This window comes from Sinohyriopsis cumingii, chromosome 7 (genome assembly GCF_028554795.1).
Source record: "Sinohyriopsis cumingii isolate HCF-2022 chromosome 7, ASM2855479v2, whole genome shotgun sequence".
NCBI lineage: Eukaryota > Metazoa > Mollusca > Bivalvia > Unionida > Unionidae > Sinohyriopsis > Sinohyriopsis cumingii.
In genome coordinates, this window is record NC_142967.1 from 62,399,190 (window position 1) to 62,460,137 (window position 60,948).

Genomic DNA, 60,948 nt, shown 5'->3' on the forward strand with positions numbered 1-60,948 from the left:
CGTACATTTCCTGGAGCGGGAACCTGGAGATCCTAATTATCCAGTCTTGTCGTACTCTGCCCTGTGATAGATACATATTTGATGATGTATCATAAGAGTATATCATATACGTTTTACAAGAATGCATTTTGTATAAAAGAAATCGACTCTCTATTAGAATGATTATAGAGGTTTACCTTATTTTTTTGTATATATCTTTTAAAGTATTTTAACAGTTTTATATTGTGCATTTAATTTTTTAGGACTGCATATATATGTTTATTTTGGAGATTTTATATTATTCCTACTACCTTTATATTCAGAACTTTTAATTTAATCGGCACGGAATAGTCAAGAATGTGCTGCTATGCCGTAAAACGCTATACATGTGGATACACAATTTGGTCGAAGACATTTTTTAAAATGTCAATGTGATTGTTGCGTATGTATATTTGATCTATAATCCCATTTACAGAGACCTCTAGGAAAGCGTCTAAACGTCATAACCTCCTGCAGATAGTTTCCATACAGACACCATTTTTGTTGAATTTTCACCCACTGGTTTAGAGTGAAGTTTGGTTACGACAGATTGAGGGTACTACAATACCTAATCGCTGAAGTGTTGTGATAATAAACCATATTGAAGATATGGTGCCATTAAGAACCCAAATTAAAACGTTAAGGAAATGTCAAATGTATATCATATTCCAATTTTTTATAGCATGTTTTGATGGTTGTATTCCCCAAGAAATCTTTGAAAGGAAGGAGTTGAGAGGGATGAACGTTAACGCACTGTATCTGCAGCTGGGAAAAGTGGAAGTCCCAGTATTAGTGAGGGAGGACTTTCTAAAGGCTCTCAGCCTCCAGGAATATGAAGTGCAGGAAAATTTTCTCCAGGAGGCAGCTGTAGTTAGGAAATTGACCAGTTCACATGTACATTAAAGCCATTGTCTGATAACACATAAGCACTTTAAGGAAGCAAAAATCAAAGTAATTGATAGCTGTTCTTTTGAAAATTTATCAGTTAAAATACAATTATTGTCAGTGGAAGAATATGACGGTGAACGTGTCAACAAGAGACAGAAAACGTTAAAGAGAAAAACCACCAATGTCCGGGCAAGTCACAACCACATTTAAAATAACCTGTCTTGAGAAAACGTATACCATCAAATGTAGCATAATGGTGTCGTCAGTAGGTCAACATCACATAAAATGAGAAACTGTCGTTGAAAACACACAAGAAGTATTATCTTAATTACGAGTCTGCCCCACTCGGTAAATAAACATCATTCACATAAACAACAACCATCATCCGATGAAACACAGTTATCGAATACTAATAAATATTATAAGGGCAAAATCGCATTTATTAAGAAACAGACACTGCCACAAATGAAAGCCAACCCAAGAAACGTTATTATAAACAGATTTTTCGTTAAGTGGCACGAGCTGTCAAAAACTGACCATCATCTAGTAGATACATCCTGCAGAAAAGTGACAGTTATAACTGTAAAAAGAAAACTATAAAAAAAACGTCAGGAAATGGATATTAGTACTGGTGGGAGAATGTTGTTGTCTGGAAACAAGCTTCATTACCGCCGTTATGTGGACGCTGAATATCATTTAAGACATAATCGTCAGAAGCGTCCTTACACGATCATTACCTGAAAGAGACAGGCAGTGTCGGGAAACAAATATCATCAAATGTGAGTAGGAGGATTATTTTAGGGCTAATAACGACCATATATAGCTTGATGCAATACACGCTAAATTTTGGGACATGGGGCAGGGTGCAAGGTTATTAAAATGACAGCCAAGTTTACGATGCGGTGGGTCAATTGTAGCTTGACATTGGTCAATGAAATAAAATAAATTCAAACATCCCATTCGTAGCCTAAATTGTAAGATAATAACAGCGCAAATTCAAATGGTTTCCCTACATTTCGGGTTAAATAAGTTCTTCGCCAGAGGAAGACAAACATCTTACATATACAAAACAAACATTAACACATAATCTTCGAAAACTTGTGGATCCTACATATTAAAAATCAGTAGGGCCAATTTACAAGGAGAGATATAATTCAACGTTGCGCAAACATAATAGACGCGCGGGTTCTTGCGTCTAGCACATACTGAACCAGTATGTTTTGACCTTATTCTAGGTTTTGAACAAAGGCCTGAAACAACGTGGTGAGAGATCGTCACCATCTACAGGACTTGGTAAAGAAATGATATCCCGGTAGAGTTATGGAAGGATGTGCTGAAGGAAAGATGTTGAGATAAGTGTGTGTCGAGATAATGGATAAGTGTATCTGTGTTTGTATTTTTTTATTTTTAACGTAGCTTCAACAATTTTAGTCATATCGCTACAATGTCCAAAGTGTGTCAATTAATAGCGATATTTTGCAATGGGGCACCATACCACAAACTAGTATTATCATGTTCCACCCAGTCACATTATCCTGACACCAGGCCGACCAGTCCTAACACTAACCTTTTAATGCTGAGGCATATGCACGTACAATTTTTACAGCTCTTTGGTATACTTGATCGGGGTTCGAACCGCGACCTACCGCAACCGATGCGGACGCTCTAACCACTGAGGCAGCCACCTGCGCGCCTGATAATGGACATGAACTATAATAATAATAATAATAATAATAATAATAAATTTCAAAAAATCATTATTTGGGTAGATATTTGCGCAAAATTTGCGTCTTGTGCAAAACTGATGACTTGCTGTTGACTTTGATAAGACTGCAACGAGAAGGAATTTATTTTTTTCTCCATTTAGGCCAAACTCTCAGTGAGTTTTCAATCGTAGCATCTATTATAGTTCCTTGCGTGTGGGTTCTATGTCTGATCATGCCGGGTTAGACTCAAATCATTAACATCTTGAGGGACTCGACTTAGTGTCCATTCTAGCTTTAGTGGTTGGCTTCTTTCGCGTTGTTGTATTTGATTTTTTTATATATTTTTTTTCTTCTGTTTTTGTTTTATTTGTTTGTTACCGTTATGGCTTTGGTGATTGTTCATCGCTTTCTGAAATCAATGGTTTCGCCAACATATTGAATGGCATACATCTTGCCTGTCAGAATATATTGTATTATTGGCTCCACATTCTAATTTCTGACTGATCGTGTAGTTAACTCCTGTTGTTGAACCTTTGAGAGATTGAGTCTTTGGCATATGTTCTCAAATGTCTTTGTAACATTATGTGCCTGATTATGTGGTACGTAACGGTATGTACCTGAATATGTGGAACGTAACAGTTTGTACCTGAATCTGTGGTACCAGATGGACCTTGAGATATTTAAGTCTACGGTACGCAGCCATAGGAACATTTTTTAAAATATACGTCTGAGACGTTCGGTCAGTTCAATATGGTACCAATGCTTATGCATGATCTTTTGAAGGTTTGGAGGATCGGGGTGGAAACTTAGCATGAAGAGGACACATTTTGTTGCTTTTCTTTGTTTTATATTTCAGGAGGATTCCTCTGTCGAGGAGTCTGGTTTGTTAATCGCCTCCTCAATATAGCTTTTTCTATATCCTCTCCATCTAAGGTGTCCAATCCGCTCTCAGATTCTATATTTAGGATTAGACCATATGCGTTTTGTTCGAACGCACATACCGTAATGGAGTTCTGGGGTGGTAGCAGGTCAAGAGTAGACACTGATCAGAGTCAGAAAGTTTAGAACATAGGTCAGTTTTTAGGTTCCCCTCCAGATGGTAGATTGAGTATCCAAAATGATACTGGACCTGTTCGACGACTCCGACTCCGAATTTAATTGTAGGGTGAAAGTTATTGGCAAATTTTTAAAAATAGTTTGAAGTTGTCTCCCGTTTCGATAAAATTCGATTATATGTCATCAATAAATCTAATCCAGTCTAGGGGTCTAGATACGGTACTTAGTTCAAAAGCTTGTGCTCTAATTTTTCCATAAAAATATTGGCATATGAAAGTGCCATTTTAGTGCCCATTACAATTCATTAATTTGCAGGAAGTATTTGTTGTTGAATACAAACTTTTTAACATGAGAACATATGTAAAACTTTTGACTAAATGAAACTTTGGAGGGGATGAATCTGGTCGACTATGGCATGCGTCCTTGTAGGCTGTGATACCATTCTCGTGTGGGATATTGGTTGAAAAAGAATATAGATCAATGGTGATGAGGAGAGGGTTAATTGGAAGGTTAGTTCCATATTTGGTTGAGATAGTTCGTGGTATCTTATATATATTACCGCAGTTTTTATAGGATTGGTCGAAGGTGAAAATTAATGAATTCAGATTTTTTCAGTGGGATGGCTGTTTTTGGAAATTATTGGCTATCCCGGGGTACCATCTTTGTGTATTTTAGGAAGCAAATAAAATCTCCCTGGTTTGGGGTTACTGGTAGGAGGTAAGTTAGTATTTAGTCATCAATATATTCTGTGTTTTGCGTGTCTTTTAATACTGACACACAGTTTCAGTGTTCAGCTGTTGGATCATGACTGATTTTTTTTAAAACGTCTCTCATCCGAAACCTTCCTGTTAGCCTCAGTGATGTAGTCAGATGCATTCATGAAGACAACACAGGTTAAATTCTCCTTCTTGGTCACGGGTTCGAACCCTAGTTGAGTCATACCAAAGACTTACACAAATGGTACTAACAGCTGCCTCGTTTGGCGCTCAGCATTAAGAGGTTAATGTTAGGATTGGTCGGCCTGGTGTCAGGATAATGTGACTGGGTGGGACATCATGCTACGTGTCTGCGGCATGATGCCCCAGTGCTAGACATTACTATAAACTGTCACACTGCAGACATCGTAGCGATATGACTGAAAAATTGTTAAAGCCAGGTTAAAAAAATCAAAACCACACACACACACACACCCCTTCTTGGTGTTCCTATGCTCGTGAGATGTTATATCATTATAAATAACAAGAAAAGATAGAAGAACTTACTGTCTGAGATGAAGTAAATTTTCTCTTGGTACCAAAATATGAGTAAATTTTCCATTAATAATTATCTGATCATTTGCTTATTAACCTTTTCTGGTGCAGCAGATTAAGAATAAGGCAAACGAAATAAGCCAGAATGCCCTTACGCAAAAAGCCGTAATTGAGAGAATGGCCGAAGCAAACTACACATGCGCGTCTGAGGTCTTGGTGACAATGTTCAATCAAAAGAACATTTCACGTCAAGATATCAAGAACTCCATAATACCTGAGGACGTTTAAAGTCACCGACAAAGTCCGACTGACCGTTAACTTTGACCAGAGAATTGCAGTAACTTTGTAGTACTTAGATTTTGCGTCATACAAAAATAATCCAGTGTATCATCACGAATGTACAACAAAAGAAGCTTGAAAATATCCTGTCGAATACAAAAAGATGTAATGGAATAATTGAATATTGTACCCATCACATACCCCGTAATTTGAATAGAGCACCCTAAAGGTAAATATAGATACTCTCATAGGGTGTACAACAAATAATTCCCTTCAGTTTGCCTCGAAGAAGTTAACCGCAAAGCATTGGCTGCAATGCATTTAGCAAGCTGGAGATTTTTTGTTCACAATGAAAGTAAAACTATACCAGAAAACGAAAGCAGTGTAGTTGGATGCAAGTTCTTGTTTATTTGTAAACATATAAAGAAACAAACAAATAGGTTTATTTCCCATTAAATATGCAAAATCGATTAAATATTATGATCGTGTCAATGAAATAATAAATAATGTTTAATTAGAACTTTTCGGATATATATATCAGCAGCCAAAGAGACAATCCAAATGTTTTCTTATTGTTTTTAGAGTGTCAATGTTTTGTGGATCCTATTTCTGTAAATTAAACATCTACTTTTGTTTTAGATCTGCTACTTCAAAATTCGTCTCAATTAACTTATGATTCAAATTACTTAATCTTCCAAGCCGCTTAAGAATATGAAAGTACAATTAAATATGCATCGTTTTTGGTCAGTAAATAATATATATTTTACCTTCAAACAAATTTTGAACGGAACGAGAAAACATCATCAATTCATTATACCTTTCAACATACAAAATGTACCATTACGTTGAATACTACATATGTTTGAAAATGCAGTTGATGTTAACAATTGATCAACCATCACACATGGATATTAAAGAAGTTTCAAAGCTGACCAATTCAGTTTCTGTTAGAAAGTGTACAACTGAATATCTAATAGCACATGAGCTTTATCTGACACAGTTGTTGCTCAATAAAAGTATGAGGAAGCCAACCTTTACAATGATGCAAACAGCGTAGCTTCCCAATAAGAGAACGAGTTCTCGTGGTCCAGACGTTAACTACAGTTTCATACTGAACCTGTGGTACACGATACCACAGAGTCCAAGACGGCGGAAAATATAAGGAGTCACTACAACCGGTTATATATATATACTGACTGAGATGAAGTTAGCATGACAACAATTTTGGGTGGTACAGGAACAACAAGATCTCAATTAAAATGGTACCAGCAAATTTGTTCCTTTGTTGTTGTTGGGTGTTTTTTTATATAGCGAATTTGTTGCAAGATGGGTAGGATTTGATGCAAAAGATCTCAAGGAAAGCTGGTATACAACAAAGTTTTAAAATGTGATAAAATATTAAAACATGTCATTAGTAATTTAAATACTGTTGACGTCATAATGAGCAAACCGAATAATAAAACAAATAAAAATTAATAGTGCTTAATTCTATTACTAACAAGGACAAAGAGTTGAAAGAGTAACAAAAGTGAATCATGAAAGAAAGGGAAATAAACAATACAGAAATCCAAGAAGTCAGGAACTCAGTGAAGGTGAACATAGAGGAATCGAATAAACTTTCTAGAAGAGGACAAACAAGCAGAAAAGTAGGGAGATACTAGAAAAATTGTGGACGTTCAAAAGAAAACCTTCAATGATGTTTAGGTATGGCTTTACCAATTTTACCTATACAAGTCGAAAGCTATGTAACAAAAGACACCGACTGAAAAAGTAAAACAACTGACAACAATTTCATACCAAAGAATGAATATATTGTTTGCTACTACAATATTTCCCAAAACTCAAAATCAATATCGCTTGCTACATCAATGACAAGAATGAAATAAAGGCTTTTGCTAATGGTTCTTACAACTTGAGATATAAATCAATAAAGTCAAAGAAAGAAGGAGAGCAAATGTCAACAAGAATTTCTTTCCTGCAAGTGTCGATTGCTTGGGCTCCAAGAATACAAACATTTTGACAACTGTATAAAACAAACCTCAATGTCACGTTCAATAACGAATATCTGTTAAATATGATATAGTTTGTGGATTTTCATATCTTAAAGTTAAACGATGACCTCCACCAAATCACTAAAACCGAATTTACGCTGGTGGTTATTATTCCTGTTTACCAGAGCCCCTTTTTCCATTTATAAATGTTTTGCAAGGCGACTTTATTGTGACTTTTTCCTTCTTCTCCATTGCAGAGGTCATTACAATCAACTTAAAAAATACGTGTAAATAGCAAATACAATGTGTGGAAAAATGTACAATATTGAGCTATGGCATAGACATTGATGAGGTAAACAGTGCACAGTCTAGCAATGATGTTGAAGTATTTCAAGGTATATTACTTAATATCAAATGCCTTGAAAAGTATTCATCGAAAAGTAATGTGCAATAGAAAATTGAAATACTGAAACATTATATCCTGTATGGTACACGACATGCTTGGTAATGATAACGTAATAGTATACGAACATTCATCCCTATAGTTTAAAGGGCTTAGCAGCTATAAAGATATGTGGACCTGTCTTAGAATATCATACAGCTAGTGATGTACACAACAAATTGATGATGCATAAGTATTCCAAGATTCATCCCCGGTTTCTAGCAACAACTGACCTTTAAAAGTCATGATCATGAAGGTACAAACCCAACTATGATTTACAGCATACCTTCTTTTGACGATGCAAAGGTATGCTACGTTTCATCCCTTAACCTCATACAGCTGAAAAGTTGCAGAACGGAATGGAAATGTGAGCGAAAACTTCTATATTTAGTCCTGACTTTGACCTTGAACATGAGACCCCAATGTAGTTCCCTGCATATCTTCTAATGATGATGCATACGTATTTCGAGTTCCTTTCTTGAATGACTTGAAATTTATAGAGTAGAAAGACAAATTTGATGGAAAACTTTTAATATTTAGCTTTCAAGTTATAAAGCATAAAGAAAAGTGTCACGGAAAACACTAAAATAGCGATCCCTTACACTGACCTTGAAGATAAAACGCGCAATGAGCTAGGTGACAAATACGATAATGATGATGTATGAATATACAAAGCTCATTCACTTACTCTCTAACGTTTTTAAAGTTGTATAAGCAGAAAGGAGATGGACAAAAAGACAACAAAAAGCAAACGCATACATGCTAACAACTTGTACATCCCCTAGATATAGAGATGTTAACCCGTTGTTGATATACCTTCAGTGATTGGAAAAATCTCTCCCGACAGTGTTGCTATTTCATCTACTAGTCGTATATGCCACTTGGGGATGATAGCAAATTCTGTTAGAATGGTCCATCGGTTAAACATGGGGATGGCATTATGGGGTCATTATCGGGTATAACATGGAATGGTAAAGTCAAAACTACTTCCTACAATCCAACATGACACATATACTCTCCTATACACTGTGTATAGTCACCAGTACCCTGTTTGTAGTGAGCAATATCACATCATATAATACCCAATACACTTACTATTCAGCACGCCGTATGTAGTGACCAATATCCCGTCATCTACTTTCCAATATCTCGCACAATACCTTCAACACGCCATATGTAATGACCAATATCATGTCATATACTATCCATCACCGCATATGATATCAACATGCCGTGTGAACTAACAAATATCATGTCTAATGCTATCCAACACACACTATAGTATCCAACATCCCGTGTGTAGTCACCAGTATCATGTGTACTTCCAACACCCTTCACATACCATCAACACGTCGTGTGTAGTCACCAGTACCCCGTTATCAAATATCCATCATTCCACACTACACCATCTACATGTTGTGCGTATTGACGCGCTGCTTACAAGCTACAAGTATATAGCCGATATTTATATATGAAGTACTATATATACCTCAGTTCATGTTTAACATGTCAGTAAATTTGCATTTATTGTGCCTATGTCATAAGTAGCTTTAATCAATGGATCTAGCTCATAGTAACACTAAAATGGACGTGTCTAAAAATAGTGCTAAATTTCGAAACTGTCACGAACATTAGCTGAGACTAAAATAAGTGTAAAAATATTGGCCCAGACTGAAAGTAGCACGAAAATTCCGAAATTCATAAGAATTTATGAGGAGACTGAACAAATCTGGAAAAAGTGTAAACATGTTTGTCTAGACTATAAGCAGTATCAACATTGCGAAAATCATACCGATGTTAGCTGAGACTAAGAAGCTCCCGGAAACATTTTAATATGGTCGAGACTAAAGGTAATACTTTATTTTCCTAACTAATACGGAGTTTAGCGAGGATTGAAATATGTCCGAACAAATTTAAAGATTGCACAAAATATTTCACAAATTGTTGTACGAAAGTTTAATTTTTTGATAGTAACAAGAACAACAGTTGTGGCATCCATATTGGATGTATAATTAACACTGCTTTCATTTAGGACTAACTATATATAATTAGCATTGTTTTCATTTAGGACTAACTATCATAGGAAGTTTACTGGTGAAAACCCCATGATAATATACCCTTGCACTGGAAATAGTAGAGACAACGATATTTTAGTGATTGATATCATGGCGATTATACTGAGGGTCAATTTGCATCATTTTCATTTGTGACCAAATATAACCCATCAGAACTCTTTTGATAAAAATTCCATGTCAAAATGACTTTCCATTTCATGTTCTAGTTTGTCACAGTGGAGAAGGCTGCATCATGATATGGAGTCCTACATTTTCTAAAATATATGCCATGGTGGTCACATTGGAAATCAAATGGACACTATTCCCATTTATGGCCAGCAAAATAAGATAAGAAGTATTCTAGTGAAAGCGCCACATCGATATGACGGTCATGGTGGTGGTCATAATAAAAGACAGATTGCCGCCATTTATGATCAACTACACATAATAAGAAGTGTTTCCAGTGAAAACCCCATACCAATAAGATCATTGATTCAGGAGAAGAAGTGATAACAGAATTTTCTATATGGCAACTGCTGTGGCCATATTAGATATCTTGTGGTTACAATTTCATTTCTGACCAAATATACACCTTAAGACGTATTGAATTAAAAATCATAAGTTGATACAGCCAACCATTCATGAGCAACAGCATGATTCACAATATGGCCACAGTTGTAGCCATATTGGATGTACGAACGGCACCATTTTCATAAAGGATCAACTAGACATCATAAGAAATGTTTCGGTGATAACCCTTTGGCGATATGCCTTTTTGTTTAGGAGAGTAGCAATAACAAGATTTTCAAGATAACGGCTCTGACGGCTATATTTGACATCAGATTGGCACCATTTTCATTTAGGACAAACTAAACATAAAAATTTATTTAGTGGCAAATCGCATTTTGATATGATCATCCATTCAGGCAACATAGTGATGCTGTGGTGGCCATGTTGGATGTCTGAGTAGAATCGTTTTCACTTACGAACAACTAACCTATGGGATGAATGTGTGAGTAAAGTTTCATGTCACGTTTCCAAGTAGTTTATACGTTTATATATTTTACGGCATATTACAGTTTAATGATCATGAAATGATGATGATAAAAGCAATGAAAGCAGCAACAATAAGAACGATATCAATAATGGCAAAAGTGCTTGTCAATACTGCTGCAATAATCGCTATGTATACAATCAATTCTCATTTCTGCAACCAAGTTAGTTTACATGCAATCTATCGTAGTAAATATTCAAAAGTATGACTTTAAATTAGGTAAGTCGTCATCGTGTTTTGTCATTGCCAAACTTGAATGTGTAAATAACAAGAATGAACCAGAAATAGTAACTTCATTCTGCATCTTATTATGATCGCAATTTGGAAACAGAAGAATTTATATTTTCATACATTTAACTTATTTTCAGAAATAAAATGTTCAGTCTCTTTTTTACAGGTTTTCAGTAAAACTAAAATACAGAGGAATCGCAATATCATTACAAATTTCAAGACAAAAAGGATGTGTTCTAAATGCACTCAAAGTCTAAGTCCCTGATACTAACAGGAACAATCAGCAATTACCTTAGTGGAATAAAACCTGTTACGTTTATTCACCAGAAATGAGCGCTTTGGATCAGAATGTGTTCAACCTGGTTAACCAGTTGAAGGAGTTGTTACATTACTTACAGTTTCCTAATCAAGCTCTACCTTTAACTTCTCAGACATTTACTGGACTATTTTCAACTTTATTACTTATCAATTCCAACTCGTGATATCTAGTGGTGTTCGTTTCTCATTGACGTTTCTAATGGCCTAGGAATTCGAAGTTGGTTCCAATGACGGAATTTTCCTTCGATCCTCACACGGTCTCGAGTGGAGCCCTGATCACACACTTACTCACTTTACTGGAAATTTCAATAAATTCGTAACAATTATTCCACTCACAAACCTCGAAGGATCAACATTATATCCGGTGTCAGTATTTATAGCTATATGTAAATTAACTCCTGTATCTTCTGATTCTCCAGTATTTATAGTTAGACAAACGACCAGAATATGTGCCGTCATACAGTAAGCCAAAGTTCTCAAAGACTTTGATTCCGTGCGCAGATAGAGATCCTTCAATGTACTCTTCACATAGTTTTAGAACCGATAGAGCTACATTCGTACTTCGTTTTAGCATATTGTAAGAGTTATAACACCTTCACGGTGACTGGATAAGTGATGCTTACAAAAAATGTGCATTTTTACATAGGAGATAAATTACAGATTTATCATATGACGAAAAACAAATTTCTTTCATCATAATTCCAAGTGCTCCAAAATCAATTAATTTGCTATCTGAGTCAACGGCCAAGTACGATACTGGAAGTAACTGGACATTGGCTAATCTCTCTCCAGGATACTGGAATTAACTGGACATTGGTTAATCTCTCTCCAGGAGCAACTCTCGGTAAATTAACTCACATTATTGAACATAGGTATGGACAAACTCTAAATGATCCTAACTACATAATTCTCCGCGCAGGTACAAATTATGTCCACAGGTAAGACCGTTGAGGTTTTCATTCCTGTTTCCAGTTATCTGGCAATGTAACACACATGTCAGGATAGTCTTTTTTCCTGTTATCACTCATAGCACATGACTCGATTTCGAATTTACAGCTAATAAAATCAAATTGATCAACAATTCAGTTAGTAAACTTTGCAAAGTCTGCGACTTGCAATTTGAAAGCACCTATATATTAATTTGATATAAAAGAGTGGAACATGTATGCCATTAAAGATGATGGTCTGCATCTGAATGCAGTGGAGACAATGGTTCTTACTTCAATATGTTGACAATTTTGGGTATATTCCTTGACGAAATACGCTTGAATAGACGTGAATTTCCAAGACAGACATTTGAATGGATTCCAATGCACATGTCATGGATGGTTGGCGCAATGGTTCAATGAAAATAAACAATCATTATTAGGTGTCTTGCAGTTTGCTGGGCTTTAAGTGGCCGTCTTTAAAATTTGATAAATAATCTTAATATAATCATGTACATTAGTGTGCAAAATCTAAATGTATTCGGAGATATAGCCATACTTCCTCCAATCAAATTACTATTGAACATATTTTCTTTGACTGAATGCAGCAGAGCGTACAATAACATATCAATATTATGATGTCTGTACACATGCGACTAAAAGAAATATACGTTATGAACTGGTATTATTTGTTAAAGTTCTGTCCACTGTTGTGACTCTATGGTCTTAAACTAAGTAACAGAAAAAGCGAACACCAACAAATTTGGAAAAATATAATAAATATGTTTTCCTTGAATAAAAAAGTGAAAATTTAACAAGCACTAGCAGTATTGTGAATTAAATCCCAAATAGTCCTAAAGTTCTTTCACAAATCCAAATACAATTCCAATTGAATTCTAGTGGTATTCCAAACAAGTTCTAATACTGAATGTGTTGATGTGGCTGTAGTCTTGAGTGTGCAAATATGTCATTGGCCTGAAGAGTGTAGATGTATTAAAGTCTTTTGATGCATCACAATAATATAATCCAAAATCTCTTTGAATTCACTATAATTCCAAAATACTTTTAGGTTAAAGATTATTAGTGAGCACTTTGTAATTCCAGTGAATAATTTAAATAATTAAATCCAAATTAAAAATTGAACACAATAATAAGACCGATGTCTGGGATGTTAAGACAGGAATGAGTCACAGAATAAGGCAAGAAATAACTTGGTTTCGCCTCAGAACGATTTGATCATTATCGTCGTACCTACATACAACATTACCTAGGGTGGATAATTGTTTTTTTATGAAAGCAACAGAACTAGTATGTATCTCGTTGTAGATTGCTTGCGGCGAGAGACACTAAAATCACAGTATGCAAGGGTATTCTACCCTTACCAAAACTCTCTCTCTCCTGTAGATTTAAGGCAATATGTCTTCTGACAAACTGTTCTTTGGATCTTGTCAACGAGAATGTTCTCCATTTTTGTTCTCCAGCCATAGGAGTAAGTGTTACATTTGTACTTTATTTGATATGTAAATCATATTCAGTGTTTATTGTCGTATCGTGAAATGATGCCTTTACTACTACACGGATTTGAAACGTTGTGAACTTTTGAATTGTTACAAAATGATATTAGAAGTTTCATTTAGTAGCATGTATCTATATATTTTAATTCCGTACATGTTATTATAACCAGTTTGGTTTTATTGTAGCTGTCTGTACGTATGTCTGTGCACATGGTGGATCCATAAATGGTGGGCGTGGCCAATACAAGTGGGCCAACCCAATTCAGGAGAACTGTGTGCTGTCTGTATGTATGTGTATGCAGGTATATCAAGCTGTCTGTCTGGCCACCTGTGTCTATATGGTTATGGAAGATGATGTAACCATCAAGGCCATACGAAAACGAAACCACTAATTTGTAAACTTGTGTGCATGTGGACCCATGAAGGGTGTGTGCAGCAGATACAAGTGTGGGAAAACCCAAGAATTTGGGAGAACTGTGTGGTTTGTCAGTGGACGCATTTGCAAGTTTTTACAAATATATATGATTAATACAGCTGTACAAATGACAAGAGTCATACGTTTGTTTAAACTGATTATTGTTTCAGCTGAGTATACAATTGGGTCATGTTTTATTCCATGAGATTATTTTGAATCTTATTTACATTCCATATTATTTTGAATCTTATTTACATTCAATGAGATTACTGGAATCTTATTTACATTCCATGAGATTATTTGAATCTTATTTACATTCCATGAGATTATTGGAATCTTATTTACATTCCATGAGATTATTTTGAATCTTATTTACATTCCATGAGATTATTTGAATCTTATTTACATTCCATGAGATTATTTTGAATCTTATTTACATTCCATGAGATTATTTGAATCTTATTTACATTCCATGAGATTATTTGAATCTTATTTACATTCCATGAGATTATTTTGAATCTTATTTACATTCCATGAGATTATTTTGAATCTTATTTACATTCCATAAGATTATTTGAATCTTATTTACATTCCATGTGATTATTTGAATCTTATTTACATTCCATGAGATTATTTTGAATCTTATTTACATTCCATGAGATTATCTGAATCTTATTTACATTCCATGAGATTATTTTGAATCTTATTTACATTCCATGAGATTATTTGAATCTTATTTACATTCCATGTGATTATTTTGAATCTTATTTACATTCCATAAGATTATTTGAATCTTATTTACATTCCATGAGATTATTTGAATCTTATTTACATTCCATGTGATTATTTGAATCTTATTTACATTCCATGAGATTATTTGAATCTTATTTACATTCCATGTGATTATTTGAATCTTATTTACATTCCATAAGATTATTTTGAATCTTATTTACATTCCATGAGATTATTTGAATCTTATTTACATTCCATGAGATTATTTTGAATCTTATTTACATTCCATAAGATTATTTTGAATCTTATTTACATTCCATGAGATTATTTTGAATCTTATTTACATTCCATAAGATTATTTTGAATCTTATTTACATTCCATGTGATTATTTTGAATCTTATTTACATTCCATAAGATTATTTGAATCTTATTTACATTCCATGAGATTATTTGAATCTTATTTACATTCCATGTGATTATTTGAATCTTATTTACATTCCATGAGATTATTTGAATCTTATTTACATTCCATGTGATTATTTGAATCTTATTTACATTCCATGAGATTATTTGAATCCTATTTACATTCCATAAGATTATTTGAATCTTATTTACATTCCATAAGATTATTTTGAATCTTATTTACATTCCATGTGATTATTTGAATCTTATTTACATTCCATGAGATTATTTGAATCTTATTTACATTCAATGAGATTATTTTGAATCTTATTTACATTCCATAAGATTATTTGAATCTTATTTACATTCCATGTGATTATTTGAATCTTATTTACATTCCATGAGATTATTTTGAATCTTATTTACATTCCATGAGATTATTTGAATCTTATTTACATTCCATGAGATTATTTTGAATCTTATTTACATTCCATAAGATTATTTTGAATCTTATTTACATTCCATGAGATTATTTTGAATCTTATTTACATGCCATGAGATTATTTTGAATCTTATTTACATTCCATGTGATTATTTTGAATCTTATTTACATTCCATAAGATTATTTGAATCTTATTTACATTCCATGAGATTATTTTGAATCTTATTTACATTCCATGAGATTATTTTGAATCTTATTTACATTCCATGTGACTATTTTGAATCTTATTTACATTCCATGAGATTATTTTGAATCTTATTTACATTCCATAAGATTATTTTGAATCTTATTTACATTCCATGAGATTATTTTGAATCTTATTTACATTCCATGTGATTATTTGAATCTTATTTACATTCCATGAGATTATTTGAATCTTATTTACATTCCATGTGATTATTTGAATTTTATTTACATTCCATGAGATTATTTGAATCTTATTTACATTCCATGAGATTATTTTGAATCTTATTTACATTCCATAAGATTATTTTGAATCTTATTTACATTCCATAAGATTATTTTGAATCTTATTTACATTCCATGAGATTATTTGAATCCTATTTACATTCCATAAGATTATTTGAATCTTATTTACATTCCATAAGATTATTTTGAATCTTATTTACATTCCATGAGATTATTTTGAATCTTATTTACATTCCATGAGATTATTTGAATCTTATTTACATTCCATGAGATTATTTGAATCTTATTTACATTCCATGAGATTATTTTGAATCTTATTTACATTCCATAAGATTATTTTGAATCTTATTTACATTCCATGAGATTATTTTGAATCTTATTTACATTCCATGAGATTATTTTGAATCTTATTTACATTCCATGTGACTATTTTGAATCTTATTTACATTCCATAAGATTATTTTGAATCTTATTTACATTCCATGAGATTATTTGAATCTTATTTACATTCCATGAGATTATTTTGAATCTTATTTACATTCCATGAGATTATTTGAATCTTATTTACATTCCATGAGATTATTTGAATCTTATTTACATTCCATGAGATTATTTGAATCTTATTTACATTCCATAAGATTATTTTGAATCTTATTTACATTCCATAAGATTATTTGAATCTTATTTACATTCCATGTGATTATTTGAATCTTATTTACATTCCATAAGATTATTTGAATCTTATTTACATTCCATGAGATTATTTTGAATCTTATTTACATTCCATGAGATTATTTTGAATCTTATTTACATTCCATGTGACTATTTTGAATCTTATTTACATTCCATAAGATTATTTTGAATCTTATTTACATTCCATGAGATTATTTTGAATCTTATTTACATTCCATGAGATTATTTGAATCTTATTTACATTCCATGTGATTATTTGAATCTTATTTACATTCCATGAGATTATTTGAATCTTATTTACATTCCATGAGATTATTTTGAATCTTATTTACATTCCATGAGATTATTTGAATCTTATTTACATTCCATGTGATTATTTGAATCTTATTTACATTCCATAAGATTATTTGAATCTTATTTACATTCCATGAGATTATTTGAATCTTATTTACATTCCATGTGATTATTTGAATCTTATTTACATTCCATAAGATTATTTGAATCTTATTTACATTCCATGAGATTATTTTGAATCTTATTTACATTCCATGAGATTATTTGAATCATATTTACATTCAATGTGATTATTTGAATCATATTTACATTCAATGTGGTTATTTGAATCTTATTTACATTCCATGTGATTATTTGAATCTTATTTACATTCCATGTGATTATTTGAATCATATTTACATTCCATGTGATTATTTGAATCTTACCATCACACATTTGAATATATGAATCATTTTTTGTTTTCCTATTTGTGAATGTTAACCTAAATTTTATGGTGAGCATAATATTGATGAGGTGCTAGCTGTGTTCTATTGTCAACATTCTTCATCAACATTTTAACCCTTTATTACTGACCCTACCCATTTGTGTTTCCTCATAACTCCATTAAATTTGTATAACAATTCTACCAAATTTGATAGGCATCTTGATGCTGACAAAACCTTTACTACAAGTGATTATGAACATTCTACATTATTTCGCAAACTTGTCCGGTTAATTCACTGACACAAACTTATTCATTTTAATTGGATTTGAACTAAAACTGTTTGGTATGCAGTTTGATTTTAACGAGACCCATGCAAGTTTCAACAGTCAAAATTAAACATAATTTAGCCAAGCTATGGACCTTGATTATCAGTCCCACCCCATTTCACTTCTACATAATAACCACCCCACCCCATTTTTAAAATATGTACTCGACACCATGATATTAATGAGACCTTGGCAGAGTTTGATCGACAAAGTTGCTTATGTACATTTTCAGCATACAGCATAATTTATGGCTCCTACTTTTTGGACACTCACATCTTCCTTTATTTCCAATAAATCCCTTAAATTCTGGTGGATTTTAACAAATTCAACATACCTCTCATTAGCTTAATTTTTTCATCATTCTTTATGCATCTTTTAGCGGAATTATATCCCTAATTATTAGATCCACCACAAAAATTTACTTAGTTTTATTTGGATACAAAAATTCAGCTCTATATTGATATAATTTTAGCAAGATCTGGTTATCAACTTTTCTACGTCACCATTTATTGCTGTTATTGCCACTGAATTTTGGGCCTAATTTTTTTATGAAACTTTATATGGATGAGATCACATCTGGGTTCCTTTGTCATTGTGCAACTTCATCAAAGGTGTCTTCCTCTGAAAGTGTACTTTTAAATCATTACCTATTACTCACAATTGTCACCAAGCCCTTTCCACTAAAATCTACATTGCCCAACTTTCATTCAAAAACAGGGGACATCAATTCCTGAAAACTGCTTGTTTCAACTTTATTGGATTTGTGGTTCAAGAATGCAAGAATATTTAGCAGTGATGCTGCTGCAAATATTTGCACAAGATAGTGTTAAAACTTAAAATTCCATGGATTCTAAGATTTTCTTTGCGGGAAAAACAGGGCAGGAATTTTGTTCTTCACTAATACTGAACACACAAAAGGCAGTAAATTACAGATCATAAATTTTTCCAAGTAAATTTAAGGGATGAAATTTATAAAAGCATTTAAAAAATATTGTATTTTAAAGAATACTTTTATTTTATCTGCTTTGTCTTATTTGTTCAATATCTATTCACATTACATGATACATGCAATGGTTTACACAAAGTTCTAATATCACAAGTCTAGAATCAGGTTATTTTAATACAAATATCCTTTTGTATCACCCTTATTTCTTATATTTCTAAAACCTACTATTTCATTTGACACCTTACCAAAGTATGTATATATTAAGACATAATATAGTTTAATTAACATAAGATGATAATTATGAAAACTAATGAATACAGTAACAATAATAAACAGTAATAATTACAACATTGTTTACCAAATGCTGCTGTAGTAATCACTGTTTACAAAAGTACTCATTTATTTGTCGAGTGCAACTGCAAATAACATAGACTCTGATAAGTCAATGAATAATGAACCAGCAGATCAGGGTCTTTGTTGTTTCTTGTCCTCATGCTAACACATGTATAGATCCAAATCTGCCAGAGCAGCATCAATAGCAGATCTGGGTCTGTGTAGTTGGACGTGACACGTACAAGAGTATATACATTATTCAACTCCCATTCCAAAAATCAAGTTAGTTTCCAGCCAATATGTCACATTAACATATCTTTCATTGTAAAAATGCTGTCTTTAACTCAGAGGAGTTATCTACATGTGCCTTGTTTTACCTTTGTCAAACCAGCAAGTATAAATATCATGAAAGAAACAAATATTAATTTTAATTTATATTTTTGTATCTTATTATCAAAGTTTGTTTCTTCTAAATGTCATCCATATATTCCTTCAAGTAAATAACTTTCCTAGAAATAAAAGGTTTATAATCTATCCTCTGACGCATTCTGCATATAAAATAATGGCATTAGCAAGAGCAAGATAAAAAACCAATTATTGTAACATGTTTTTCAGTGGGTATTTATAAAGGACAAATTTACCACCGAACACTTTGGTTCACATAAAGTTTGTGTTGGAACCCAACTATTTTATTGCAAAAAATACCCTTGTAACAAGAGTTTACTTAATGTAACTTTTAAAAATGAAGTCAAAAGAACCACAAAATAAAAATAATAGGAATCGAAGACCATTTCTTCCCTATTACTGCTGAATGTTGAAAATATCTGATATTCTTCAGTGACAAGATTTTCAAACTAGCTGCTGTGTTGGATATATTGTATGTTAGTTTGGCACCATTTTCATCAATGACCAATAAGGCATCATGCTTGACATACCCTGTATATTTCATAGGAGGTAACCATGACCCTCCACCTCTGCAAATCTGAAATTTTAAATACTCATCAAATTATTTATTTTTATGGGCAATTAGTGACAGAATACTCTTTCTTGTACTTTTCTGTATGATGACCCTTACTTGGTAACAGACATTAAACTATAAGTGTACGCAAAGTGAAAAATACACACCTGCTATTAATTTGAATGTCAATTTGGATTGCCCTGGAGCCTAAGGTATTTCAAAATATATATTTAAAAAATAAAAATAAATATATACTCCAACATTTCAATCATCATTAAATCATAGCTGAAATGAAGCAAGTACACAAATTACAGATATATATGACTGCGTATTTGAGCCAATAGTGTTCACATCTGGATGCATGATATATACATAAATAGATACTCCAACATTTTAATCATCATTAAATCATAGCTGAAATGAAGCAAGTACACAAATTACAGATATATATCACTGCAAATCTGAGCCAATAGTGTTCCCATCAATCATAATCATTGTTCTTTACAAGGTCTTCCAACTTTCCTTCCTTTGTTCAAGGTAAAAATGAAGTGTGTAAAATATTCAATGTTCATCAGTCCACCAATCACAGTAGTTTGATCAGTTTTAGCTTTATTTTTACATATATATATATATATATATTCTCTGTGTAAAGAAATAATTCTGCTCAAAATTATATTAATCCTCATTTTCTTGTTATTCTGTTTACTGTATAAAAAATTCTGAGAGAACATGACAATTGTGTCAAGCCATGAAGACATTCTCATCCTGATTTATATTCTTTAACTCAATCTACCCTGTTAAACATATCTCCAAAGTAAAGTCTTTAAAGACTTTTTTTCAACTTAATCTTTAAAGAATCAGGAAATTGAGACTGGTAACCAACCAAGAAGTAGCAAGTCTGAGAAAAAGTAACTTCAATATTTACAGCACCCTTTTCCAAAATGGTTAACACAAACAAAAATCAACTACAAGTACAAAAACAATATATCCATTAAAAAACCAAAACAACATAATCTGATACGGCACCAAACTTTGTCAAGAGTTGTTTCCCCTACAATGTCTTCTAGAGAAAACCAATCTCACAAAGATCTAGTACAGTTAGAAAAAAAATGTATTATCTTTAACTGATAAAAATCAGTCATGCAAAATATAAAAATTATGTAACACTCTGTCACACTAATATTCACTCAGTATTTAAATATTTCAGTTAAATTTTATTAATATATTTCCAGTGATAAAATTCACATACTAATTACAAGGAGACATTTAAGTAGCAGATATGAAATAATATAGTTTTCTCATATATATATATATATATATATATATATATACTAAGCATTTTGAAAATAGTATACCAGGCACATTTTTAAATAAATTTAGAAATTTATTCAGTACAATAAAAAATAAAAGAACTCCTAATATCAGATGTTAGGTTATTTATACTCCTATATATCACCTAAATGGGTTAGCAATACACCTTCCCTCCTTTCATCTTATAGCATAAGAAAACCCATTACTGGTGATAGTGTCTGAAGATGCTTAAGCAGAGATGTGAAATTTATTCCTATTTCACTGAGCTACACATTTATGAAAATCATCTGAATTCAGCCAAATACTACTGCTGTACAGATTATTACAAGAAGAAACAAGAAACCATCAAATTAAACAGCATTATAAAATAAAGCCCTATTATATTGACATAATATAGAAAGACTAATTTCTAATTGGATTTATTGTGTGGAAAATCACCAAAAAAATATATATTCAGGCTGCTTAATTTAAAAATACAATGGTAGCCAGGGAAATCATTGTGTTACAAATATATGCCACAGTACTATGATTTCTGAAAGTGTTCATATAAAAACAATACAAATTTCTAAACTGTATATATAGGTGACACCACGTTAAAAATGTCTTCCCTGGTCTAAAATATATTTTACTGTAACAGCCCTTTGTTTGTGAATCCACTTTACAATTGCCTCCCATCAGTCAAAGAAAAAAAATCAAGTAAAATAAATTAAGCAGTTCTAATACATAATACTATATACAAACCAACTAATAAAAAAAAAACAACCAGGCAAATATTTGATGAGGTACCATACTTGTAATAACCTACTTATAATTCTACTGTATACAGAAATAAGAGTTCAATTCTTACACACATTATTGTTCTTTTTACATATTGTATTTTATATTGGTATTGTCTAACACCATGTAGAAATCTGACATTTTACAACAGTATAACAATCAAGATACAAAATAAATCATGACACAGACGGAAGTTGCACACAAAAATGAACATGCTGCAAAACTGATCCCCTGATGTTCTTGCTTCTCTTCAGTGCCACTGCCACTGCAATTTGATTTTTGCAAGAAACTTGCTGAAGCACGGAATCTTGTTTGTACCTCATGCTCCACAAATTAGAAAAAAGTAACAGAAAATGTATACAATCACCGAAATTGGCTGATATAGCATTTTAATTTTTAATTTGCTGACTTTATTTGTCAAAATTCAATGCAATATTACACGAATGACAACTCAAAATGAGGCCTGACAATGGGATCTATCAGTCTGTGCAGGCAGCCGTATTGTTTAACAATAACATCTGGGGAACAATTTGGAAGAATAGTAGGTGCTTATTTTTTCTCCTCTGTTCAATTCCAACTGATATATGAAATACTCCATGATAATACTGCACTTTGAGAGTATCCTCATGGGTTTTCCATAATTTTTTACTTATGTCCCCCAAATCTTCACCATATGCATCCTCCTATACATGAGTTTTCATCATTAAAATAAAAACTGAAAAAAATATGCCTACAACTTTTCATTAGCAGATGTCCATCCATGTCTATGTTGGTGCTAGCAATGGCAAAAGTCACCAAAAGTGATAAAACCTGTAAGATGGCAATAAATATCTATTTTAAAACAATGTATCTGGCAATGAAAATATTCAAGATTTGTGGATGCTGCCCGAGTTACATGTACAGGGTTTTCTGGCCATCAGTATAATGTATTTTTGTGGTTAAAGTGACTCCTATGGCATGGAAGATTTTATTGATGTTGAGGCTAAAATAACGACAAATGAAACTAAATTTATGCAAATAAATAATTTGTCATTTAATTAATGATTCTTAGTTTTGAAAAAGGTAATTCAGAAAACATGGTATTTATTATAATAAACACTGGCAGGTAATGAGTGTACACTAAAGTTACACTGGAGCAAGATCTAGATTGGAAAATTTCATAATGCAGCTAATTTCAGATAGTAAAGCTTATTAACTTTTATCGCTAGCTACTTCAGTACATGATAAAACTTAATTGCAATAATGAAAGTGTCCAAGGAAAATATAGTAGAACACTGCAGACCACAAAGTTAAGTTTGGCAAAACTGTCAAAGTAAATTTCTCACTTTTACAGTACTATTAGTACATTACGTACTATTATTTTCCTTTGTCCTTCTAAAATGTTGTATCTCTCCCAAGTTTGGAGGGTGGGGGTCACCATGTCCCTTGCCTTTGGGCTCCTATGTACAACACTGCCATTATCTCATGTGTAGATATATCATTCAGATATAATGCTTAAGTCAGACAATGGGATTACATGTATGAACATCTGCAAAAGATGTGCCACAAAATCAGTTGATCACAACCATTGAAGGAAACCAAGCCCTGAATTCACTTTAATTCCCAGCACAAAATTTGAATTCATGGTCACATACTCCAATTCTGTGACACTTCATTTTCAATAACTTAATGCTCAAAATAAAGTTTTGGTCATGTTAACTTCCAGATTTTCTTATTTTTAATACTTTTTTCACAAATAACTGACTATGAACAGTGCAAAACTAGTATCTAGCTATCCTAAGCGCTTTCAACTCTTAATGAGTCTTTTTCAAAGGCAAATACAAAACATAGACAAGACAAACAAATAAAACAGACAAACCATTGTCTAAAAACTTTACATGACTAGGACTTGTTGCGGATGCTGAAAGATATTTTATATTGACCAAGAAATCGATGAGCCATAGCGTCATCTGTTATTTTATGTAAATTTATGTACGCGCAAATTATATCCCGGATATTACATTGCTATAGTTGTAATTATAGGTTACTGGGTGACTAATAAGCAGATTTAGAGAATCGAAAAGAAAACATGCTGGCTGCAAAAAGGTGATTTTATTTGTGAATGGCTGTCTTTTTCTAGTCTTCTTGGTTTAAATCGCTTGGTTTCAATGTTCCAAGGAGGCGTATCCAGTAAGAGCCCTTTTCTTTCCTGGTTTCAGAACTCCATTTGGGGTTGTGAGCAGTCACTATTAAGTGTTATATCACTTAAAGTGTGGCCATGGGAGGAGAAGTGTAGGAGAAGTGTTCTGCGACTGGGCTTCTGTACAGCTTCTTTGTCATCCAATCAGACAGACAGACAGACAGACAGACACACACACACACATATATTTGTGTGTATGTGGTTGCAGGGCCTTTTACTGTAGTGTTTCGAATACCATGGCATTTAAACATCTTTTATCAGTGATGTCACCATGCCTAACATCTGAATAACCTATATGAAAACATAATGTCAGGAAGTTCACACAGCTGGGAATATTACAAATGTGAAAAATAACTTTATTCTGTGTAAACAAACTCACAGATTTTCCTTAACATGTACCAATTTAAGCGGGGCCCTGAGTGGCCGAGTGGTCTAAAGCGCTCTCCGTTCCGGAACACTGCCATTTCACCTCTGTCTGCGTGGGTTCGAGTCCAAGGCTCGGCTAGCGTGGGTACGTGGGAAAGCCTGCCAGTAGCTTCTCGTGGGTCGGTGGTTCTTCCCTGGGTTTTCCAGGGTTCTTCCTCCACCAGTTATACTGGCCGCCATGTATAGCCTATCTTGTGCTGAAAAATGGCGTTAAACCCTAGAACAACAACAACAACCAATTTAAGCAAATGATCAAATCATATTCATACCATATCAAGTTTCAATCCCTATTTTGTACTTTTCAATCATAAAATCATGCCAAGCACAATGTACACAAATTGTTTGCTTCACAAGTTAAAGAATATAAGCAGAAATGGTGACATGACTGACAATGTTTGATAAAAATTGTTATCTAGCATGAATGAAGCATATTAATGGTGTATTGTCACACTTGTGGGTATTGTTTCAGTCTAGGTTCAAGGTAGTAACATGCTGATAGGATGTACTAGTGTGTGTGTGTGTGTATATATATATATATATATATATATATATATATATATATATATATATATATATATATAGTGTGTGTGTGTGATTTGGATTTTTGTAGCTTTAACAATTTTTCAGTCATATTGCTACGATGTCTGCAGTGTGGCAGTTTATAGTGATGTCTAGCACTGGGGCATCATGCCACAGACATGTAGCATGATGTCCCAACCAGTCACATTATCCTGACACCAGTCCGACCAGTCCTAACACTAACCCTCTTAATGCTGAGCGTCAAGTGAGGCAGCTGTTATTACCATTTGTAAGTCTTTGGTATAACTTGGACGGGGATCAAACCCATGACCTCCCGCATCCGAGGCGGATGCTCTAACCACTAGGCCACTGGAATGGTATATATATATATATATATATATATATATATATATATATATATATATATATATATATATATATGAATCTGAGTCAGTTAAACTGTTTTGCTTAGATAAGTTCATGATACTTTGAATTCATTTATTATTGTGGGTGTCAAGTTTAATGGTTTTGCTAAAACTTGGCTTTTCATCTGTACTGAGACTCATGGATTGAGGTAGTGGTCCTACTCTTCATGGCTCATAATTAGCTTTAGTCCACTAGCCCAAGGCTTGTAAAGTTTCAGTTCTTGCTGGTCAGCATTTTGTGTGAAGGACTAGTAAAGAGTCTGCAGGACTAATACATTTCTTAATCTACTAATCCTTCAGGCTCCAAAGCAATTTATGTTAAATTCTAGACCTGCTGTTTTCACAAATAAATTGCTGTCTGTTGGAGTTTAAATTGAATGGGTTGCAACAAATACATGGCTATAACAACTGGTACTCCATTGTAAAAGATCACTATCACAGTAATGGGGCAAGAACTTTAGCACCGGATGAAATAAAAATGCATGCTGTCATCTTCCAAAGCTTCAAGAGTAATTCTTGAACCAGTCTAGAAAAAAAATGTATCACAATAAATACATCACACCAACTTTCAAACAAAGTTATTATAAATCATTTTTGGAAGCATCAGGATTTCCAATGAAGAAATTAACCCATGAAAGTTTTATGTAACAATGGTTCAATAACATTTCATATTTTAAAAAAAATTAAAAAATCACATCTGAGTAATAACACAGTCATAAACTCTGTTCATTATATTTTGATTAATAAGTTAGACATTGTTTAATATCTTGAAAATGACCAACACACTTCAATTTAAATTCTATGGTAAAAGTATAAAAATCATGATTTGTATTTTCAAAATAAATGTTCTAAAATTATCAAAAATTTTGTGCTAAAAAAATTCACTGATCTGCTTGCTAATCCTGGCATGTGATTACCAATAATACCAAGTGACTTGTTCTGGATAAAAAAATTTTTAACAATTACAGTCAATTTATACTCTTTCTTCCCACTGTACAAGTAGTAATAAAAAGAATTACTGAAAGTCAAAATTATATTAGTAAATTATAATAAATCATTTCTTCTGAATTTGTTCTTTGACTAAAACCATCATTTGTCTGCTCCCAATCTGTGTATGACCCTTTTAATTCAACTTAGAATATATCTATCACTTTCATGAAAGAACAGAGGAAATGTTGGATGTTGGTTGATGGTTGGTTTGAATAGCATGTACCTCTGCAAAGCTTACAGAGGTCACCAGCAGTTATTTTAAATATTAACTACCATGCACAAAATAAGTTTAGACTAAAAGCAATTTTGACAACAAAATTTTGGTCCCTTCTCTAATTACATATTTGAATAGGGGTGCTAATTTTTTATTTTTACATTTTAACTTTTAAAATTTAACTTTTAATCAGCATTATACAGCCAGTATTATGCTGACATACCATTAGAGCAACCGATCAACCAATCTACCTACCTATGGTGACAAGGCATACAAGTAAAATTGAAATGATTCATGTTGCTACTGTATTTGTTTTGCTTAATATATGTTCTTAAAAACTGCTTAATCAGCTATTAACAATGCACAGCAAAATAACCTTATTTTTCAGTGGGGAAAGTCACTGCCAAGTAACCTTGGAGCGACAGCCAGTAGTAGATGCATAATCTAAGCATCAATGATAACCTTAATTGGCTACTTCCAATGAAGACTCACAGGAAAAGCATGAACGTGCAGTTCAGTCCTCTAATTCTTGTACTCATCCACATGTAAATATACAGTTAATCTGCTGAGGGTAACATTTCACAATATACAACCTACAGTCATTAATAGTGAATGTTTACTACTGAATAAACATAACTGTTCCTACTTCAAACTGTACTGGTCAGAAAGAACCTTCTGTACATAGCACCACAGAATCTGTGATCATAAATACAAATACTTAATCCATGTTAGTATGCAAACAATTCATGTCATAGTGACCTGCTTTTGTTGTAAGGACATGGTACTAACAGAAATTCATCAATTTATCAGGTTTCATGACTGGATCATGAACAGCAGTCAGTAAATGAATTTCAAACAAAAAGTTTTAACACGGTCACTAAACCATGAAATATAGGTCAAAAAGGACTCTTTTTACAATTATAATGAGGTCACACTTGTCAAGATGCATCCACTCACTAAATTGCATTATTCTAGGCTGGATAGTATGCAAACTATATGCCAAAAAATCATGTCATCATAAGCAAAATGCATAACCTAACCCAAAACCAGTAAAAGATGAAATATCCGTCATGGTGAGTTTCTTTTGTTGAAAAGGATGTGGTAGTAAGAGATGAATAACAACATCAGTTTTCAAAATTCTTGCATACAATACCTGAGAAATTAACATCAAAGACAAAATGTAACCCAAGACAATGAATAAAAAAATATGGACCATAATGACTTACTACTAAAATGTGTAGTTTTTATCAAGATGCATAAGCTTTCATGATTATATATAGGATATTAAGCACACAGCATGAAAAATACCTATGGTCATAAGCTGAATGCAAAAATCTAACCAGTCAGTAAAACGTGAAATGCAGACCACAGTGACTTGTTTATGTAGGTGTTATACCAAATTATATGGATACAATGATCTTGCTTAATCAGTCAGGCATGATCAATCAATTCACAAAATTTAACCAGTCAGTGAAGCATGAAACAAGGGTCACAGTGACTTTAAGACAAGGGCATAATACTCATCAAGATGCATCTTTCCACCAATTTTCAGGACTCTGGGTAGGTATCATAAATTCACACTTAAGGTAAATAATGTAGTCAACAGCTAAATGCAAACATTTAAGATAAGCCAGTGAAATGTAGGTCACAGTGACCTTTTGTTGTAAAAATGTGGTACCAATAGAGATTCATACAATCATTTAGTTTGATAATTCTAGCATGAACATTGCTCAAGACTGAAAACAAGTCCATGAAATATGGCTGACAGTGACCTACTTTTGTGATGAGGATCCAGCAGTTTTCAAGATGCAACCCCTCACCAGGTTTAAAGAATGAATGAATAATAGTATATATAAAGGGTACCACAAAATGTTTGTTCATGAGCTAAATGCAACAATTAACCTTAGCACACAAAATCTAAATCTTGGTCAAAGTGATCATCTTTTGTTGTAAGGATCTAGTACTAAAAGAGATGCATACAACTGGCTAGTCTAATGATTCTGTCATGAAGAGAACTTGAGCAAAAAACTTAAGATAAAAAATTTAAGCAATGTCACTGAAGCGAAAAATAAGAGTGACAATGACAGACTTTTGTGCTGAGGGTGAATACAGATCAAAATGTGCTCCCTCACCAAATTTCATGATTCCAGGAAGGACAATATTTTATGTGCCAAAAAAAAACTTAATTACAAAAGCTCAACCAAAGAATGCACAAAAAATGTACTTAGGATGTCATAATGGTTGAGATTTATTGAGGTTGTACATATGTATATGCTTTTATCTAGGTTGACAACAACATTGGGATTAGTAAAATAGTTCTTCTCTACTTAAAGAGATGAGTTATTTATTAGTCTCTGCATTTCACAAACAGAGGTGTCTGATTATTCGACAGTAGAGCCTTGCATAAATAATAGACTCTGTCAACATGACAGAAAAACTTGCTGTTCCAGAACTTGTTCACTCACATGAAGCAAGTTGCCATCATTGACATTTCGGTATCCTGATGCACCTTCTGTTAAGTAGGTGGCTCTTTTCTCTGTCCAGCTGTATTCGGTCTTGCTCTGCAATACAAAATCAAACAAACGAGAGTTTAATCCTTTCTGAATTCAGGACTACATAACTTGTAAGTAACAAAATGTAACCTGGCAAGTGTCAATATCAAGCCCTGATATTCTTCATCATTTATATCAAAAACTAGGCTGTTGTCTTGTCCTTTGTTTACAGAATGTTGGAACATAGTCCCATATCTGCATAACTGTATGCATCATTGATGTCTGCTTAAATTAGGTCATAACTCAAAAAAGATGACATAGGGGTCAGCTGAACCCATGTCATTATTCTAACATGAAGTCTTCTTACTACCATGGCAAGTAAAAATGAGCAATAGGAATAGTGGAGATCCGCAGTACACCATTTCACTACTGAGACCCGACAAAGCATTACCATCAAACAAGATGAATATGATCAAAAAGTCTAATTACAGGAAAAAAGGACATCAGTACTGACTAAAGAAACATTTTTGACAGTGGTATATACTGGTACATCAGTCAAACAAAATTTTTCTTCCTATGATCTCCTGCAGGCTCGAGGATTTAGAACAGACCCAAAGCACTAACCTGCAAATCAAACAAGATTATTGGAGACAGGGCCACAGTGGCTCCTTAGTTAGCATGGAAATTCTACAAATGGATCATTATAGGCTGACTACCATGGTGTGTCCTTGGGAAAGGAACTTTGCTTTAAATTCCTGTGTACAAAATAAAACAACCTGTGTTGCTGTGCCACAAAACGGCAAAGCAACTATATTTTACATACTGTGGGCATTAAGTTTCATGGTTTTAAAAACAAAATGCATTTTTTCTCAGGGCTATTCTATTAAAATGCACATGGTGACAACGAAAGACAGTTTTGAATTTTGGTAGACATCCTAAGATGCAAATAAGGCCTTTTTGGATCCACCCATAAAATTTATATCTGGTTAAAGTCACTGTCAGAATTTTTTTTAAAAACAAGATCAGATATCACAAAATGTCTGTACTTGTCAAAATAACAACAAATCTGCACAAATTATCTGTTCATTTGCTAACTTAACATGTCAGACATTAGGCACAAGATGTCCATAACTATCCCAAGCAACTGTTTGGTCAACATGTTTTCCCCATTTCAGGATAACATTGGGTCATCATGTTTTTGACAGACATAGTGTAAGAGGGCTGGGTACTTTGCCCACATTGCCTTGGCACTTGATAGGCAATACAAGTTAGACAAATTGACTGGTCAGCTTTTCTTACGCATACTTCACATGCCAGTTTTCCAAAGTGAAAAACATACATATGCCTGGCTACCAAAGCAAGTGAGCCTCTTGTCTTTACTACTGTGACTGTTAATGGCCAAACACTGTGGGGAGGGGCCCCGAGTGGCCGAGTGGTCTAAAGCACTCACCGTTCCGGATCACTGCCATCTCACCTCTGTCTACATGTGTTCGAGTCCAAGGCTCGGCTAGCGTGGGTACGTGGGAAAGCCTGTCAGTAGCTTCTCATGGGTCGGTGGTTCTTCCCTGGGTTTTCCAGGGTTCTTCCTCCACCAGTTATACTGGCCGCCATGTATAGCCTATCTTGTGCTGAAAAATGGCTTTAAACCCTACAACAACAACAACAACAACAACCACCAAACACTTTGGGTGTCCTGAGTCCTTTACAGATCTCGCTATTGTCAGCATAGGTTCTAGTCATATGTGTATGTGAGAAAGCTTGCCAGTAGCTTCCTGTGGGTTGGTGGTTCTTTTCTAGGTCTATCTGAACTCTTCCTCCACCACATATATTCACCACAATATGGCGTATCAAGTGCAAAAAATATTTTTACACCCAAAAAAATTACAAATATACTTTGTAGGGGTATGCAGTGGAGCAAGATTATTTATGGAAGCTCAAAAACAGACATTTTTATTCATTGTTGACTTGTATAAAGTTCAGTGATGACAACAACAAAAATAGAAGCAAGCATGCCAGGGTGTAGACATGTCATTTTCCAATACCATGTCACACAAATAAGATTCTAACAAAACAACTGTTTTAATCTGAATTATATCTTTTTTCATTCCTTCTATCTTTGCACACAGTATTGCTTCTGAGTGCTAATTAGCCACACTTATGTCCTAAATAATACACTAATCCCTCACTATGTCGCTGTTCATAAGACCCATAAAGGTGTAGTCATATAGGAGGACCACGCTTAAGGGCAAAATAGATATGTACGCAGTGAAAGTACGATTCTCTTGACCCTGTTGCAAGTTAATGTCAATCCCCTGTCAATGTCTGGTCATTGAAAGCTAGCTTTCATATTCTGAGTTAATATTAACTCATCTTTTTTCAGTTCAATGAGTACTGTAGAACTGTTTCGATATAGGAAGTTTCATGATTTTGGATAAGGGTTTGCATCAAATGAAGGATACTTTTATGTCTGCAATTACATTCCAATCCACAAGATTCCTACACAAAATTCACATATGATGCATGATGAGTGAAATTTCTACGCTGGCAGGGTGACAAGAAACATGCATGACCATGTTTAATTTCAGACTCATTAAAGTTAATCAGCAAGTTTACAACTTCGAATTTTACTCATGACAACTTAGGAGAAATGAAGCAAACACAAGCAGTTTTATGCAGACATACCCAGCCACTTGTTTCAGCCATTCAAAGAATCAATTTTATGGAATAAACATCCTGGGACATAAATAATTTTCTACCCGACTAACCTGGAATGTATTCCATTTTGAATTACCATGCCCTGGTCCAAAACTGCCATCCAACGTATGTTTTAATGAAACAGCCATCAGTACTCAAATTCTGGATTAGAGAAGGGGATCCTATTATTTCCACAGTAAAATAATTGTTCTTGGGGTCTTAAATTTGTGGTTTGTAATCAACAACAAAACCCACAGAAATGTGCACCCTTGTGAAAACCAGTAAATTCACAAAAGTTTCACTCCAGCTCTAAAGGAGGGCCTTGACCTTGCACAGAGAAGGTATTAATGTAATACACTCAAAGATACTTGCTGAATTAAACAGACTGTAATTAATATGCAGCTTCACCACAACAAAAAAGAAAGGAAAATAAAGGTAAGAGAAAAACTCACCCCCTTTTTGTTTCCTTTCATCTTCTTCTTTTTTCTGTATACAGTATTTGGCTACACTTTGAAACAGTTGCTCTACAAAAAAGAAGAGTGATGACAATAAGCACCAAGACACTTAAAACATATAGAAATTTTTTTGATTAAGCAAACATTCTTCATCTTCAACACAATCAATGTGATTGTTAATGACCTAAAGATTGCCTTCATTCAACCTATATTATTTGTATTGCCTGGATTAATAATAAATTCTATAATAGCGATGCACAGCATTACCAGTATATGTTTTTCCAGTGGTACATATTGTGTTAACTTTTCACTGAATTGATACCTCGTTAATTTGTCTTAAGAATCCTGCTATGAATTTCATGATATTAACAGCATATTTTCATTCTCATAAATTATGTTTTTTAAACAGCTGTATTTGCCACATATTTAATTAAATATTATAAATTAATTATATTTAAGATTCGTTAACCACATGGTTGACATGTGCTACATGTGACAATATGGTGGTCAAATGAGATGTTGCAAAAGTTATTCTGGCCAATCCAACTTTGGAAACATTTTGGATTTTTAAAAATGTAATTGTTTTAAATATTTTTATTAGCAAATATTAATGCACTAAAGAACATATATTCCTTTGTATGACTGCAAATTGTCAAATGATGTGCAAGAAAGTAGTTTTATCTCTTTGAATTTCATGCAAGTCCACTAAATATGTTTTTCTTGTTTGTTGAGTATGTTTTATGTTTACTGGGGCTCTATGATGAACAACTTGCCTGCGTATTGGCATCCCACTCAAAGTTTCTCCGTTATTTTAACAATCATGTAACTAATAAACTGTATAAGTGTCGACTCTTACTATTGTTATCAACAAGCTCTCTCATGTCCTGAAAATGTCTTTCACTGGGATACTACTATGCTGCAAGTTTGTCCACTCCACTTAGGTTGCAGATTTTAGGTTACAACTTATACAACAATCAATACATAGCAAATTCATCTACTGAAAGATACTGCCCATTTAATTTGGGTGGACACCTCATTTTTTTTCTAAAATGAGATATTTATTTTCTTTTATCTCAACGATTTTTTCTTCAAATATTACAATAGATATGGTATGCTATTATATGGCTAGATATTTTTTCCAGCAACTGACTGATGAAATTTTTTTTTTTTAAGTGTCAAGTCACAGCCACAGAACACTGGTCCCTAAAATAACTGCAGTATACCATGGTTTGTATCATGTTATGTTCAGAAATACCATGGTATGCCAGAGTACATCTTTTGCGGTACCCAGTTCTACTCTTATATCAAGGACAATCAAGCATAACACACATGTTGGATGACAATCTAAAGAAACAAAAGGAGAACTATTACTTGGTAATTGCTTTTGGTATGAAAACTTAATAATTTTTACCTGGCTAACCTTTACGCCCATAATATATGTTAGCATCTTTGGAATTCAAAATATTATTCCTATTAATCCATGTAAATTGCATGTGTTCAATTATGTGCTGTGTAAATCCAACTCTGTTGGTCAAAGTTTACTGCCATTTAGAATCTGCACAGCTTATTTCATTGTTTTCTGTCTCATATCCCTTAGAGTACAATAGACAACTCTAGATAAAGAATACCTGTCTATATGGAACAAGTTTTGGCGAGCTTTTTAATTTTCTCATGATTTTTACCTTTGTATGAAAGAGATGTGTCCATACAGAAGGTTTATTAATCCCTTTAATTTCCCCAGAATTTTCACCAACATAAGAGACAAATTGTCCTTTAAAGAAAAATTGGCTTCGTAGCACAAAGATGTACAGAATATACTTCATGAAATCATACTGAAAAAAGGAGACAACAAACTTTTCTCATAAGCATCCTGAAAATGTTTAAAACTTTGTATAAACATCAAACACGACGAAGTATGTAAAAGTGGACCAGTTAATGTTCTAGTACAGAAATAAAATTTCAATAACATCATCTTTACACTTAGGTTGTATGCACAAATTTCATTTCTCCAACTTCTGATCATCCAACTTTAGCTTTCATACAGCCAACACTTTTTACACTGCTATTCACCTCACAGTAACAGACCCTACTTGTAATAAGTGTGTACCTACTTTTTATGGGAAAAAGTTCACTTGTCCAAGCATAAATACCATGTGTCAAGTGAGTGGATGGGACAATTTTTAAATTAAAATAATTTATGTCCTTTAAAACAAAATCCATTTTGCCTCAAAATCAAGTGTAACTGACATTTTTAATGGCAACAATCTGTGTTGAATTAAAAGGATTACTTAATTTTTACTAACAGCTTACCAATGTTTTCTCCACTTTTACTGGAAGTTTCAAAAAGAGCTGCCTGCAGATCTGTAACAAAAACAATATGCATAGTCACCATCATAGAAGAACAGCATTAAAAAAAAATTCCTCAGGAAAAAAGAAAACCCATTATTCTACTTCATACACACATAGAATATTTCTCAAATTTTAATTATCCTTAGTATTCCTTTGCAAGTCAGAGGTATGGAATGTGTCATTCATAAATGATTTGATGAAAAATGACCTTTACAACAAGCAATACGCCGGATGGGTAAATAAAATTTCAGATGGATATCAATAAATACATTAAAATGTCATAGTAATAATAAACTGTATCAAACAATCTGGTCTAACTGCAAAATCAACACGCAATAATAATATTTTCATCATAAAACTGATGTCAATATATTATCCACACTAATATTCTTCCCCATACTGAATGGTATATACTTTAACTGCTAGCTAGTGATGGGAATCAGTCAGAATTTCATAATCAATAATCGGTTCCACTTAACCAATTGATAATCAATTATAATTGGTTACTAAGAGCAAGTCTTAATTTTTGTTTGCTATACAGTTATATCTTTGCTCAAGAGTTCAAAATGTTAATAAATGTACAGGAGTAATCTCTCTTAATGACATGTATACTTTAACTTGATACAAATATTACATTTTTTTCTACTGTGTTGTATTATTATTGTTCTACAACTTTGTTAATGAAAACAACCTTTTATGGCTGATCAGTCTTAGGTAACTGACATACTGTTGCAATACCCCAATAACGTTAGAAGGACACGGTTTTCTTGTTTGTCATTATTTAAAAATATTGCAAAGGATTTTACATTTAAACTTAAAGAATTCATCAAAATGTGTTTAAATTTATGAACTCAACAATTAACTTCTTAATCATGTAATCATGACTATGTGTTCCTAGTTATAAAAATTTGCACCTATGGAATATGGTAAGGTTTTATATTTATAAGCTGAAAAGAATACATAATTCAGATCAACTTTAGTGGATTGGAAGCCCTATTTAGCTTAATATTTACACAGGAGTTTCACTAACCTTTGTGTTTTGCATGCAACTAAAAAGAAGTAGTCTCCCTTTATACACAATTGATTATCGAGTTTTACAATTGTTTATCTTATTGGTTCACTCAACTAACTGATGATCGATTACAGTAGATAATCAGAACAACACTACTGCTAGCATATCAAATGATGGCTGATCAAGGTCCAAGATGTATGCCACTGCACAAACATTTCACGACACATGAAAGCACATGCGTAAACACTTTTACCAACTTTCTATGGCAATATACTATATACTGGTATTTTTCAGAGATGAAGAATTCAGAAATTTTGTTGCTTTGAAGATGTTTCATTTTAGCCAGAAAAACTGTAGCAATTACAGATCTTGATAGATTACAATATTAAGATTGTAAATTTTGCCAGGATCTATATTTACAATCCAGGGTCCATGCTGGACTAAAATATTTGTGTGAATAACCTATCCCCTGCCTAAACAGGCTAAGTAGTAGATAGGGAGGAGTGTAAAGAAGCTACAATATTTCATGTTTCAAACTGTTGTTTAAAACAACCGTTTGACTACACACATGAGCCAAAGAGTTTAAGAACAAAAAAATCCTCTTTAAGCTTTAATAGCAAAATTATTTTAGGTTTAATTCATCAAAATTGTAATATGATTTTGTTTTGAAAAAGACAGTAACCTTTAGAATAAGTTACTATCAAATACAGATGGCAGGAATTGAGGTACAAATCCTTTCCAATTACTTTTACAAGGTGAAATATGACATAAACTTTACCTTCATGAGCCTACGTAACTCTACAGCATAATAATACAGCATAATAATTTGTTCTAGACTGTAATACAAAAATAGGAATTTAAAGTATAACAATACTTTACTAAAACTGTCTTTATACTGTTCTTTGAACAGTAAAAAGACAATAATCAATATTGTACTCTAAATACAAAAGCATTTAAGAGCAAGAAAATGGGGGGCAAAGACATCAACTCAAGAAAAATTAAAAGTTAGGTTCAACTTCTCTGCAATCAGTTTGAAACGACAGGCCCCACACTCTGAAAGTGAATCCTCCAATCTCACTCAGAGACTGTTAGATTGTTCAATTGTGTCTACTGCCAAAAATTCCCACTATATGATACTTTTTTTCTTTGTTTTTCTTAAACAGACCCAGTTCTTACCATCAGCAAGTGGTTTTGCTGCCTTAACAGTAACCTCTCTCTTATAGGCATCGTAATCCACCAAATCCTTCTTTGTACCACACAGGAACACCTTGCAGTCCTGTAAAGTAAAACTATCAATTAACACCTGACTGATACTTAAAATAGTTATTTTGAGAAAAAGAATGCAAATTTCATAATAGTCAACATGGTAGTAACTAGCCACATATTGGATATCAGGTTTTAATTTAAGATATACAAGACATAATAAGATGTCTTTTCGTAAAAACCAAATGCTGATATGACCATCTATTCAGGAATTGTAGCTGTAATAAGATTTTCAGCTAGTCACTGTGGCAGCTATATGATACATCAGATTGGCAACATTTTCATTTAGAACCAAGCAGACATCATAAGAAGTGTTTTAGTAAAACACCCTGATGATATGACAATCTAAGTGTGTGTGTGTGTGTGTGTGTGTGTGTGTTTGAGTGTGTATGCATGTAAGTGTAATTGTTTTTAAAAGACTTAATTTTGAAATATGCCTAATGGTCATGGATGCACCTGAATATATAAAATTTAAGAAACCTAGATTTAAATTTCATACACTGTACTTACCTTTTCCATCTGTCGCAATTCCCCAGCCCAGAAACGAACTCGATCAAAACTGGTCTTGTCAGTAAGATCAAAGCACAAAATGGCTGCCATAGCACCTCTGTAATACAGTTTGACCATCGACTCATATCGCTCATGGCCAGCAGTGTCCTGATAAATGTGCAAATAAGAAAACATTCAAGTTTTAAAATCCAAAATAGTGTTATAATTGCTGAACTCCTAAACATGGTTTATATGCATGATCTGTGGTCATTATATACAATGCAGCTGTGTCCCTAGTCTGTTTTAGGATATTAAGTCCTCCTTAGGTTATTCCCTATCTTCTTCTAGGTGCAACCAAAACTCCTAATGGGTTGCCCACCTTAATTACCAGTAGTCTAATCCATTATATATGACAGCTTTACAAGACACACGTCCTCAGACTTTATAGTTTGACAATAATACAAAATGTCTCTGAGGTGGCAGAAGTAACTCTCAATTACAGAAATAATATGAACATTTCTTAAGAATCCAAATACCTGAAAGGGCCACTAATGCATGTTGAGTACATAATCAAAGCATTGCTGTGTATTTGTTACCTTATTTTGACTGCAAGGTCAAAAAGGTTGAGCAAGCATAGTACTGAATGAATGTTCTTAGTTTTATAATGAGTCATCCATGAAAACAATCAAGGACTCACAACAAATGAAAAACCTTAGCTAAAAATCTAAATACAATTATTTTTTTTAAAAATGTGACCTAATCCCATGGTCAAAGAGGTACACAAGTATGTTACAGAAAGAATTAGCTTAGCCTAAAAATAAGTCTTTCCAAATATGAAGAAGATCCATAAAGGTGGTTAGGAAATAATAGCAAGTTAAAAAGCTTTAACCAAACCTGAATACAAATTTTCCATGACCATAATAGTCTCAGCATCATAAAAAGGAAGGATTTTTAAGTCACTGTATTATACCTCATTCTGTTTGCCTCAAGGCAAAATCAATTAAAATGCACTCAACCTGAAATATAGTGTACGGACATAATTTCCTAACTGGAACAATTCAGAGTCCTTTAGTAGTGAAGACAGGTGAAAAATAATGTCAGGATTTGGATTAATCATTCTGTTATAATTTGGCATGAAAAGAGGGCTGAGTTAAAAATATGTTTTAAACAATTGTTTACACTGATGTAAGTCATCTGCCATTTTGAATTTTCAGTATTGATCGTGTACTGTTTTCTGTAAAGACTCATAAGTACTGATCTTATTGTGCATATCTATTGCCCATGTAATTCAGATGTACTCTTTAAGTATGAAGTATTCAAGCCCTCATATACTTCATTGAAGGTGCTGAATTATTTGATTTACCAGGTATACAAAGTCTGTGCTTCATGACATCATCCTATTTTGTTTCTGGTTATTTGTAAACTCCAATTCATTACCACTGAACAAATTTTCAAGGTCGTTTTGTGGGGGTCAGGTTTGGCAAAAGACCCATGTTCATGCCACACAGATCTCAATCAGAGCAAAGTTAAATGAGGCTTTGAACAAACTAGGTGAATGGCCTTGCTTTCAATTCATATGGTTGAAATAATTTGAATGGTTAAGGCATGATGAGTAGAAATGAATCATGTACTGTTCTTTATGTAAAACAAATTCAACCATCAAGGACAGCTTCAAAATTGATGCCAACAAAACTCATTGGGCTTCTAAAATGTATACAAAGTACATATCTCTTTTAAAGGCTGCATCCAAAACCTGCTGCAACTAGTGCAGCAGCTCAGTGTTTATTCAATCTAAAGCAAGCAGAATAGCAAAAACTGGCTGAAAAGTACCAATACCCTAGCATGAAGTCATTTGAGATGTAACCTGTATAGAACTATGGTACAGCTAATACTGTGAGACAAGTTGGAGACATCAAGATTTAGCAGTTTCATGCCTAAAGGTACAACTGACTGCACTGATGACTTAAGAATATTTGTTAGAACATGCAATCAGGTTAAAAGAATCAACATGTCAAACAGGGTATTCAAGACACTTAAAGACCAGTGTGAAAGAAACTAGCAGGATTTGCTGCTGATGGTGCATCAAATATGCAGGGTAAACAAAATTAAAAACTCTAAGTCAACATAACCAGAAAATAAGCAGTGATGAGTCAGATGGCTGCAGTTCAGAGACTGATCAAGATATTATGAAATGGTGATGTCAAAAGAACTTGTTAATTCTGTGATATATTCCTTTAATAAGGAATAAATACAAAAAATGGACAGCTCTTTTTTATTTTTAATATAATTCATATCTGGTTCAAGTCGAACATTTTTATGAGAAAATTCTATGTAAGCATTCTATTTTGATTGGGCCAGTGAGATTTAGTTCAAGCCAGTGCATTTAGAAGTTCACTGGCCCAGTAGGCCAGTGGCATTACAAATTATGAAGACTGCTTTACTATGTGTTGGTGTTTCTCTGGGCACATGTTCTTCCACAACTATGGATCCAAGTGAAAAAAAGCCTGAACTTTATTGCACTAAAGAGCAGAGGTAGAAGGAGGAAAATGTATTATATGATTGCCAAAATGCTGCCTTCATAATGTCCTCATAGAAAGATTTAAGTAGGCCATTGAGACACTGATGGCTCAAACCTCACGGGCCTTTTTTTTAAAAAAGGTCGATATTAGTAAGGGGGTTAAGCTCTTTTGATGACAGTGACAATCCACTGTGAAATAGTAGAAATCAAATCATCAAAAGAACAATAAAAAGGAAGAAAAAAGATATTTCAACATCTCCTTTTTCATCTGGATTACATTAATATAGAATGTCCCTAATAGAGCATAAAAGCGTATCTTGATCTCACCAGCATAGATTTAACTGTGGCTAAGGATCTCTATAGGCAACCAAAGGTAATTAACTTTTTGCAAAATTCCTGGATGGCAAAGAAAAGAAACAGATAAATATCTGCTGTTAAACTTGAGACTGTCAGTGTCAATATACATGATTTGACTGACTGATTGATTGATTGTATTTTAATGATGCACCAGCACTGTTAGGTTATTTAGCACCATACAAAAGGTTACATGTACAATCATTTAAAAATTATAAAAAGTTTCAATTCGACTTGCAATATCAAAACCAAATAGTTGAAATTAAAATGATAAAAAATAGTAACAGTAAAACATGGTTTGAAATTTGCTCTGTCTTCAAACATTGACAGAACAGATCCTGAAAGAGGGTCTGTACCTGAGCATTGTGGATCAATTAGTTGTTGAAATACTTGACAATGTTTGGAGACTTGCCACTACTACTCCCATAATTCAGGTAAAAACCCTGGGTGTGGAAGCAAACCTGGAATTGAAAAACTTTTTTGTCCATGCAAAACTGGAAGCATTTGCAATTAAGAAGAAACATCAGGATGTTTGTGTATACATCCTGAAGTTCAATCAAGACTGCCCAAGCTGATGAATGCACTGCATTCTGGATTAATAATGTGATCTCCATCCTGAAAGATTCCTCCTGAAGAAGCCAGTTTAAAGATGGGAAATTTCTGGCTTTTCTTGGTGACCAGGAATATTTGTAAGAAGAATCCAAGAGTCTGACTGCTTAAAATCCTCCCAACTACCATTTCAGCAAAGAATGTTCACCTCTTCCTTTAATTTCACCAGACTGGATTGGTGAAAAAACGTGGAGGTCACTGAAAACGAAGTATGTTCCTGAAACGGTATTAGTTAAACCTCACTCACAATGTCAAGGACCCAGCCATTGTGTATGACATTTCACCAAGTCTCTGAAAAGTGGCCTATACAAGCACCTATGGGCTGCCTTATCTTTATTCTTTAGGAAATGAAAGAATATTTTTTAGAAGAATTCCTCCTCTGAGGCTTTTCGCAGTCCAGAATTAATTTGAGGTTGCTGAAGCTGGCATGAGAAGTTATGGTAATTAACAACCAAATTTCATGTTCAATAGCTTCGATGGTTTTAATTGGAAGAAAGGCCCAAGCTTTGGTTTAAACAACCACTTGAGACAATCTGGCATCCAACTGGATTGGTTTAGTAGGCCACTTTGAGGAAACTACCATGTAACTTGAGGCAGAAGCCATAGGTCTCAAGGAAGAGGGAGGTATGGATCACCCTCTAGATTGCCAAGCAATACCCTGGCCTATGAAAAACCTCAGAACTTTCCCCAATCACAGATAGGAAGTAGCAGGAGCTCCAGTTGAGTTTGTATACCCAAGATGTTATCCAAGCTGGAGAAAATCTTCTTGGACTGTGCACCTGATGGTTCTAAGCACAAGTCTGGGGGTAAATGGGCTTACTGACATGTCAAAGGACCAGATGTCCTCCTCTTCATCCAGCTGAGAAGTGGTAGAGGACCCAACAGCAGTAAAAATTGGGCTTTTCCACATCAAACTCATTGGAGTCGACAAGAACTGACAGAGCATCATCAATGTCTAATACACTATGGACAGGGGGCAGGCAGGACCTCACTATGTTCCATGGTGGCAGTGATGACATAGGGACACTAAAGAACCATGGCCAATAACTCTACACAGTGGGTAGGAGCTCTGTTTGTATTTGTCTGAGGCTTTAGATGATAACATCCCTGCAGTGGTAGTCATTTTGCAGTGAGACTCTATTGGCTCTGCAACTGAGAAACTGCAAAATACTGAAGAGGAGGGGGAGGGACTTTTCCTCTAGTTTCTTCTACCTTCTGTATGTTCATCTGGAATGTGTGAGATTCCATATTTTGGCTCATCCTAACTAAAATACATAGTGATCTGGAAGAGTGTCACCAAGGTCCTTTCAAATGGACACACCCACATACTGTCTTGAAACTGTTGTATAAAATAAATTTCCTGCAAGAAAACAATGAATAATGACAATATGTACACAATATGTCACAAGCAAACTCACCTGTTGTTATATGGTGTGTGCTACATATACTGCAGTGGACAGCACAAGGCAACAATGAAACTCAACTGTCTATTCTTTTGTACCAAAATACTACATTCAGTTGTTATACTTCTGACATCATATATTGAAGAATAATTTGCACACACAATAATGTTGTGACGTAAGACACAGGAAAAAATATCAATATACGACAATAAAAAAAAAACCAATTTAGTATTAGGCAGCAATTAAAGGAATGAATACATCATTAATACTATGTTTGGATTGTTGATTTACCGACAACCAGTTGTAATTTTGATATCAAGTATAAGGATATCCCATCTTCTTTGGGGCGGGATACAATGTGGTCACCTTGTTGGTCACGTAATAAACAATATTCTGATAAGAGGTGTCAGATTATCATCATGGAAAATAAGTAAAAACAAGGAATTAATGTAACACTAAGATATTAAATTTTGCTGAATGAAAGACTGCAATGCAGAGCGATGTGAGGCCACAGTGAATTTATCAGAGCATAGGCCAATGGAAGAGGGTCTTTATTTTAATCCTATACATGCTTTCTCCAACCCCACTTTGATACATGAAGAAACAAAACATCAGCTGAGCTGCGCTGTTCATATATAATATTTGGTCAAAACATTTTAAAATGTTATTGTAATCGCAATTCATATATGACATACCAGGTTTGATAAATTTCCACCCAACAGTTTAGGAAAAACAGAAAGATGGATGCACAGACCGATACACAGATGAAAAACTGAAGGTTTCATAATATCCCCCTTATAAAACACGAGAGTTCATAAAAAGTTTTGAGAATATTTACCCAGATTCCTAGAATGATGGACTTTCCGCCCACAGTTTCTTTCTTGGACCCAAATGCTGCTCCAATGGTCTGAAAATTTAATTTTTACAAATTAGGGTGGAAGTGGAACAAGCAAAAAAGACAAAATAAAATAGAGGCATATTCAGGGGCTTAATTCTTTCTTCTTAATCCATGGATTCTGGGCTTCTGAATCAAATCATATGGCACCAGAGACCTAATATCTTATTAAAGTCATGCCAAGTATGCCATCTATCAGTTTCCTCTCAGACTAATTATTATTATTATTATAAAAAATCATATTTTCTTTCAGAAAACTTTAGAATTTCACCCAACAAAATTATTTCATTCCATGCTACTGTCTTTACAAACTAATTCTTAATTGACACCAAGCGAACATACTACCTTGAAAATATGTATCATTTAATTATTAGGCATTCTGGTTAATAGGCATTTCCATTTAAGTCAGATGTTTAAATTTTAACAGATCTCAGAGTATGCCCTATAGGTTGAAAATAAATATCTGTTGTAGTTGCTTTTTTAGCATCTTTTGTTTGCTTAAGTAAAGTCTAGGCTTCACATATTTTAGTCTAAAGGTACTGTGATTACACTGTGGTATAAACTAGATGGTGTGAAGGACTGATGTACACTATAATATCTGTTATAGTAGTAAAGACATCGAAGCAGTCAATCATGGTGGGGGGGGGGGTACATGTTCTAGAGATAAGCTTTCACACCTCTTGTTTTGTTCTTTGTGGCTACTGAGTATTTAAACAACTGGGAAAACATTATGACCAAACAAGCTTACTCTATGACACCTCTACTATACCAATAGTCCCACAAAAGAAACAATGTGTAAACAAGACCTAGTCACCTTTAAATTATGCTTAGTCAACATAGTCTTAAATGACTGTCTGGCAACAACAACAAAGTAAGCCACACCCAGTGACCTTTTGAACTTTACCTCATTAAAATGTTTATCTGACAGTTTAAAGGATAAATAATTCCAAGATGGATAATGTCTCTGACCAATGTCCAGTTGCACAAAGAATGTGCCAGTCAAAACCTTTTAGCAGAACATATCCAGAAAATGCATGAATTTCAAAATTTCAGATTAGTGTTGGGAATATTCAAAAATGTAATATTTGAAACCAATGATCACTACATCAAAAAAAGTAATCAATGATTAATCAGTTTGTTCTTTTGATATGAAAAATATAGAAAAGCAAAAAAATGAATATTTGTTTTTTGTCTTCAAAAAGTTCTATCAGGTTACTGGGTTCAATCAAGTGAAACATGTTTAGGCTCTCATAAACAGTAGCAAGAAAAAAGTGAAGACAACAAGCTTTGTAAAATTTAACAAATAATTTATTTCCCAAGATAAAGTAAAAATGAGAAAAAGAACTTACGGTTTTAAGACTCAAATCCAAAAATATTCCAAAAATTATAAATTATTAGTCCTAGTAATAAAATGTTCTAATAACTCTGAGTTCAAGTCATGACAAAAAACCAAAATGAAAGGTGATTACACATGACATATACTGCGGCCAGTATAGTATTGACGTGTCAACCGTTCTTTGTTGAACCACAGACAATATTCCGGTATTTGAATTACAAATAAAATTTCAATAAATGTCTTTGTCCAAGAATTCTGTATGAGCACTTAAATATTCCCAGGGAAAAGAATTAATCTCTTGTAATCCAAATAATTTGAAGAAAAATTAAAATATAACTCCAAATGGTCACAACAAAAAAAACCCCACCACCTTGACACTGAAGTGTTTAAAAGCTCAACTGAGATTATTTCTCAAAACATCAGTATTAACGATGACTATTGCATAATTCCAGTAAAACATGAATTTCGAAATAGAGGCTATTACATGCACAGCCTCAATTCCATCCTAAAATCCCACACTAGGAATGAATAAAAAAAAAAAGAAAGGAAGTTGTTACTAATTTTGAATCAATGTCAGGAACTAGGTCAGCATAAAGATACAAAGTTCTATTTTTAGGTGTTTATGAAAAAAAACAGTCAGGTCAAACTAATTTCTGGAAAATGTTGAATTCCAGTAAACAAAATTACATTACTAAACATGTAATGGAATAAAAGATTTTAGATTTTTAAACTAACAAACAAACAAACAATGAAATTAAATTAAATTAAATCTACATAACACAAGGATTACACCTGACAAGGCCATTTATTCTTCCGATTCTCCAGAGCGGGACTGAGAATTTTACAAGCCACGCCTTTTTCTTTATGAATCTCCTAGTGGCTACATGAAAATAAGACAATAAATAAAACCAAATGGTATGCTTAAAATATGAATTATTCCTCTAATAACAGAATATGGATACAATAATATACACAGAGTAAGAATTAAGCCAAATTATTTATACTCCAAATTAAAGAGTAAATAATTTATCATTGTTTAAGATGATAAAATGTATACAACTATATGACAATTTTCACTAGTACAAGTATTACTTAGTCATCATAATGAATGTTTGTTTTAATACATTAAAGCTAGAAATGTTTTTCTCAAGATTTTGACTATGTTCAGCAGAATTAAATGACTGTTAGGCATCTATACAGAATGTGCCGGGTTACTAGTATTATCATCTTCAGACAAAATGCAAGCTGATCTTATCGACTTAGGGCCAAGTATTCAACAAGGTGCATTTGGCTTCTAATTGGCATTAATGATCCAGAGTACATGTATAACATAGGTCCATAGGGAATGTGAAACCCATGCAATTCCATACTTTCCTAACTAGGCAACTTGCTCATCACATTTCCATACTTCAGTCACATTAAATTTTGATAAGCATCTCACTGATGTAGTACTGTAAGTACCAATAACTACTTTTTAGAAAAGTTAAATTCAAATGTGTTGCAAGCAGTTTTATGTACCACCCTAATGGAGATTTTTCCAAGAGGCCAAAGACTGTTTTTTAATTGCATCAATAGATCAATAATGTACTCTTGATTAAAACCTAAGGACAATATAGATTATTTTACAACTTTTAAACTGTTATATTATACCATGCAAGGAATTGTTTGGGGATTTATTCACACCCAATGATGGCTGTTCTATCTCTAAAAAGGTAATGAAAAAGAATCATTTTCACATTTAGTATAGGACTACCCTAATATTGCTGTTCTATTTGAAATTATAGTAATGCAGAAAATCAAGATAGACTATAAAAGCAAGTAATATACATGATGATGTAGATATACTATTAACTATATGCTGTTTATTGCCAGAATCTGTACATTGACAAGCAAATATCATTGATATATCATTTTCTTTCCTATCTTTCTATCTTTCCTTAGCTTTTATCTATCATTTAACAGTGTAACACAATAATTGTTTAGAGCTGATCACATTAGTGGTCTTACCAAAAAGTGGTTGCAATACTGTGACAATTTAATGTATCACATGTATGTGAATTGAATGTTATATATATTTAATTTTTACTGTTTGTTGGCTTTTCTTCATGATTATGTTATTTATATACGTAGTTTGTATTTGACCTTTCTCCAAAATCAAATTAATAGTGTCCTAGACCAGTGACAGTTATTTTGTAAACAACATAATACACAGCTACTATTTCTCTATGATTGTGGATCAAATATTCAGATCATTATTATTTGTAAACATGTTTACTTTGGTTTAAGTTGTTGTTGTTGTAGAGTTTAACGCCATTTTTCAGCACACGACAGGCTATACATGGTGGCAAGTATTATTGGTGGAGGAAGAACTGGGAAATCCCCGGAAAGAACCACCGACCCTCGAGAAGCTACTGGCAAGCTTTCTCACTGTCTGAATTGCCAACGTATTAAAGTATCTTTTTCATCTTCTGCTGATGCATTGACCAAAAGAAGGAAGAATAAAAGATATTTTTTACATTATAAAATTGATCTTTTTTGGAGGTTCGTAATAAACAATACATGTACCATTAGAGAATTTATTTAAAAAAGTTGCTTAACATGATTGATATGTTGTCAAGGTTTGATATTGTTTTGGTACTAAATCATGTGATGATACCTAATGACTTCACAAACGATGTCATGGCATAGGGTAGTTGTTGTTGTTGTAGGGTTTAATGCCATTTTTCAGCACACGATAGGCTATACATGACGGCCAGTATTAATGGTGGAGGAAGAACCTGGGAAAACCCCCGGAAAGAACCACTGACCCACGAGAAGCTACTGGCAAGCTTTCTCACATACCCACATTGGCAGAATCTGAGACTTGATCCCACATAGACAGAGGTGAGATGGCAGTGATCCGTAATGGACAGCGCTTTAGACCACTCTGCCACTTGGGGCCCCTTGGTTTGAGTTAAAGATAAGTCTTAATTCTGACCTTAGAATCTTTCAGAATGGAAATTTTCCATCAAGTTGACAAGTATTTCCAGAAAATGATAACTTCTACATAGGAAAGGTAGAGTATTTTATAACACTGTGCACATTAGGATTATTCACTCTTGCCTTAACATACTGAAGCATAATGATTCTTATTGTTGTGCTCAGTTTTCAATTTGGATGGAGTAATTTATTCAAACTATTATTCACTGAATTACAAAGTGCTCAACCAAGCATGTCTGAGACTAAGGCTCATCAACATATTCATTATCAGAATATATTCAATATCAAAATTTATTTGGAACACTACTGGAATTCAATTGGACCTTCATGCATTTGGGTTTGTGAAAGAACTTTTGGGACTATTTGGGATTTAATTCACAATGTTAAACGTTCTATTTTAAATTTTCATACTGTACAAAACTTGTTGGGTTTTGCTCTTTTATGTTATTTAGTTTAAGACCAGTCATAAAACATATTTCATGTGAATAAAACTGAGGATTTTTTTTTCAAAACCCTTAGAAGGCTTCTATTTCAAGTGAAAACTCAACTTTAAAAGGCATTGCTGGTTTACAAATTCTAACACATTCAGCAGCTTATTATTTTGCAAGCAATTTTAACTTTATAGAAAATATACATACATATGAAAAAAGAGCAATCTCAAATAATACTGTATATTTACCAAAATGATATTCTAAATTTTATATTACATGTAACAGTTTTGCTGTCTCTGTCACCAAACTATATAATCCCATTTTACCTGCATGTATATATGGCCAGCCAACTCATCCAAGAGTTTTAATGACCATGTTAGTTAGGGGTAAAACAATACACATGTGCCGTGTTTGATATGATTCACGATACACAGTCTGCAATACAATACATATTGATACAAATCTGAACTTGATGGTCTTTCCATCTTTGGAAGGAAGATGGTACCCTTTTATGTACGCTGACATACTGGTTGTATTTCCAGTATGCAGATTACAGATATACATATAGTTATCATGTATTTATATGTAATTCTTATTGATGACAAGATAAAAATTCATTCAGACAGACTACATGTTGGTTGTCAGTGAGTTTTATTCAATGTTTTAGGCCATTTAATAGTGGCTCCTTTTAACTCACTTTAGCCAACAGGCCCTTTGTTGTGCAAGCCATTAATGTTTTGAAAACTTCTTATTACCGATTTCATGGCACACTTAAACTCATAAACATTATGATGTTATCTTCAAAACAGAAGAAATAATGTAATTTCTTCATGCATATAAAATTTCATCTAGAACAAATCCAGGCATGGAAATGAGGATGAATACCCAAAAAATCTATCACAATGTACTTCCTGCAGAATCAGATGCAAAATACCGCTATTGCCACACTGCTTGTATTTGTCAGTAAAAAAGGAAAAACTATTGACAACACCCAGTCCTATTCTACATTTTTTTTGCACCTTACACAAGGTGATAAACTTGAAGTGGTTTGCAATCTGCCCCATGCTGATTCTGTGCTAATTTTGTTTATACCATTGTCACCTTCATTCACCTGCTAAATATCTCTGCATAAAAAGAGAAATTCCAAATTTGTTTCCCATTTACACTTTAAGGTGAGAGACTGTCAGGATTTTATCTTAAGGGAGACCTCAATTAATGACTTTCATGCTAATTATGCTTTGCCAATACTTCCTGTTTGTCATGGAGGGAATAAGCTACAATAATTTCTAATTGGTGGTTATTGTTTAAACTGAACTGGAACAAGCAATAATCACCAATAAGAATTCAATGCATCATATTTAACCGAACAACACCAGAAGTTTAGCTTTCAAATCGACCAAAGTAAACATGGTACACTTCATCACAGAAACTTTGCCTTTTGTATCGATTCTTTGTCTCTTGTATCAATATGTGTATCATTCACCCCTAATGTTAGTCAACATCAACCAAAACAAACATTGGTAAAATTCTGTGTAATATACTAAGTGTCTTCTTTATACCAATGAACTTTCATATATTCACCTGTAATGACGTATACACAGTCACATCATTTTTTCCACACAAATGCTATATAATTCTGGATGTGCAAACAAAATTTAACTCAAAAGTTAACATAATAGTTAATACTTGAAATCATACATCCTATTTTTGTGTCTAACCTTTATTTCTTCATTAAATCCCTCCCATTTTCATAATGGAGAATTCCCCACCCTTACATTTTTAGTTCTTGAAAGACCCTGATAATGTTTTCATCTGGAATATCTTGTACAGCTTGTATAGTAACAGTAGATGTATTACTATGTTTAACAGCCTCATCATTTAAAGGTAGGTATCCGACCTTATACAAACTGCACATCATATAGATATAACTTAGAAACGGAAGATTGGTTTGTTGATTAAATGAGCTTCTCCTTTTGTAAATATACCAACCATTTAACAAATAAACTATGCAGGACTGAAAGATTTTACACTGACCTTTGTACATTCAAATGGATTTCAGGTTGTTATGAAAAACCCAAATCCACAACAAAAAAATCCACCCAAATCAACAACATACTGACATGAAAAGTTTTCTCTTGTTCGGCATTAATAAAATTTGACGATCTGCATGAACATCATATGTAAGTAAGGTGTCTGTGATATTAGCACATGCTACAACTTAGGGATGGTGCTTGAGTAAAACAATTAATGTATGTGTGCTCATGTACAACATTCTTAAAATTAAATGTAATATTTTATGTTATGATAGATTATGATAGATTCTGTCTGTGTCAGTGATTTAGAGATTTAACATAGCTTTAACAATTCTACAGTCATATCACTATGGTGTCTGCAGTTGATAGTTTAGTGATATCTAACACTGGGGAACCCATGTTGCAGACGTTTTGCACGATGTCCCACCCAGTCACATTATCCTGACACCAGGCCGACCAGTCCTAACACTAAACTCTCAATGCTGAGCACCAGGTGAGGCAGGTGTTAATATTACTAACCAATTAGGCCACTGGAGCAGTCCTCATGGGGATATAACTGTTAGATTTAAATAAAAAAGGCATAAGTGCTGTTGGATTCTCATTAGCAAACAAATATTCATCATTCTTTTCACTGTATCTTATTGGTGGCAGCAGACATGATTTTGGTCTTCCATTAAAAAAAGCAGAAAAAACTGTAAGGGGAGTTTGGGGGTCCTCCCCCACTGGGATCTTGAGGGGCAGTGCCCCCAATCCAGGGGTCCAAGGACCCTGACCAAAAACGCATTTTACATTCATAAAAAACTGCTTCTGATGCAACTTATGATCATATAATAAAAAAAATTATTTGAAAAGCTAATAAACTTACCAAAAATGATCAACTTTAGTTCAATAAAATTTCATAATATTTATAAGTCACATGAATTTGGTCTCCAATTCTATTGATGCTGAAGTTATTTCATGTGCATGTCAGTGTTCACATCATAATTAAATCACAAGATTTTCTCAATTTTCACAGCAAATATATTTATACTTCTCTCTTTTCATAACAAATCTGTAAAATAAACACCCAAGTACATCAACTATATACAAATAATCCCATACATTCACTTGTCTTTTTCTTCAATCGACACAACAAGTTGACATGCCAGTCTAGCTCTTTTTGCGGCTTTGGCAAAGATCTCTTTATCCTTTCTTTTTGTCACCACTGACTTTTTTGTCAATATGCAATAGGTTTTTTTTCCTTCTCAATGAGAGTCTTTTTCCTTTCAAGCTGATGCTTCTATTGACTACATGCAGTGGGCATATTCTGACAGAGGGCTACACCTGTTCTCTCATGCAAGAAATCTTTCTTCTTATAGTAATTAACTGCACTTTTTCCAGGTGCCTTCTGAACTTCCATTTTTCTGTATGGAGCTTCTTTTGTATGTGCTGTTCCAAACTCTTCCAACAGTGATTACTGTAATTCAAATCTTTATTGCTGAGGTCACAAAATGCCAGTCCTCTAGCGTTCAATTTTCTTACAAACTGACCAACTAAATTTCCATCAACATTTTTGCTCCAGCCATTCCCATTTCCATACGTTTTTTAAATCTTTACGTAAACTTTTCATGTCATGGTCTCTCTCAACAACTCAGGACGCCATGTTTTGCAAGCATGCTTCTATCCATTGCCATCAGTTTCCATTACACAAAGATTCAATGGATGAATTTAAACCTTTGACCAATCAGAATACTCTTTATGAGTCATGTGCTAACTAATATATGGAACAAATAATTTACAAGGTCATTGTGGAATGGGAGCAGACAGACCGATTTTAATAAACCGGATTGGAGACGATAAAAAAAATGAATTGTATCAAGAAAAATCTTATTCAAGTCAGGAGAAAAGCGGAATTCCACTTTAAAATGGAGAAAAATCATGTCTGTGGTAGGATCACTAAAAAACCATTAAAGCAATATTTGCCAGTACAAACTAATTTGGGATTAAGATAATTAAGATTTACCAATTTGTCGACTGCTCCCGTGGCTTAGTGGTTAGACAGGGTTCATACAGAATTCTGAATGATAAATTCAACAACTTTCCCAAACTTTCAAAGTCCACAAAGAGATTTCCAAGACCTATTTTCGCTAACATTTTTTATACAAGTTATGTTATATGAGAAAACAATGAATGCAAAATACTTGTTTAATGATGAAATTCAAACTATAATTAATTTCCTAAAACAGCTTTATAATGATCTGGAAGATCAGTTAACATTCATTGTTATTTCAGAAATATGTAACTTATGTATCAGATTTAAAACAAAATAAATTTTTCTCTTAAAAGAAATTAAAATGTTTGGGTTTATTTCAATTTTCAAAGACTTTTGAAGACCTCAGGGTAACCTGCTCGATTTTCATGGCCTTGAAAATGCTACCTCATTTTTCCCAAACTGTCAAAGACCTTTAAAGACCATAAGAACCCTATTAGAGTGTCCACCTGGGATGCAGTACGTTGTGGGTTCAAACCCCAGCCGAGTCATACCAAAGACATACACAAATGGTACTAACAGCTGCCTCGCTTGGTGCTCAGCATTAAGAGGTTAGTGTTAGGACTGGTCGGTCTGGTGTCAGGATAATGTGATTGGGTGGGACATCATGCTACATGTCTGAGGCATGATGCCCCAGTGCTAGACATCTCTGGAAACTGTCACACTGCAGACTGAAATTTTTTTAAAAACTAGATGTATGTTAAAAGTCCAAATCACACACACACACATACTCATACCAATTTGTCATGATCATTGTCATATGGTGACTTTCAGGATTATTGTTGGCCTTTAACCATAAAACATTTTTATTCTGGATTTTAATTTAAAATATCTTTATCAGTCCTGATTTCTATGTCTTTGTTATGAATTTTCAGGCCATCATTGTTCATTTAAAATAAATAAAAAGTTTATTCATCTATAATTGCAGCTGTATGGTAGATTTATATTATCTGGAACATAACCATGTAATCAGGCCCAGTTGTTTTTATTTCTGATTCAAATGTACAGAGAACTACTTTATAATAGCTAATATATATAGTCACATGCAAAGTAACTAATGTAAACAATGAATCAGAAGGCTTACAAACTGCAAGCCTTTAAAATTAAAAAAAAATGGTGGGTTTATATTTTACTTAGAAAACTGAATAAAATGATTTGACAGAATCTAATACAAATCTTAGTCATCTTTCTGAAGATAAATAACACTTTCTTTGACTAGATTTGAAGGAAAAAAGCTAGGAAACTTGGCCAAGAAGTCAAACAGCAGTTTCACTGTGGCTCCTTACAAACGTAAAATAAAACTATAGGTAAATGGATATTGGGATTGGTAGGAGGGGGTGGGGATTGAAAGACTAGCATTTTAATAATTGGACTCATACCACTGTTCGACAATTGGAGGCAGTAGACACAATGTGATTTGGTGTATTTGGGGAGGATTCTGGTGTTCTGTAACACCATGAATTTCATCATAATTTGGAGAGTTTACAGTGAGTCCTGCAATCATGAAGCCTAAAATAAAACCTGGTAATGGTGCGGGAATGGGGGGTATGACAACAATGAAATGATGAGAACCGACTGCTTATACTGTAAAATTAAGGAAGAAGGTGAAATGGACCTAAATCAATAGCCATTAGTTCCACCATGTCTGCCAATTCTGTGCGTTGGATAATTCTATGCAATGATACATCATTTCTATAAATATTGGATCACATGCTATTCTGGGTCATAATTCCATTTTGTACCAAGAAAGAACGATTATACTTTAATTAAGAATGTTAAAATAATAAAGTATACCAAAATATCCCACATTTCGACTCGAAAGGCATATGAAAATATGATTTCTAAATGTCAACATGAATACCCACTCCACGAACTTCTTAAACCTGTAACCCAGAAAATCCTATTTACTATGTATCTTTTAGAATTATAGAAATAAATACATTATATAAAAGATGGAAATTTATACCTTAACAAATTCTGCTTCTTAATCCAAGTGTCCAATTTTGCAAGTTGTCCCACATGTACAATATCGATTGCTACACAACATGTCAACTTACTGCTAGAATGGCATTCTCAAGAAATTCCCCCGCATATAGACCTTTTTCAGGAAGTCAAATTTGAGTTTTTCCACTCCAATATTTAATGCATGAGCTAATCAACGTAGGGCAACTATTAAATGATTGTCATTAACATAGTGTATTTTCGTGAAGAAAGTTTCAAACAAATTTGTAAAGGTCTGTAAACCCTTCACAGAAATAGTGTGTTTAAAAATCATGAGTGAATAGTTCAATAATCTGCCTAAAGGAGTAAAGTACATATGAGCACAAAAAGCATCTGAGAGGACCAGAACAGCGGACAGGATTTGTAGGCCCTAGGAAAAATTATCCAGTAGGCTCCAATGAATCACAAATTGAAACAAAGGTGGACCCCCTGACCGTTGTGATCCCCCGTAATTTGTTCTACCCTGTCCGTGGTCCTGGATAGGACTTACAAAGTTGGATGCTCCATTTCTGAAAGGAAAGGGGTGGTCGACAATTTTCCTATGTGACCAGAATTACAATTTGTACAAATCTATGTGTATTTAGATGACTCTTCAAGACTATATACTCACAAAAACACAATGACTTACAAATCCCTTTGTTGCATATAATTAATTTCATAGTGGATGGATGCATACAGGTGAACACAGCATTATCAATGCCAGCATAATCAGATCCCATGCCCAATCCAAGAAACCACACGAGTTACACATAGCTGATAGTACTGTTGGTACTGGCTGTTGCAAATGTATAGCAGTTAACTCATCATTATTTTCCATATTTGTTAAAGAAATTAAAAAACTAAGGAAAGAGAGAGAGAGAATTCATTAGCCAATCCAATGTAACTCAAGCAGTTTTGGGATTCACATTCATTACCATTTAATTTATTAACTAAATGGCAAATCTTTGAGGAATCTGCTTAATATGTGATGTGCCACCTTTGGTATTCATTGTTTGCTGCTAATTAGACAAGTTAACTTGTTTATTTTCGGATTAATCATTACCATACATTCATATGGGGGCACGTAGTTAGGACGAGAGTCACGATGCAGTAACATAAAGCAATAGATACTCATTTATTGTTAAAAATACTTTATGAAAACGTATAGTTCAACTCTTATACTTGTGGGCTGGCATATTATTGCATACTACAATCTGTGGAGATTTATAATGTCAAATGTTCTATTCATGTAAGTGTAGGTCACTCGAGTTGCCCTACGTCAAATGCACATGACCGTACCGGATGTGGCTATGAGATAGGTTTGGCCAGCTAAAAACAGTATCTGAAAATGATCTATTTTCTGTTTTTAAATTCTTTAGTAATTCTTCTCCATAAACAAGATGTAAACATATTACATCCTATTCATTGTTGATTTTCTTCCATATAGTAACTAATTTTTTTTATAAAATATTGAACTTAACTAAAAAAAATTTACAAGATCGGTTTAGTTTGCTTAATATCTTTTGCCATTTACTGGCATTGTTACATTGAATTTTGTAAAACTAGCTATAAACCTGACCTAATTACTCGACTGAAATGCTGGCAGAAACAGTAGAAAGTAATGTATTTCATTTCTATAGCCCGATGGGTAAACAAAACATCTTTTCAAAGTTGTGTGCACAATAGGTCGACATATCGCGAGTCATGAAAACACAGGAATGGTATCATGTGTGTCCAAAATTATTATTATTTTGAACAAAATATCAAAGTGACAATTGCCTCTTTTCAAATGGTAAGCATTGCAGTATTTTATTTTCGTCAATCGGTCAAATTTAGTGTTTTTCTTCAATATTGGAGACGGAAACCAGAAATGCCCGACAGCATTGTAATTTAATGTGATAACAAAGGAAATTAAAGATAAAAGACAAAATACATGATCAAAAATGACTGGAGAAGGGAAAATGTAATTACGGAAAATGAATGTAAAGAGAAAAAAAGAAAAAGCTTATACTAAACATAATTAAATATACTAAAGAGAAATAATAGGAACACAATTCCAACTTACATTTTGATATGGCACTGCGGCGTCAAAGGTGCCTCTGATATATCGGTTGACTAAACACGTCTTGCCCACGTGTGCTTTTCCAAGTAGAACCACCTTTGAATCAATTTTACTCATATTAAGCGGTCTATAACAAAACGAAACGCCAAATTTTATGTAAAAATCGACTCGGTTAAATAACAAGAAAACTGATTGTGGGAACTGCATGCACGAATCCGTGGCCTGTATTTTGGTGTGTACATCCACTCAGCACTTACTGAACTAAAATGTTTAAATATTTTGGTTAAGGCATTGAAAATTATGAATAATTTGTAGATTTGTGAAAACGATTCACCATAAATAGTTTAAATCGACAAGTAATACACTGAATTTTAGCTGTGCATGTACTCTCCAAGATTTCTAACAGTTAACGGAGGACGCCAGCGTCCTCTTTACTTTTGGTTTAGTACATACGGGCATTGTAGGGTTGTTTTAATTTTCCTTGAAGTAAGAGAGTAGTCTTTCGTGTAGTCTGGTTTCCTGCACAATTTAACACTGCTTTGCATTTCGCGAAACGACAGATTCGTGTCGCGGAGTTGCACACCAATTACCAACTCCGGAAACCAAACTATTAAGACCATATCCTAGGTAATATTATCTTTCCCGACTTGACTGATAAGGTCTAGAACGGTCCGATTGCGCAAGCCGATATCATTTGAGACCGATATCTGGAATAGTTCACCTTAATATATGGTTATGTATGCACATAAATTCGTCCAATCCCAATAAAATGTTCAAAGCTCGGAAGAAAAAAAGAATCAGTGTTAAAGTTTAGAAAATATGCACTTTTTAAGATTTCTGGTAAATATACATATTCCGCCTTTAAGTACGAAAAATTGCCAACAAATCTCTCTCTTTCTCTCTCTCTCTCTCTCTCTCTCTCTCTCTCTCTCTCTCTATATATATATATATATATATATATATATATATATATAAAATCTGCATATAGAAATGAGAATAAAGTATACATTTTATTGTAATGACTATGGTGTTAAATAAAGTAACTGAAAAGGGTGACAAGCAACAAGCTTTGTAAAATTCAACAAATAATTTATTTCCATTGAAATAAAAGTGAAAATGTAAACCAAACTTACAGTATCGCGAATTAAATTCAAAATAATTTTATAATTACTAACACGAGTCCTAATGCATAAAGTTCTGAATAACTTTAGCGATATTAGTGAGTGACAGTCATGGGTTCAAGTCATGTGTTTTTGGAGCTCCCAGTTTTTCATCAAATTGGATGGTGAAATGTGATTGTATTCATTGGTACATGTTGTGGATATATTCATGAAGTGATCAGTTGTGGTGTGGTGTAATTACTACTTTTGAAAGTTTTCTTTCAAGTATTAATTTTGTGTTTTTAATATTTGTTTGTCATATATTCATTTAACCCATTTATACCAGGAGTACCAGGAGTACCAGGAGTACAGACACTTATAGCTCACTTATAGTGAGATCACTTATAGTTCAATGCTATATTTAGTTTGTTTAAGCCTTAATGGGTTTAGTGAGTGCAAGTCAGAGCTAATCTGGGCTAAGCACATAACTTGGTGGTATGGGCTCTCTTGATAACTGCTAACTTATGTTCATCTAAAGAGTGTGAGCTCTTTAGGAATCTATAGTGGATGAGTAAGTTAGATAAAAGTTGACAATATGGCTGAAATATGGCTGAAATGAAAATATATTACCTACAACAAATAAAAACAAAATAAATAAATAAATACTTTAATGCATTGGGAGATATTCGTTAGAAACAACAAAAATGCTCTCTTAACATGATCTTATAGATGATGTGGACATTGAGAGAAAGTCTCAAAACAGTTTTGATGTTGCACAAGACATGTTAGATAATGAAAATGAGGACAACACCAATTCAAGGCTGGATTTAAACTTATCAGAAATTGATGATATGGGAAAACCGAAGGGAAATGTGAGAAACATTGAAAGTGTCACTGATGAAAATGAGGACAACATCAATTCAAGGCCAGATTTAAACTTATCAGAGATGGATGATATGGGGAAACCGAAGGGAAATGTGAGAAACATTGAAAGTGTCACTGCTGCTGATACCAAAGATGATACCAATGATGATGCTCTATTTGTTTCACAGACATCGCAAGCAGAACAAGATTTAGATGTAGAGGAAATTAATGAAGGCATATACATGCAAATCAAAACCAAATTTGGAACTCTTAATAGAAGTGCCTTCAAAAAAAGATTGAAATCAACACTTGATGTCAAAGGTCTCAGGGATTCTAGGCAAGCTCTCTTTGATCTAGCAAAAAGGAAGAGATATGATTGTCTTGATGGTCGATTAGTAGAACGTTTACCTCGAACAAATAATGCTCCTGTGGAGGATAAGTTATCGGAAGATATTTATATTATATTCCATTTCATTGAAGGAGAAAATAATTACAGTGACATGAAAGCATGTATATCTAAATGGGCATTGAAACATAATTATGAAACAAGATTATCCCAGTGTTTAAACTCCATTTGCAGTGATTGTATATTACAAAGTCCAAAAGCTTCGGTCAATGATAACACTTTACAAAGAATTCATGAAGATGCTGATAGAATGAGCACAATATTTGCGCAGATAGCGATAATGAATGATAAGTTTGAAGAAAAATTCTCCAGATTGGAATACCAGTTAGGTGATATTATCACACAGACAGAAAATGAGATCCTAAACTTAAAGTCAGACTTAATGGAAACTACGAAGAAACTATAAGAGGCGAACTCTCATATAGAACAACTGAAATTAAAGGAAGAAAAACTAATCAATGATAATAGAGGAATGTATTTCCAGATGTCATCAATGGCAACCTGGGAAAATGAGATTAAAGAATTATCTTCTCATGTACATCAACATCTAGATGTGATCATGAAAAACATTAACTGTATTGAGGGAAAGTTAGACACAATTTGTACAAGACACAAACTTTTATACAATCAGTCTAACAAAGGAAGTGGTAGAAACGTAGACTTGCAAATGAAAGAAAATCATGGAAATCATGAACTATCAGCATACAAGGAGAGAAGACATGATATCTCTCCATCTATTGACCAAGAAAATGTAATACATGGACAAAAAGAAATACACAAAGAGCCTGCTATAGCTCTTCCAGCAAATTTGCCTGGAAATGGTCCCGCTATGTTTACATTGAAAGATTTCCCGCCACTTTCACGGAATGATCAGACTTACATAACGGAAAATGTGAGTCATAATCAGCGCATAGAAGTAACATCTAACAATGCAAGTACATCAATCCACAATCAGCAAAAGAAATTAAGATATGAAGATAGAGCTAACATAAATATAAATGAAAACATAAATAAAGATCAAATAGTGCACAACAAATCACCAAATGATCAAAGAATGCTTCCGAATGACGAGGAGAGACAAAAAAAAAGATACATTGTATAGACATATTGAGACAATTATTACCAGACCCAATCAAAAGAATATAGAATCAGATGTGTTTGAACCAGTTGTAAGAAACAAAATAAGACACATTCTGCTATCAAATGTCAAATCGAGAAAAAATATAGATGTAATAAGGACAGCTATCGCAACTCAGTGCAAGGAGGAAGGTGTGACAGTAACATTCATCCGCCTCATAAAGAAATGACCCCATTGGGATGGATCAAATACATATACATTTCGACTAAATGTACTGGATAAAGATTTTGAACTGATGATGAATAATGAATCATTTTGGAGTTCTGGAATAAAATGTAGGGAATGGATAACAAACAGAAAATGGAGAGAAGGCTACTCACTCGATGAAACGCATGAGAATTACAAAATATATTCCTAATGAGCATAGCCATATGACTAGTAATTGCTTCTTAATTATAATTATGCTCATTATTTCAACATGGAATGTACGTGGTATAATGTCTAGCACGCAGAAACTAATTGAATTGTTACCAGACACAGATATATTTGTTATCACTGAACATTGGCTTTGTACAAAGAATCTAACGTATTTAGATAAATTACATGATGATTTCAAAGTAGTTGCATTACCTACTGAAGAGATACAACAATACTATAGAGGTAGTGGCGGGGTTGCCGTATTTTATAGATCATCACTATGCAAAGTAAGCACCTTACAAAATGAGTTCCCAAATATTATGGCGGTGAAAATCTTAGTGAGAGACTTGGAACCTATAATTTTGATTGCAACCTACTTTTCTTCAACAACTAGAACTGATGATGCATATGACAAATTTTGTGAAAATGTTTTTGATGTGTATGATAGGTATTCTGCTGAAAATATATGCATAATTATAGCCGACATGAATGCAGATCTTGTGTGTAAAAATCCATCAAGAAGAGATCTTGCTCTCAAAAAAAAAGAATTGAACAGAGAAACATAGTTGCTACGCTGGTGATAAAACCACATGAACATTACATCACGTATAGATCAAAAGACATGTCATGAACGTCCACACTTGATTATACATTAATACCTGAAATAATTAGAGGTG

At 33.5% G+C, this 60,948-nt stretch overlaps 1 protein-coding gene across 1 annotated transcript; it reads right to left on the reverse strand.

Annotated features, from left to right (window-relative positions):
• Positions 1-18,936: 18,936 nt before the first annotated feature.
• On the reverse strand, positions 18,937-56,860 carry LOC149795380 (ras-related protein Rab-24-like). The gene is made up of 7 exons (XM_089965162.1): positions 56,410-56,860; positions 43,500-43,568; positions 37,799-37,945; positions 37,202-37,301; positions 34,975-35,025; positions 32,662-32,733; positions 18,937-29,584 (listed from the first exon to the last, which is right to left on the reverse strand). The coding sequence occupies exons 1-7, from the start codon at positions 56,611-56,613 to the stop codon at positions 29,505-29,507; spliced, it is 723 nt and encodes a 240-aa protein (XP_089821288.1). The 5' UTR covers positions 56,614-56,860; the 3' UTR covers positions 18,937-29,504.
• Positions 56,861-60,948: the final 4,088 nt, after the last annotated feature.

Coding starts and splice junctions, on each gene's coding strand:
- LOC149795380 (XM_089965162.1), bottom strand. CDS start 56,613: ATGCAGTTCCCACAATCAGTTTTCTTGTTATTTAACCGAGTCGATTTT. Junction 43,569..56,409: donor CCGCAGTGCCATATCAAAAT/GTAAGTTGGAAT, acceptor TTAAATTTTCAG/ACCATTGGAGCAGCATTTGG. Junction 35,026..37,201: donor AGCAAAACCACTTGCTGATG/GTAAGAACTGGG, acceptor TTTTTGTTACAG/ATCTGCAGGCAGCTCTTTTT.